Source organism: Pocillopora verrucosa, chromosome 5 (assembly GCF_036669915.1).
Source record: "Pocillopora verrucosa isolate sample1 chromosome 5, ASM3666991v2, whole genome shotgun sequence".
NCBI classification, from domain to species: domain Eukaryota; kingdom Metazoa; phylum Cnidaria; class Anthozoa; order Scleractinia; family Pocilloporidae; genus Pocillopora; species Pocillopora verrucosa.
Genome location: NC_089316.1, coordinates 12,784,959 through 12,848,129, shown reverse-complemented (window position 1 = coordinate 12,848,129; position 63,171 = coordinate 12,784,959). Strand labels below are relative to the sequence as shown.

The 63,171-nt window shown below is 37.9% G+C and overlaps 5 protein-coding genes across 7 annotated transcripts; 2 read left to right on the top strand and 3 right to left on the bottom strand.

The window, feature by feature from the left end:
* Positions 1-3,911: 3,911 nt before the first annotated feature.
* LOC131776727 (cytochrome P450 1A1) lies at positions 3,912-8,530 on the top strand. The gene is made up of 2 exons (XM_059092952.2): positions 3,912-5,098; positions 7,210-8,530. Exons 1-2 carry the CDS (start codon positions 4,257-4,259, stop codon positions 7,826-7,828), a joined length of 1,461 nt encoding a protein of 486 aa, XP_058948935.2. The 5' UTR covers positions 3,912-4,256; the 3' UTR covers positions 7,829-8,530.
* Positions 8,531-11,404: 2,874 nt separating this feature from the next.
* LOC131776726 (SUMO-specific isopeptidase USPL1) lies at positions 11,405-16,262 on the bottom strand. The gene is made up of 6 exons (XM_059092951.2): positions 16,022-16,262; positions 15,783-15,908; positions 14,725-15,152; positions 14,244-14,369; positions 13,658-13,818; positions 11,405-12,544 (listed from the first exon to the last, which is right to left on the bottom strand). The coding sequence occupies exons 1-6, from the start codon at positions 16,127-16,129 to the stop codon at positions 11,565-11,567; spliced, it is 1,929 nt and encodes a 642-aa protein (XP_058948934.2). The 5' UTR covers positions 16,130-16,262; the 3' UTR covers positions 11,405-11,564.
* A 4,717-nt stretch (positions 16,263-20,979) lies between these two features.
* Positions 20,980-30,697, top strand: LOC131776739 (cathepsin B). Its single transcript, XM_059092966.2, has 9 exons — positions 20,980-21,321; positions 22,273-22,394; positions 22,626-22,741; positions 26,672-26,701; positions 27,347-27,513; positions 28,266-28,418; positions 29,021-29,108; positions 30,065-30,105; positions 30,513-30,697. The coding sequence occupies exons 1-9, from the start codon at positions 21,096-21,098 to the stop codon at positions 30,617-30,619; spliced, it is 1,050 nt and encodes a 349-aa protein (XP_058948949.2). The 5' UTR covers positions 20,980-21,095; the 3' UTR covers positions 30,620-30,697.
* Positions 30,698-31,509: 812 nt separating this feature from the next.
* On the bottom strand, positions 31,510-40,609 carry LOC131776736 (serine/threonine-protein kinase RIO3-like). Its single transcript, XM_059092963.2, has 10 exons — positions 40,097-40,609; positions 38,924-39,046; positions 38,156-38,251; positions 37,143-37,264; positions 36,843-36,992; positions 36,069-36,196; positions 35,003-35,185; positions 32,933-33,092; positions 32,366-32,644; positions 31,510-32,261 (listed from the first exon to the last, which is right to left on the bottom strand). The coding sequence occupies exons 1-10, from the start codon at positions 40,308-40,310 to the stop codon at positions 32,166-32,168; spliced, it is 1,551 nt and encodes a 516-aa protein (XP_058948946.2). The 5' UTR covers positions 40,311-40,609; the 3' UTR covers positions 31,510-32,165.
* A 3,069-nt stretch (positions 40,610-43,678) lies between these two features.
* LOC131776731 (uncharacterized) lies at positions 43,679-55,344 on the bottom strand. Of its 3 annotated transcripts, none has more exons than XM_059092958.2 (8): positions 54,734-54,893; positions 53,685-53,805; positions 48,577-48,740; positions 48,367-48,443; positions 47,672-48,135; positions 46,613-46,907; positions 45,935-46,039; positions 43,680-44,867 (listed from the first exon to the last, which is right to left on the bottom strand). In XM_059092958.2, the coding sequence occupies exons 1-8, from the start codon at positions 54,754-54,756 to the stop codon at positions 44,818-44,820; spliced, it is 1,299 nt and encodes a 432-aa protein (XP_058948941.2). In that variant the 5' UTR covers positions 54,757-54,893; the 3' UTR covers positions 43,680-44,817. The 3 variants fall into 3 exon arrangements, with proteins under 3 accessions (XP_058948940.2, XP_058948941.2, XP_058948942.2); XM_059092959.2 differs by lacking the exon at positions 54,734-54,893 and adding an exon at positions 55,204-55,344 and having other exon boundaries at positions 43,681-44,867; XM_059092957.2 differs by lacking the exons at positions 53,685-53,805; positions 54,734-54,893 and adding an exon at positions 49,909-50,307 and having other exon boundaries at positions 43,679-44,867.
* Positions 55,345-63,171: the final 7,827 nt, after the last annotated feature.

Below are 63,171 nucleotides of genomic sequence, written 5' to 3'. Positions count from 1 at the left end.
ATTTCATAGTCAAAATAAACGTAATGGAAAGATATTTCTGCGCATAATATGGCCCAAATTTTATTTACAGTTTACTTCTGTTATTAGGGGGAGATTTAGTGTCCACAATAGGGGTACGAGAGAAAACAAATCTTATAAAATAATATGTACGTGACGTGGCCTCACGAACAGGAAAAAGATCCGGCCGCAAGTAGGAAGTTCTTATGTTCGCACCCAAATTGAAGAATGGTTTCTCTACTTTCATTTATCGTAATGTCGCTTTATATTATGTGTGTCTAGATTTTGGACGAAGTACTTTAGTGTCCGCTATGGCGAAAGCTTAAACATGTGAAATTTCGCGCTAAGAGGGGATGGATATGTCCACATTCGAGGGTCGACTGTTATTCAAACACGCACACAAGCAGTGAAAAATTGAAGTGGGCGCTATCTCTTTTTAAAGAGTTTGTAAAAAAAATCAAATCAGTGCACTTAGCGTATAATGAAGACAGGGTTTTTTCAAGAGCAAATCAAGGGGAATAGAAGGCTCTTAGCTCCTTACTTTGTGATAAGAAATGATCAATGCACAGTCATTCTGTTTGAAGAAGAAGTTTATTTTCTTAGACGTCCGCATAGATGCTAACCTCGATCTAAAGGCGATGAAAAGTGACGAGAAAAAAGGAAATGGTTAATTCTCGAACAAGAATTAACTACTTTCGTAGGATGAGTTTTTCTCGGTAGCGGCCGTTTCTAACTGTATGCTTCATGTCGCTAAAACATTTGAGACGACTGATTTTTTTTTTGTTTCATATATCTAAACCGTTGTGAAATGTTTCCACACAAAAAATTTATTTCCTAGGTTTATTGTGAATTTAATTGTGTATTAAGTTAGTTGTAATTTCGTTACCGTTAAAGTACAGAGTTAATGTTACAATTAAAAGTAGCATGTAATTGGGAGCGGCATAGGGTAATGAAATAAGGTATTTGCAGGGCGTTTAAGCGCGTGGGAACTTAGCAGCATGATTGTCAAGTAAAGCCATGTTTAATAGGAAATTAGTGCCCACGAATTGTTGTAGAACGTGAGTGAGTCTTGAATCAATCTCACACGGAATTACGTATCTAGGTGTGGATTTCCTTAGCTAATAAATGTGACATTTTTGTAACCCCAGGAGTAGATTGTAATAGAGTAGATGGATCGCAGAACGGAACGTGTAATGCTGAATTGTCGTCAATAAAGCCTGAATCAAGAGAAAGTATACAGTCCAAGATTACTGAACCAGCGTGTGCGGAATTCTCAGCAACGCAAGTAGGAAATTCTGCGAAACAGACCAATCATAGAGTGAGATCAGACAAAACCAGTGCAGTCCCGTACTTCGTTTTTTTGCCCACTATGCCTTACTTCTGGGAAGGCCGTAGGTATTACTTTTTGGTGTCAAGTGAGGCCGTCAACTTTCTCCAGGTCCCCACGGTTTTCAAAATGGCGGACTATCGTCAGACACTCTTATGACTCGTACTCGTCCCGTGTAATCTGGTCATTTCCGACTCTAATCATCGTTGTACGTCTCCGCTCAGGTTTCTTCGGATTCATTTTTGGTTTTGTGGGGTTTAGTTCGATGTCCGTTAAACGGCTACGTCGTCACAAGTCTTCACATGTGCGTTTTCCTCTGACATATCTAGCATATCCTTTCACGAATACTGTAAATTAAACAGAAAAAAAGGGAAAAGAAAATAAAGAAAAAGAAATTTTAAAAATGTCGACGTAGCCAGGGCTCGAACCTTATACCTTCAGACCCACAGGAGTAGGTACATCCAGAGCGCTAGGTACGCAGAGCGTACGTACATTCAATTCAAGTATGTCGTACTCTAATGATTTCTTGCTCTGTCCCCGGCCTGTTAATTAACCAGAGTACAAACTATATGTTCTAACCGTATCCTCTTTTCGTCACAAGTTTGGCATCGACAAGAGCTGTTCATTAACCTCTCTGCATGTAGGCGCATGCAGAAATAGACTGCCTTTTATTTACTGTCTTGTTCCACTGAGCTCAATATTTCATTCTCAATCTTAAGGCTACATTTTCTCTCCTCCGATTGTCCTCTTCTCGATGCCCTCTTCCTAATTTTCTATCAAATTCTTCACCCCGATTTAAAGTTTTAAATCAGGAACATCACAGTCCATTTTCAATAATCCTTAAACGAAACATTGATACAAGGTTAATCTCGGCCAACGGTTACTGATATTAACAAAGATTGGCAGAAAGATTATTGAAATATAAAGATTAAAAATAGATAGAATTGAAAATAGGTCACTGTCTTGGTTTAATAATTGTGAATACAATGACTTAATTTAAGACTAATTCTGCTAAAAAGCGCTTGTAATGTTCTCCCCCTTTTAATAATGGGGAACTCGAAACTGGCTTATTCAGCAGTTCACACGGGTCTACGGTCAACGTTCGAAAAGTGATTATTTCAAAGATGATTAATTTTGTTTGTTCATATTAAGCTTCGTGACGGAAAGTTGTTATTTCGGATTTGTGGCTAAAGAAAAAGCGGTCGCTTTGTTATTTTTATATTTCTACCATATGATATCAGCACCACTCAAGAAATTAAGTGAGTTCAATACAATTTTTGGGGAGTTTTTTTTCTTTTTAGATAAATTCCGAAAATGTTGTGATATGCAGAATTTAAAAAAAAAATTCCAGAGAGATTCTTACGACATCTTTCATGATATCTGTGCATTAGCCACACAAACGAGGTCAGAGCTTTAAACTTGACTGTCTATCACAACATCACGTCTCTCCAACAGCCTTTCTATCAATCGCTTCGACGAAAGGCTGACGCCCGAAACGTCAGCTTTTAAACTCTTTACGGTGGCCAATTTGGGTTATCAACTCAGTTCGTAATACTATATTGCTCTTTTGATACTCTCCTACCGACGCAGCAACAAAGTTTCCTTAGAAACTTACTGCCTTTATTTACTTGTCTCAGTCCATCATATTAAATAACAGAGCGTATTTTCCTCAAATTAGCTGATTATTTTTAACAACTAAACACCGAATGAGAGGTTCGTGATCTGCGATGGATATTTCCACTTCTAACCACTGACGTAAATAGTCGTTTCTGTATAAACTACAACAGCGAGATTATATAGCTCAAATAAAAGATTTCAACTCATTTATTCCTGCATCGATTGCAAAAATTTTCGGGTGCGAGTTACTATCCGTGGACGTGAATATAAAAGCGATCTTCGCAGTAATGAACACTGCTCAAGCAGTAGTGAAAATAAGGCCTGAAAAAACATGTAGGCCTGTACAGGCCTGCATGCTTTTTTTTCATTTTTTTCTTTTTTTTTTTTCACGCCTCAGTTATTTACACAACTGCTCAGGTAGGGTTTATCCAGGTTCAAAGTTTTTGAAATATATGATTTTTATAATTTTCAGATCTACTGATGCCTCTTATAGTGGAGAAAACTGACTATTGGAAAAGGTAGGGGGTTTTGATTGACCAGGCCTGACACAATAAGGGTTTGTGAAAAAGTTATGGTTCCTGTCAGACCAGTCATGTTGAGCCTTAGACGAGGTCACTTAGGCAATTTTTTAATTGCCGTCTCGGGAAGATCTTCGTAAGTTACACTACTAAACACAAGGTAAAGGAACCGCAGCTTCTAGCTTCCAATGAACCTCTTTACGTGCAGCATCGGAGACTCCAGTGGTTGATGCTAATTTTTTTAAATTTACAAAAAAAGCCCTCAGACTGCATGCTAGACAAACACAAATATCTTATAACCATCGTAATTCAGTATTTGGCTTAAATTGGGGATAATGAGATTCCAGCGATTGATGCAATTTTTTTCTGTCTGATCGGTCAAGTAGAACCTTAGACGAGGTCGCTTAGGCAATTTTTTAATTGCTGTCTCGGGAAGGTCTTCGTAAGTTCAACTACTAAACACAAGGAAGGAACCGCAGCTTCTAGCTTCCAATGAACCTCTTTACGTGCAGCATCGGAGACTCCAGTGGTTGATGCTAATTTTTTTAAATTTACAAAAGAAGCCCTCAGGCTGCTTGCCAAAGGAAATACAAGTATCTTATTATCATCGTAATCCAGTATTTGGCATAAATTGTGGACAAAAAGGGCTCTCCATGAGCGCAAAGGTCGTGCATACGTGGGCAGAAGGTAAATCAGACGTACATATCTCACGTTGTGGAGTACACCAAGTGTCTATTGAAGAGTATAAATCGTTATCCTACTCCAATTAAGCACCAGTAGCTACTGACGGTGAAGTCATGATACCTACAGTCATTGGCATTTTCATTCTACTTGTGGTAGTCTATGTCGTGCCCACAATATGGCAACGCCGCCACCTTCCGCCGGGTCCATTTCCTTTGCCCTTGGTTGGAAATGTTCTCTCAATTGATCTTAAGAGACCATACACTGCCTTTGCTGACATGGCCAAAAAGTACGGCAAGTTATTTCGAATCCTTATGGGCAGACAACAGGTGATTGTTATAAATAGTTACGAAATCGCGAGAGAAGCTCTCGTCACAAAAGCGGCAGATTTCGCTGGTCGACCACGACATTTCTTCGGCGATATTTTTGGCCGAAATTGTACCGATATCGCATTTCAATCTTTAAGTAGCAGATGGAAAATACAGCATAAACTTGCGATAACAGCTCTGCGTCTGACCGAGGACAAAGCCAACTTGGCTGACCATGTAGAAAAGTTATGCAGCAGATTCAACTCTTTTAATGGTAATCTATTCTGTCCCCACGATATAGTCATCAACTCTTTGGCTAATTGCCTCTCCTCTCTAATTTTTGGCAAAGAACTCAAACTGGATGATCGTGAGGTAGAAATGCTCGTAGAGGCCGTTCGTGTCTTTCGAGATTCACTCGGTGCAGTTAACATGATCAACACTTTCCCAATGTTGAAGTATATTCCTTTTGACATCATAAGGAAAGCAAAGCGCGCTGGAGAAATCCGAGATGAAATTTTTGAAAGGAAGTTTGGAGAACATATCTTTACCTTTCAGAAGGGCTATACCCGTGATTTGATTGATGCCTTGCTGATGGGCTTCTATGAAATGGCTGAAGATGGTTTACTTACCAAGCGGCATTTAATCTCGAGGTAGGGAACAAGTCATATGCTAATTCTGCTTTGTTCTAAGATTCCGTTAAGGTGTTTTGGGAGGCTCATAGTAACATGATTTTTTTATATACGAATAAACAGTTTCCCCTTTGGTGAAAAGAAATGCGAAATTTTCCAAATCCAAGGAATTTGGCAGATTATTTTCAATACATAATTAAAAGTTCCAAAAGAGCTGATGACAATTTCTAATAATCGCCGCTAAAAGAGCTTATCGGTGCGTAGCGAAGAACATTTCAATATCAGTTTGAATAACAAATAAAAGCCCAGTTCGTAAAGCTATAAAACTCTAGAAAACAAATCCCACAGTAACACTTTTCATTCAACTAATTTATTCTTGTTTTACTCGTGTCAACGAACGCTCTTCATTCAACTAATTTATTCTTGTTTTCGTCGTTATCATGTTACCACCAACCGCGCAGCTCCATTAATATTTTCTGCACATAAACACGCACAAGCCACAGTCCCTCTGTTTGTTCAGACGAAGGGCTAATGCTTGAAAAGTCAGCTATAAAATCTCTTCGATGGCTAATTTGCATTATCAACTCAGTTAATTGATAGAGCCAAATCATCCAAGATTGGAAAAAATAATCAAAAAAGTTTTGCTTGTAAGTGTCTCTGAACAGCCTTGACTTCGGCTGTGGAGATGCAATGTTTTATGTCGCGCTTATGGGTATAAAGACTGGTTTTGAAATCTTTTCAGCTTTTATGATATTTCGTATAAGGCGTTTTGGTTATTCATCGCGGTGAATAACAGTAAAAGCTTAGTTTTTCGTTTGTCTCACGATGTAGTCACATGTGATGTAGATCGCGAGGCGATGAAGTCGACTGATCATGCTCTGCTGTGATTAGCAATCAGTAATCAGTATACAGTCGAAACGTCGCGATCTACCGTCACATGTGACTACATCGTGAGACAAATGAAAACCTTAGCTTTTACCCTTATGATATTGTACATTTTTTTCTCAGTAAGCGTTAAGCCTCAAGCCAATTATCCATTTTTTTCTTAGTACGTCTTTAGTCTTTTTCACCTTCCATCAAAATGTTGCAAAGCAGGCGAACCTGTCGTCACATGAGGGTTGAGTTCGTTCTTGTTCTGAAGATTTTTCTCCAAGTCCTCCGGTTTTCCTTCCTCCACAAAAACCAAATAGCAATTCAACTAGCAAACAGTGGACAAGAAGAGCCAACTCCTGGACACCGCTAAATTTAGTATTATCATTATTATTATTATTATCATTATTATTATTATTATTATTATTATTATTATCATTATTATTATTATCATTATTATTATTATCATTATTATTATTATCATTATTATTATTATTATTATTATCATCATTATTATTAACAGCAACTGCGTGTTTCTGGGGGAACATTTATTAAGAAAGTTTCTACACTACTGAGTTGGAGCTGCTCAAGTTTGTGTTCCAAAATAGTATTTTTGTATCGATGAGGTCCCTGAAGTACATCTGTTGTGTATCTTTCAAGTCAACCCTTGCAGCAAATGATATCTTTGTTATCCTCTAATTCCTTAAAACCCAAGCTTGTTTTCAATTTAAGTAAATGGAAACTTCTATTCTGCATGACCTCAGATTTGAGTCCGATGTTCGTGAAAGAACTCGCGTTTTCTGGGCGAGGAACCGCCGTAAATACGCAAATATATTTAATTTGCTCAATGGGCGAAATATTGGGATTTGTATGGAAATGAACTGTCACATCCTCAATCAAGAAATCTGAGCTAGTTTTGAATAAAAACATACTTACCTCACTTTAGAGGTCGTTCCTTTGTATCGTGTGATTTTTCTGGGTTGATGATTTAGAGCCGTTTAGCTCGGTCTTCGTTTATATGCTTTGTCCTTTATAAAGGAAAGAAAAGGATTGTATAGAGGGAAGAGCATAAGGCGGTCGAGATCTTTTGGGCTCGATCAAAAAAAAAGGTCTTGAAAGATTAAGAATTGTGTCTGTTTCCAGTAGTTGATTTAGAGTAAAAAGGATGAGTCTATTAGACAAGCACACACTCGACTGTAATGTTGTATACATTACTGATTATGTCTCATTTAAATTAATTTTCTCTGTTGTATCAATTACAGCGCCTCTGATTTCTTTTTCCCTGGTACCGAAACTCCCTCAACTGTTATCACGTGGGCCATATTTTATCTCATCAAACACCCAGATATGCAGGACAGGCTCCATCATCAGTTGGATGACGTCATAGGCAGTACTAACCGCTTGCCAGAGTTTTCTGACAAACCAAACTTGCCCTTTTTGGATGCATTCATCACTGAGGTTCACCGTATTGTGAGTGAAACTCCGTTAGCTGTTCCCCACTCAACAACTTGTGACACGTCCCTCTCTGGATATAAGATCCCTCGGGACATGACTGTGATTATTAATCTCTGGGCCATCCACCATGATCCAGATATCTGGGCCGACCCATTCAGCTTCCGCCCAGAGCGCTTCATGGACGAACACGGCCGTCTGCACGTGGAGGGCGTCATGTCGTTCTCAGCAGGAAAGCGGATGTGCCCAGGACAGTCTTTTGCAAAGAAAGCAGTTTTCTTGTATCTCGCCCGGTTGCTGAGCAGATTCAGATTTGAGTGCCCCCAGGGAACAACATTACCCAAGGAGGAGGAGAGCGTTTACGGAATAGTGATTGAGAGTAAGCCTTTTCAAGTACGTGCCATACCAAGAAAAAGGAAAGAGCAGTAATTAGCAGACTACAGTACAACAAGAAAAAGTTATCAGGGACTATGAGACATCATAGACATCAGTCACATCCGAGGAATTTCTTTTGTTCAGTAGTATTATAATATCCAGTGTGAAACTTCAGTATTGCGTTACATTATGTTACATATGTCACGAGTTATTTCAGTAAATCAGGACATTTAACGAATATAAGCAATCCTCGTAGTTATGAATTAGAAAGTTCAAAGTTAGAACGTTATTAAAATGCATAAAAATTATAAAAACTGTTAGTAAAATATTTTGACGACGTTTTGACTTTGCTTCGCGTCATCATTAAGTCAAGTGTGAAAATGTAAGTAACAATTCAAAAAGTAATAACACTTAAAGGAAAGAATGTCTTTGTCCCCGTGGGTATAGTTCCTAAAGGTAAATAATAACTAAATGTCAGGTAAAAAGTTTTGCGCGCATTGATGTTCCGAATAAATAGCATTTCGCAGGTGAAACAGTCGAACTTGCTGGTACATTTTTTAAGGACCTTAAAAACGATAGAATGCGTCCTGATAATATGTTTTCCGATGGTAGAGTCATGATGTTCAAGGATGCGTTGGTGTAAGTGTCAGTTGGTAGACCCGACATGATTTGGACACACTTATTACATTATCATATAAAGACATAGGTGGTGGGTGGAGCGCTTCATAATCATGATAGAGCTCGGAATAATTAATAAATCAAGGGAGAATAATAATGTTTTATATTTCTGTTTTCTCTAATTCCTCTACAACTGTTGTTTTTTGCATGATCCCAAAGTTAAGAGTCTTGGACAGTAGTTATTTATTGAAAATTTCTTAGCTATTCTAATTATTTTTATTTGATAAGCTCAGTTATGCACGCATTCTGATTGGTTCTCACTTATGATCTATTGGAGGACAGACTATAGATGACGTCATCACTAAAACTTTTTTTTATTCTTTATTACATAAAACATAGATTCCAAGTTGCCGTGCGTCTGTTCAGTAATAGATCATTGATGACGTCAAAATGTGGTAAGAACATCAGTGGTGCGCCTCGTGTGCCACTTTTTGTTCTTACCACATTTTGACGTCATCTGTGATCTATTACTGAACAGACACACGGAAACTTGTCAAATGGATGATGACTAGTTTCATTCACGGCCAACATCAACATCAACCGGGCAAGATAGTAAAGGACCTGGGAACCAGAACAAATCAACCAAATGCAAGCTAAATGCATGCAAGCTTCCAAGCTAACACGTAAACAAAACTTGGAGGCGATTGTTAGAGACATGACTTCATTTGCAGTGGTACAAAGAGTTAGAGATATCTTGCTTAAAACTCGCTTTCAAGAGGGACGATTGGATGAATAGTGAAAAAACGTGTAAACAAAATTAAGAGGACTGGACGTGAGTTGAGGAGTTCTAAAGCATGGAAGCATCAAACGGAAGCAGGATGAAATTCGTCCGCCCGATAGTTGATGAAACACTATTTGGAGAACGTGTCAAGGCAAGAGAAACAGTTAATGTTCCTGATTTTGAACCACCGTGGGTGGACCGAAAAAATTCTCCCACCAAAACACCCTCTCAACCGCTGTTGTTTTACTGCCCAACGGCACAGACAAGACCTCATTCAAGGAGTTCTCTCAGTACTCCAGTTCGTGGTTACAAACCAGTAAAATTTTCTCCCACTCACGTTGATGAAACGCTTTTTGGGGAAAGAAGGACAAAACGCTCTGATTCCCCTCCGCCGAGTGAATTTGACCCTCCATGGGAAAAGCAGAACGAGCAAAAGCGTGATAGACCATTATTATTTGATTGTAACTCAAGGCTTACGTTTGACAACGCGGGCGATGAACTCGAAACTACTTCCAGATCAAGAACTCCCCAAAGTTTCCGCTCCTCGTCGAGAACGAGTTCAAGAACGAGTTCAAGAGCTCAAACTGTGGGGAAAAGACCAAAATCAGCATTTAAACCACCGCCGTGGAGATGAATGAAAATGAAGCAAAATTATTCATTAATATCGAAATGAACTAGGTATGTTGGTTTCAGGTCATATTTAGGAGTTAGACAGTGCGTCCACTCTTCGAAATAGAAACTTACTGAACACAAATTACAGGAACACTAGCCACCAGCGAACTAGAGTATTAGTCTAAGTGCAAGATAACCTGTTTGGAACTAAATGCGACTCGCACCCTGACAGTGAATGGATTTGTAAAGCTGTAGTTATTATACAGCTGTATTATGAACTGATTATACTCAAATCTAATTGGTTTTTACTTATAATCTAATAACGGACAGACGTTTAGAAGAAGTCACTATCAACAAGATTTTGCTTTTTTATCATTTAAAATAGAATCCAAAGAGAAAAATATTTTTTGTCTTGTCATGAGCATGAGACAAAGAAAAAAATTCTGAGTCCCCATGAGGAATCAAACCTCAGACCTTCGGATTTCAAACTCCATGGCCAATGCTCCACCACTGAGCTACAGAGACTCTATGGTGACTAAGGTCTATTGCGAAGTTCCTATGAAACATCCTGCATACTGCTAGGATCAGCAATGTCTATAGCATCATGTTTTTTTTTCTTTGTCTCACACTTGTGATAAGATGAAAAGCATCTTTCTCTTTTTCTTTACTGAACTCAAAACTTACCATCTCTCTTAACTGAAATACATTTCATGTTGCCATGGTTCTGTATGGAAACAAATCACAGAAGATGTCATAATGTATGAACATCAGTGACGTACTTGGCTGTGTCTCGCTTTGTGTGCTTCATCTTGATGTCATTTGCAATCTGTTACTGAACAGACAGATGGCAACATAGGATGTATTTGTTAACCACACAACAATCTTCAATTGAGGGCCATATAATAATTCAGGGTTTTCCTTGGTTTTGCATTACTTTTCTTCGAAATTGGTCCAGGAGACCCCTCTGTAACTGATCAGATTCTAAACAAGAAACCAATCACAACTCAGCAGTTTGCTTGGTTTTTAAAAAACATTTTAATGTACGCCTTGCACTATTTTCTTTATATCTGATTGGTTTTTGTGGTTAGTTTGGATTTGGTCCTCCAAAAACACTAGATAACTCCTTTCAGTGAAAAGGTCAGTCCAGTAAAACATGAGAAGAGAAACATTGGAAGGGAAATGTTTAGACTTTAACCCCAAGGAGTGACTAACAATATCATTCCTGAATCACACGTAAAGTTCATGAGAATGAAGGAAATGATCATCATTTAAACAGGCTCTTGAATGTTAAACTAATACTAGCTATCAACACCAAAGAAGATGTACGAATGACAGTGTGGAGAATATTCACACTTATGCTGGGGTGTAAAGGGTCAACTCTTATATGTGACCAAGACAGAACTTCTCCCTACAATATCAGTGCAATGTCAAGCAAACTAGTAGTGAAAATAAAGAAAGATTTAAATGAGGGGATTATTACCTGATCCAATAACAAATTCTCTGAACCAACATTAGAATTGTAGGGTGAACAGTAAGGAGATTTAAAGGGGTGACATTCATTGCTATGTCACTATGTCACACTTCAAAGCTGATTCTTTTTCTACGGGTAATTTGAGTTAAAAGAAAAAAAAAAAAGAGTTTGAGTACCAGTTCACTGATCTCCTATACAATACCACAAAAAAATAAACACTGCTGCACACTTATCCATGGTGATATGAAGCAGTTTCTTTATTACAAAATAATGTTACAATTATACCAAAAAAGTTGCTAAGGATCATCTTATGTAAGCAGCAAGTCAAGAATAAACTGATCTTGTTGAGCAGAAAGTTGTGCAATGTTCTCCAACTTTGTTTCCTTACTATCTATTGCCCTACACTCAGCTAATTCCCTGGGATTTTTTTCTGAATCCCTGGGATTCTCAAGTAAACAGTCTGGTAACAGATGTTCAAGTTTATTTGCCAAGTCAAGAGGATTTACCTCGCATACTAAATCACTGCTCCTTCTATGTGAAGATGAATCAGGGCTCTTGGAAACAAGATTTGTGCCATTTGGATAATTGTTCTGCCCAGCAACATTTTGCTTTTCATTGCCATTTTCAAGAGGTCCTTCCTGGTGTTCATCAACTGATACATTCATGTTTGACTGACAAATCACAAGGCTACCACATGAACTTACAGATGCTGGACTTGAGTATCCACTGTCACTCTGCAATTCATCAAAACTTAACTTCTTGTTTTGTTCCTTGACTTCTTGCCATGTCAAAAATGGTTGTGGCACAATCCCATTGGAATTCAACTTTGGATTACTAATACATATAGGAGAGTTAGGAGAGCTCTGGGTAACAAGTCTCTTTTTCCTGGGTATGTAAGGTTCAAATTGCTCACTTTTGGTTTTGAGTGACAAATTTAACACTGTTCTGCTCCTTGATGGTGATAATGCAGGGGAACTAAGGGGTGATGAACAAAGTGATTTGTTGATATCCTGAGATGGAGCGAAGGTTGCACTGCAATCAATACTTAACAATGGCATTGAGGATATCTTTCCAAATCTTGTGTCCTGGGTAGGTCGTGCACTATGGTTAGTTTTGACTTCTGTTCTGCTGATCTCCTTAAATTTAGGAGGAGGAATCAGTGGATTGATAACAACTGACACTTTTTCCCAAACTGCAATATGCACTTCTGACAGAGGAACATTTGGTGGTGAAGAACTCCAGCTGCAGATTGGTGATTTTAGATCATCTAATTCCATCCATCTTTTCCCTGCAAGAATTTAAACAAAAACAAAACTCAAAAGGGAAGAGCAGAATCTAATGACAGCCAGCACAATCACGCTGTATAGAACTTGCAAAGGGTATCACTGTTCATTCACGGTTCAATATTTCCTTTGAAAAGTGGATTATATTACAGTACATACCGCATTTCTTCACCTATAAGCCAAGCGATTTTTTCAGTATTTGACACAAAAGTTTGGGAGATTTTTTCACAAGAAATGGGGTTTGGCTTATAGCCGAGGGTTTGGGATTTCAAAACAAGTACAAATTTAATGTTAATGCGAAATGACCATAAATTCTGTGACTGTAGCGCTCTTTATGTGACATGCTTAAAATTGTCATGACAACAACGTATTTCTGACCACCAATCAGATTCATTGCTTCCCTCGCATTGAAAGACGATCTCACTCAACTCGTCAAAAACCCTTCTCATTTCACATTACAAATGAAATATTTGGTCTCTCTACAGTGAAAACCACTCCATTGCTTGTTCGTCTAGTTCAGGACAGTTGGGAGTGAAACAGCCCATTTTTGCACATTTTGCAGAAAGAATAGTTGCCTGGTCTCTTCTCCAGCAACGCACCATGGACTCGCTAAGTCCATAATCTCGAACACTTTCCAAGCTGTTTTCTACAGCTTCAGCTTCTGTGATAACTTTTATCTTGAAGCCATAGTATAAGAAGAGCGGCCTGCTTTTGGCATGATGAGAAAAACAACTGTGATGAAAGAGATACTCAATTGAAATGTTTGTCAGGTTACTGTAACTGAGAGTATTGTTGTGTTTCTAAAGTTGCATAGTAGTATTAGCATCTTCACTGATTTGCTTTTTTATCTTTTGTGTTTATTCTCATTCATTAGCTTTTGTGTTCATTGAGCCATTTCCCAATTTTTTTCTGAGGTTCGCCCACTCAAATGGCCGGTTACAATCGAGAATTTTGCTCTTGGCTTCTAGCAGATGGTGTTGCTTTTTCTTTTGGACAAAACAAGTCTGTCAGAAGATCTCTAACTTTTAGGGTCTCTGCTTATAGCCGAGGTCAGCTTATAGGTGAAGAAATACGGTAAAACGAACACCTTATGGAGTTGGAACTAAAATGCCTTGTACCTTCATGGTCCTTTGTCCAGCAAACAAAGTGATCTGGATTCCTTTTATACTGAATAAACTGTGAGAAACTATAGCGACCACATTCCCCATCAAAATCAAGATCTTCATATGTCCCTCCTTTCAATCCTTGCTCGAAGTGAAGAAAAATGCAATCAGGCATTCTGGGAAAGAAAAAGAGATGTATAAAGCCATTGAAAAGTTCCCACTCAATTGAGATCACATGGAGTCCTTACAGTTGTATCAACCCTGAAACACACATTTTAGTCACAAAAATACAGGAAAAGATCACAAGGTAAGGATGGAGGACAGTGCAAAGAATATGCATATTAATGTTGGAAAGTTAAGGGCTAAGGTAATTCCATGAAAGACTGAGTGGCAGTTGGTTATAGTTTATGCATCTGATTGGTTGTGTTTCATAAGCCAATCACAAACTGCAGCACATGGGAAATCTTATTCAATTCTTCCCTACTTTTGACTCGGTCTTAGATGACAATTATCCCATTACAAGAATGCAAATAAAGCAGTTTAGTGACAAACACAATTGACTTAGAAGTCCCACACTAAAGAGACATAAAATACACAATACCTTTCATACACAAGTTTGCTCTCCTGATCAAGAGCATTACATCTGTAACATTGCCTTGTAAACCCCAGATTTAGCAAGCTGAAGTCCTTTGCTAGGTTTGGAAAAGTGACTAAATGCTTCTTCCTTCTACAATGAAATAAAAATATTTAAAATTAGAGAGATCCATGATGAGAACTGAGAGATTTGGGTATTTCATTGCCCAATGGAAAATATATTTAGTAAAAGCTAAGAGATGAAATATCATGTACTTGATTCAACATGTGCTAATAGAACATGAAAAAGAGGCAATTAACTCAGCTACACATACTTTCTTGTCATTAACATATGTTTAAAATAAACCAAGATTCTAAAATTCCTAGAGCAATTTATTTACTGTTGTGGTTCTCAGAGAAACAGTTTACTATTCAAACTTAGTTTTGGTTAAAACTTGTAATTACACGACAATGTACAATTAAAACCTAGACAGTTGCGTATATCTTACTTGTCAATTTGTTGATACCCACAGGCAGAACACCTAAATTCCCAGTGATAAACTTGAAGAAACCTCTCAGACACCAAATCATTTTCCTGTAACAGCAATGGTAGAGCTGCAACAGGACTATCATTAACTCCAAGTTGACACTTCATCTTCGGCTGCAAATGTGTCCAAATCATCCCTCTGATTTCTTTTAAGATCACTTCAGCTTGTTCTTTGCTTGTTGATGATAATTCTTGAGCCTGGTTGAATGACTCTGTCAATGTCCTTACCAGTGAGTCTGATTTTTGCATAAGATTTCTCAGAGATGTTGTCACAGTGACATTATTTACAAGTAGAGATAATAGAGAATTTAGCCAACAAAGGCTATCAACATTCCTCCATTGCAAGATCTTTTCTGCAGCCTTGGATCCTGGAGAAATATTTTCTGGTTCCTGAAAAATGAGAGTATTGCTGTTGTTGTCACAAAAATAGAGATAGTAAAGGTTGCAACTGTCATGATTGGGTTTGTAAAGAACAAATATTCAACCAAATCTCTTACAGTGTTCTAGAGAAAGGGATGTCACTGAAATCTCAAAATCATTTTCCTTCTCTGTTTTTTTTTTTTAATTGGACAGCTACATGAAAGAATACAAACTTAAATAATAGCCTTTTTCCCACAGCAATGCACTGTCACAATTATTTTGCAAGAGAGCCAATTATCTGCACTCTCCACAGGTAAATACAATGAATTTTTGAATAAAGAATCAAGAATAACATATGGTTCATGTTGTAATGGATATCTTTGAAAATCGTGGATGATGCGAGATTTAAACTTACATCTACAAAACAAGAAGTGCACCAAACAAGAGTAAGAACTTTAGTGTTAAGCAAAGCAGAGTCATACAGAACACGCGCACTGTCAGCAGCAAGTTTCAGCGAACCGCGTTGATGCCTAAGCTAATAATTCCAAACGTTATTTAACACAGCTGTTACTTGTAAGATGAAGTTGGTATCTTGCTAAAGACACCACCACTAAATACCTCTTCTTCAAACTTAAGAAAATGAAAAATGCTGCATCTTACCTCTGATTCACTTTGTTTTGGCCTCTTCTTACGTTTTCTCTTCAAGTTTGAGAACGAAGTCACCTCGGTTGCTTTCCGACTTACAATCAAGTTGGCATTCTTTGCAACCCCAAGTGGGTAAACGCACTGTAAAAGAGTCATACTATCACGCCTTAGCTTTCAAATAAGTCAGAAAGTACCTAAGCGAGGAAATTCACTCGAGATAGGACAGCCAAAATATCACAAAGAAATGCACTTACATCCTTGTCTTCACATAGCAAAATCGCCTCCTTCAAGTTCAATTGAAACAGAATAAGCCGTCGTTTCAAACCATTCACCTGACAAAGCGAGCAGAAACGTTCCATCATCTACTTTCGTAGTAGCTAATCGAACTTTTCATTGCCAAAACTTTCGTGAAGTAACAGCGAAATGAGTATTAGATAACTTTCCAAGACTTGTACAAGGAAGCGCACATGTGCTCTCGGTGCCATCAAAACTAAAACGTTCGGTGTCGTTTAGGTAGAAGAGCATGGTAATTTTGAATGTTTCCGCTGACCAAAGAATTGTAGACAAAATAATAATTGGCGGTGAGGGGAGGGTGAGGTCCATTTGGTTCCGAATAACGGAGGCAAATAATATTTTTAAAAAATATTGATTAGACGTTGTAGTTGCTCCGATTCCAAAAATATTTACTGTGTAGATTTCTAGGATTTGCATGGAGGAAGAGGGGGGAACTGGGTAACACAGCGCTGGCAGAAGATGTCTTTTCCATGCATACACAGCAATGGACTCCTGCTGTGTGCACAGCAGGAGGCCATTGCTTAATATTAAAGGCTCCTGAGCACAGCCAATTGCATTGACACGTGTTATGGAATGTTGTGAACTGCGGAGATAGTGATTCTCTACGACATCTAGGTTTTAAAATCCGAGAGCGAGGCCCTTTTGAATAATTATTTCGTTAAAAAAAAAAAAAAAAAAAAAAAAAAACGTTATTAGAGACAGTATACATAAATGGCAGGCCCAGGGTTGGAATTATGTTTCATTATATCGCTGGCAGCGCCACGAATCCTCCGATTGGCAACCCGTGCGGGTAAGACGGGCGGGCTTGCTTTCTTTGATCCTGCAAAAGAAAACCATTACGTGAAACAGACCAACAAAGTTAACTAGACCCTGTGAGCAGGGTAACTGGGATACCTGGATGGTACTGAATCCGTGGAATCAAGTGTAGTGATACTACGCGTGTCGGACTAGTTTACTGAAATAGTGAGCTCAAGTCTGGCCAAGGGCATATACCTGTCTCAAAACATAGGCATGCTATGCATGCAAGAGTTATTTTTTGAAGGTTTGAGTAAAGACTTAAAAAAAAAAATTCAACTTCTTGAAAACAAAGCGAATAGTCCCATAGGTAATCTATTGTTTGCGCTATTGTTTTCTTCTAACAAAGGACTGTATGCATAATGAAGTATGGGGCTGTGCGGAAACTTTGCCTCTTTTTGTGTGGATTGGCCGCGAACAATACGACTTGTGTATGCGTCTATAAGTATTTTGAGCGTTTGCGCCATAATGCTCCAGATTATCGTAATCCAAACACATTGAAATACAAAACGACTGACAAAAGAGTTTTATGGGCAAAAATCTCGTGTTCGTCATGTGACTCGGCCCTGTTCGTGCATGACAACGTCAATCATCATCAAGATAGCACGCGTGATCAGCATGTGAACACCTCATTGGATCACAGTTAGTTGTCATGGTGTTGAGGGCCCAATGACCTCTGGGTACTATTGCGCAATTTTTCCATTTTGTGGCGGAGGGAAAAAAACTAGACCCTGTGAGCAGAGTAACTGGGATACCTGGATGGTACTGGATCCTTGGAATCAAGTGTAGTGATACTACGGGTGTCGGATTAGTATACTGAAATATTTTTTGTAGGGTGGGTGGATTACTTGTGGTCTACATTCTTACAAAAGGAAAGAAGAGTATTAACGTGGAAAAGAACGAAAATGTCGAATTATCTCACACACAGGTATTTTGTGGTAGATTATGTGTGTTGTGCGAATAAATGTAACCAAAAATAAACTGTATTGGTGCCACAGATACCTATTAGTACAAAATGCAGACAGCAGATCGGATACAAAATATAGACTGCAGAGTGGGTACAAAATGCAGACAGAATCTGAAGAGTTTTTACGTCTGGTAAATAATAACATGTTATCTCACAGCTTACCGAGCGTCACGCAATCGCTTTTCCTCGATCAGTCTTCACGATTATTTGCACTATTGTGGAAAATTCGTGGCCCATTTCTTAATGAAAATCGATCGTAATATAATTTCAAGCCTTCAATATAGTCTTCTTACTTTGTGCGCGAGTTGGTTTGTGTGATGTCTGTACAGATTTTACCAACGTAATAAAAGTAGATGATGTGAATAACAGTGATGGTAAAGCAAGCTTAAAACGGCAGAAATAACCAGAAACTACAACGGATACACAGTTCGCGACTCAATCCGGTCCAAAATTACCGCTCAATAACATCTTTTAGTGTGGATTGGCCGCGAACAATACGACTTGTGTATGCGTCTGTAAGTATTTCGAGCGTTTGCGCTATAATGCTTCAGGTGATCATAATCCAAACACGTTGAAATATAAAACGACCGACAAAAGAGTTTTCTAAGCAAAAATCTCGTGCTCGTCATGTGACCCGGACCTGTCCGTGCATGACAACGTCAATCATCATCAAGATAACACGTGATCAGCATGTGAACACCTTCACCCTCATTGGATCACAGTTAGTTGTCATGGTGTTGAGGGCCCAATGACCTCTGGGTACTATTGCGCAATTTTTCCATTTTGTGGCGGAGGAAAAAAACTAGACCCTGTGAGCAGGGTAACTGGGATACCTGGATGGTACTGGATCCTTGGAATCAAGTGTAGTGATACTACGGGTGTCGGATTAGTATACTGAAATATTTTTTGTAGGGTGGGTGGATTACTTGTGGTCTACATTCTTACAAAAGGAAAGAAGAGTATTAACGTGGAAAAGAACGAAAATGTCGAATTATCTCACACACAGGTATTTTGTGGTAGATTATGTGTGTTGTGCGAATAAATGTAACCAAAAATAAACTGTATTGGTGCCACAGATACCTATTAGTACAAAATGCAGACAGCAGATCGGATACAAAATATAGACTGCAGAGTGGGTACAAAATGCAGACAGAATCTGAAGAGTTTTTACGTCTGGTAAATAATAACATGTTATCTCACAGCTTACCGAGCGTCACGCAATCGCTTTTCCTCGATCAGTCTTCACGATTATTTGCACTATTGTGGAAAATTCGTGGCCCATTTCTTAATGAAAATCGATCGTAATATAATTTCAAGCCTTCAATATAGTCTTCTTACTTTGTGCGCGAGTTGGTTTGTGTGATGTCTGTACAGATTTTACCAACGTAATAAAAGTAGATGATGTGAATAACAGTGATGGTAAAGCAAGCTTAAAACGGCAGAAATAACCAGAAACTACAACGGATACACAGTTCGCGACTCAATCCGGTCCAAAATTACCGCTCAATAACATCTTTTAGTGTGGATTGGCCGCGAACAATACGACTTGTGTATGCGTCTGTAAGTATTTCGAGCGTTTGCGCTATAATGCTTCAGGTGATCATAATCCAAACACGTTGAAATATAAAACGACCGACAAAAGAGTTTTCTAAGCAAAAATCTCGTGCTCGTCATGTGACCCGGACCTGTCCGTGCATGACAACGTCAATCATCATCAAGATAACACGTGATCAGCATGTGAACACCTTCACCCTCATTGGATCACAGTTAGTTGTCATGGTGTTGAGGGCCCAATGACCTCTGGGTACTATTGCGCAATTTTTCCATTTTGTGGCGGAGGAAAAAAAAAAAAAAAAGACGACAAAAAAACAAAGGCATTTTATGACTGGGCTACCACAGGTATCCCAGTAAAAAAAAAAAAGACGACAAAAAAACAAAGGCATTTTATGACTGGGCTACCACAGGTATCCCAGTAATAACTTTTTGACAATATTAACTATTGAGTCGCAAAAAGCGGAAAAACAAAGAAAACATAAATTTCTCTTGTGTGTTTTTGTGCTACATATACAGTTGGCTTTCTTTCCCGGCTCTCAAAATAAATAAACATGTCATTCTGGACAAAGCAAAATCGTTTTGCAATATGTTAAATCCTTTATTGACCAAGCTCGTTCGGTCAAGATGGTTGAATGATAGCCAACGTGGCGTTTGGCGTTTTCATGGACCTCGACTTCTTCTCGGTCCCTAAAAACGCAGAAAAAAAATCGGCCTCTGGCCAACTGGCCTCACCTCTGAGTTCAGGTTTTTCTGATCCTTAAGGGAAATAACGAGGTTAATCGGGCTGATCTATCGCTTCGCTCGCCTTAATTCATTATCCAATCTTCTCTCCCCACAAAACACGTAATGGCGACTGGGTACGAGTCTTGGCCTCGGCCGGCTGTCGCCAGCCAACGCCCACTCCAGCCTCCCTATGTTCATTACAACCAGCTTGGATGAGGAATCAACGACAAACAGTCCAATAAAGAAATAAATGAATAGGGTAAATGAAGATAACAAATAACAAACACATACAACAAAGAAATAGGTCTGTTTAAAATGACAACTATGATTCGCAAAAATAGAGACAAAACACAACGAGATCTTGTTAGGGATTCGCAGAAATTTTTATTTGTCCCGCACCTGTGAGAAAAAAAAAAAAGGACAAATAGGAAAGAAGATTTCCTTTATCTTACGACTAGACTCAGTATACACCATCGTTCCAAATCTACTTACTAACATGATGCCTTTGCCACGTGCGATTTTACACAATGCGCTAACACAATGCTCATTCACTTTCGAGTATAGAGATAAAGTACTTTAATTAGGGTGGAATCGGTATGACTGGGGTTCGATTCCTATCAGGTAACAAAAATTTGTTCTTTTTCCAGAGCTTGTGATAGAATTAGTAACATCGCGTACATCTATTTCAAATTTTCACATGTCCAGGCTGTTCCCATGTCGATGATGCAGCAACTTTTGTTTTTCTTACAGCTGCGATGAAACAGTGACGTTATAGCTATTATTGCTTAGAGTGCGTTCATCCTATTTGGTTTCTAAAGTGAAATTCAAGAACCTAAACTCGTGACCGAAATTCCTCAAGTCTTGTGACTTCCGCTCAGGTCTTGTGACTAATAAATTTAACGTTCAGGACATTTCCGCAGACTCTGTTGTAGCAGCTCGCGCTTTGTTAGCCTCAAAAGAATTCAAATTCTCCGAAATCGGGATCTCTGCTTCCCATGGCGGCTCTGTTTGTGACTCTGGTGGCGCTGTTCATCTCGTGTCAGGCGAAATATCTGCACGAACCACTCAAGGTAGAAGAGATTGATTACATCAACACGTACGCAACTTGGAAAGCAGATCCAGATTACGCTGGTTACGATGCTGAGTATTTCAAGCGTTTATGCGGCGTCCCGCTAGATGATCAGATCAAACCGAAGCCATTAAAGCTGGGGATCTTGGCAGGTTAGTTATTCAACATGTACGCAGTCATAAGAGTTAAGATCATTCTGGAGCGTTCGTAAGGACCTGTAAATTCGGCTTATTCTGTTATGCGAAACAAAACGAAACGAAACGAAACCAGGCGAGATATAACGAAACTGAAGGGATAATACATATTTTCAATTAAGGTAAAGATAACTTTCACAAGGTTTTTGGAGTAATCGTCAATCGATAAGAAGGATTTTGAGGTGATCGCGTTCTTTTTGTATACTGTAGTCAAAGTTGGCTGTGCATGTTGACTTTTACAGAAAATGTATAAGTTAGACAACCCTGCTTCATGGGAACTACTAAGTTTTTAGGGTGGGTAACCTAAGAAGCTAGCAAATTGTGCTCGAGGGAAAATCTCGAGGGAAAATCTCGAGGGAAAATCTCGAGGGAAAATCTCGAATGAAAATCTCGAGGGAAAATCTCGAGGGGAAATCTCGAGGGGAAATCTTGAGGGGAAATCTCGAGGGGAAATCTTGAGGGGAAATCTTGAGTTGAAATCTTGAGTTGAAATCTTGAGTTTCTGCGTTTTGATGTGGGAAAATTTCCAAAAAGAATATTGTAAAGCTTACTGCAAAAGAAAAAAAGGAAATTGATATCACTACTATGATAATCCAAATTGTCATCAAAGTTTTGCCATACACAATTCCTATGGTATTTGCATTGTCATGGTTACAGAAAATCTCGTGATCTGGAAAGCAGTAACTGTTAGTTGAATTGGTTACAGTTATGTAGGATGTGACATCACTGCATTGGAGCCATACTTTCTTGTTAATGCAATAAAACACTCCCCAAAAGTGCCTTTTAAGAGGGGTCAAGTCAAATTGATTGTGACACAATCAAAATCCTCTGACCTCCTCACTTAGGCAATAAATGATGACCGTTTTCTTTCTTTTGTTTTCGTGTGACATTTGTTGTTTGCATCCTTAGTGAAGACAGATTATGAAATCATTGAGCAAGAGATACCATCCACATTTGACTCCAGGGAACAATGGTCTGATTGTCCATCAACAAATGAAATCCGGGACCAAGGTGCTTGTGGAAGTTGCTGGGTCAGTTTGCCATTTTGAACTCTACTGTTATGTTTGAGACTATAACATTTTGCTAAATAAGAAAGGGTTTTCTCATAAAACCTTATCCAATTTAGTCCTGTGATTAATATTACTTTTATAACTTTCTTTGATAAATAATTCTTACAACAGCTAGCTCTCTGCCTCTGACTTTGAAGTGTTTAAGAGTTGCTGATCTTGCAGAAAATCATTTTTTCATTTTTTCTTGTCTAGGCATTTGGAGCTGTGGAGGCTATGACAGACAGAATCTGTATTAAGTCAAATGGAAAACTGACACCTCACATTTCTGCTGAAGATTTGCTTTCCTGCTGTTCATCTTGTGGAATGGGGTGGGTGGCTGTGGGAATTTCCCTCTAATCCTTTAAACCCCAGATCAAATTTGTAATTCTCCTTACTGTCAACCATACAATTCTTATATTGTTAGTTCAGAGAATTTAGTATCAGATCAACTAATTATTCCCAAATCAAGATTTTTCGATATTCTCATCACTTATCTGGTTGATATTGTATTGATATTGTAAGGAAAATTCTGTGTTGGTCACTCATGGGAGTTAAAGGGTTAATATGGAGGTTGTCTTTTTAGTTTTGATGGTCATTTTTGGCCTGTTAACTCAAAAGATCTGATTAAGAATTCTCCCCACTATGAACTCAAAACCCATGAAAATCTTGTGAAATAATTCATTGTAAATTCACAGATTTTTCACAGGATATTCATGGTTAAATCAATGACATTTTCATGGTCTCAGTGCCATGAAAAAGACCTGAAAAATCCCATGAAAAACCTGTGAAAATTTCCATATTCACGACCCATGAAATATTGAGTAAAGTGACCTAGAAGCCATGAAATACCCATGAAAATGGCATTTCATGGCCTTTTCAAAGGTACTGAGAAACCCATGAATTTCAAGCCCAAAATTTCATGGTGTCAAAGTTCACTAGTTTTTAATGGGTTGCAGCAAATCATGACCCATGAATATCCTGTGAATATGTTAAAAATTCATTGACCATGAAAATTTTCCTTGAATTTTCATGGCCTCTACATGGTTTTTTCATGGCACATGAAAGTTAATTGCCAGTTAGTTTTCATGGGGTTGTTAGGAATATGCAAGCACCATGAAAATTCTTTGAAAACCCTATGAATTTGGAATTAAAAATTCTTCACTTTTCTTGTACCAAAGACTGTACTACAGTGTATAGCTTGCAGTATACCATAACTGTAATACATACACTATCACTTAAATTATACACTGAAGAACTAACCTATCTGTGAAACTTCTTGGTCCTGTTGTACAAGCACACACACATGAAAGACATGACCAGAAGTTTGGATTCTCTGATAGTTTATTTTGTTACACCAGCTGTACATAAATATTACTTTAGGATTCCAAAATTGTGATAATTCAGTTTACACTTTCTTAAATAAAAAAAGTTGGTATGAAATTTTCTGCATAAAATTAAGATGTTAATGATTTTTAGCTCTATTTTGATATCACTGATTTTCCTTGTGGAGACAGATTCTGCTCCTATATTTCTGAAGGTATATAATAAATTTGATGTGAAAAATATTTGGACGAAATTATTGAAAATATACTCACTGGCTTGATGTATTTTTGTCTAAACTTCAAATATCATTTCCTTCGTCTAATATCATGTGTAAAATGTTATGGACAGTTATTATAATGTCTATTTATGTAACAGCATTCATGTAAATTTCTTGACATGTTTTACACTTGTGATCAATACTCTCAATGTAACTAACAACAAAACAATTACCAACTTTCTGCACTCTTGCATGTGTGAAGATATATCTATGGCTGACTATGTCAGTGTCTCTCTGTTTTGGCCAGCTGAATGTGCCATCCTTCTTTCGGTTATCATTACTATTTGCATCTTCATCATCGTTTGGACCAAGATAGGCTGCTTTAGCAAGTGTGCATTTCCTTTCATCAGTTTTGTAGACCAACACTCTTCACTGTTTGCAAAATAAAGGGAGCACATCATCAGTTATCTAAGAGCCTTTCTTATGTACGTAGTAAACCTAGAAATGGATAACTCGCCAAAACAGGTTCTTTTCAACATGAAGCCGTCAGATACTAAGCGACGCACTATGGAAGTGAGGTGAGGTATTTCGTATTCAGAATTTGACTGTATTTTTTATTCCTAAGAACGGTCGAAGGTATTTCCATACAAACTCTTGTGATGTTTCGCCAGATGATCACAGAATAAAAATTTTCAAGTTAAATCAATAGTTAGCGCGCGCGCTCCGATGTTTACGCGTAATAAGATGACCAAGCTTGAACTTACCCCTTCACGTTGTAATACATGTCGATAACTTCATCTTGAGGAAACCTCTTTGAAAAAACTTTTCAGACGGTCCATTGCGTTGATCTGGAAAAAAAGAGACTGCTACACAAACACTACGAGAAATGCAATTGGAATGGAACCATTCCGTTTGAGGTACGAAAAAAACCGCCACTTCTTCGTAAATCACGTGTACTTTCACGTGGTGACCTTAGGTCATCGCAGCCATCATAGGTCAGCGGTCACATAGTGACCTCACAGGTTATTGTGTTCGACGTTACGAAATGACTCCGAAGAGGTCTCGTTGCTGCGTCTGTAATCTTACAAAATAAAGCAGCACAAAAAGCTGTTCGGTATTTGGAATTCGAAGCAAGTAACAATCGACAGGACATCAGAGTCCAAGAAAGTCAGAGCTGACATCGACAGTGATTCCTGTGAAAGCGATCACGAAATCAACAACGATGTTGTAGAAGGCGATCTCAATGAATACATGAAGGTAACGTTTCATCCCGACTGAGAAGATGGCCTGACTCTGTTAACCGGCGACTCTATGAACGAGGTAAAAATAGCATTTTTTTCAGGTTACATTTGCACACTATTCAAAGTTCCAAATTGAGGTGACAAAGTGATTGATTTTTCATTGTTTTGTTCCACATTTCGTGTAGTTGCAATGCGTACTATTGCTGTGCAACTTAAGCATCTGTACTCTGCAGGTGCCTTACTGGAAAAGCCCTAGAAGATTCCTCAGCCGTAAGAATGTAAGAGAAGGCCTTGAACAGGTTTCCAGAGTCATGGCTAACAATCAAAGCCAGCAGTGAGGCAGAAAAAATTCAACAAAGTCGTCCAGGCATGGCGAAGGCAAAAAGGCCCCAAAAAATCAAAGTGAGGATCAAACATCTGGGTCATTGCCTCCAGCCCTATTTGTCTCAACAAAAGAGCAAATTGAAGATCCATTGTTTTTAGTCATTGTTTTGTGATTTCCTGTACATTTTACGTTAACAAAGGCCACTTAAGATGTTTAGGGACATTTTCATTCGACGGTTTTCGCGCTGTACACCAAAATTCCATCAGTGCATAAATTTATAACAAGTTAGTTCCACGGATCATGAAAGTCAGCTCGTTGATAAATCAGTGACTGTGATGAACTCATTATTACCACTTTTAATGGCCTATGAATTCATCAATGAAATTCATGGGCAACAGATTTCAGGGAATATTCATGGCCCATTAATTTTGTTCTCCCAAAACAAATTAATTGTTAGCCCATAAAATGCTGTTTGATTGCAATTCATGGGCATGAAATTCATTCTGATGACTTTCTGGGGAAACTAATGGGTCATGAAAGTAGACTTTGAAGAAATTCATGGGTCATGAAAGTAGGCATATAAAGAAATTCATGGGTCATAAAATTAATTCTGATGACTTTCATGGCAAATCAATGGGTCATAAAAATAGACTTTGAAGAAATTCATGGGTCATGAAAAAAATTCCCCTAATTCATGGAAAATTCAGGGCTAAAAATAACCCCATGAAATTTCATTTTGCAGTATTCATGGGCCATGAAATGATCTTCATGGGTTTTTCACATGAAATTCATGGAATTTTCATAAAACTACAGTTCATAGTGCCCCTCTTGCTGCTACATATATCCTTGTGAATAAGTTTTAAGAGTTTGGTGTTACATTAAGATAACAACTTCATTGCCTGTTTGCTGGATGGATATTTTAGAGAGAAGTCACATGGGAGTTTTAAGAGTTAAGAAGCCTGAAAAAGAAAAGGAAAAAAAAAAGGAAAAATGATCTTAGTAAAGGCATAGTAACCCTATAATAATTCAGAATCCTATTAACATTAACTTTTTGTTAAAAGAATAGAAACCATGTCTTTATACAAATTATTATCATTTTCATCATAATTTGTCCTTATTATTATTATTATTATTTGTTATTAATTTATTTCAGATGCAATGGAGGATTCCCTGAAGCCGCTTGGTAATTATAGTATAAATTAAAATACATTAAATTAGATATTGATTAATTTTATCAGTAAGTGCCAAGTTCTAAACTTAAATTCTCAAAACCATCGTCCATACATTGCTTATAATTTCAGCTATTTTAGGTTGAAAATTTAGATTTCAGTAATATAACACAGAATTAATTCTGAAGCTTAAATTTTCAGAAATTTTCCCCACATATTTTACTCTAAGAAAGCAGATAATCTCGTATTCATTTAAATATGTAGAAGTCTGTTTTGGTATTTCATTGGATGGGTCGCTTCCAATCTATTGATGTTTCATTAGCATTATCATAAATTGGTTCATTCAAGTACACTGGTGGACAAAAAAAATTTTGTAATGGTCATTTTTTTATTACCTGGGAAGGGCTGGATGGTTTAGGTCATGTCACAGTAGAATTTACCTAATTCTTCCCCCCCTTCCCCCTCCCACAAGGCTAATGATTCTTCATTATTGGCAATCAATTTCTATAGTTCCCCTTTATGTTCTGTTAGTGACAACTGACCCACCTCTATCTCCTCTGAAAACCATATGATTATGCCTCCTAAATCCTCCACCCTCCTACCCCCCAAGCTTTAAATAATGACTGTCCCTAAAACAAAATTTTTTCTCTTTCTTTCAGGGAGTACTGGAGAAGTAGAGGTTTAGTCACAGGAGGACAGTATGACTCCCATAAAGGATGTCAGCCATACTTGGTGAAAGCTTGTGATCACCATGTTGTGGGAAAACTGCAACCTTGCAGCAAAACAATTGTTCCTACACCTAGATGTGAAAAGAAGTGTGAACCAGGCAAGATCACTACTTAAAAAATTGGGGAACCAATGTTGCCTAAAACCTGTGTAAAAACATAAAAATGACAAGAGGTGTTCCTTCCACACATATATTAACTTTACAAAGAGAGAGTACTGATCCATTTCCTTGCGCATTTTTCAACCCTTTAACTCCCAGATCAAATTATTTGTAATTCTCCTTACTGTCAACCATACAATTCTTATAATGTTAGTTCAGAGAATTTAGTATTGGATCAACTAACTATCCCCAAAGTGATATTTTTCTTTATTCTCGTCACTTATCTGGTTGATATTGTATTGGTATTGTAAGGAGAAATTCTGTCATGGTCACTCATGGAAGTTAAAGGGTTAGTTCTATTCTATAGTAATTGCCTTTTTTTTTTCTTTTTTTTTTTTTTTTTTTTACAACATGATACTTAGATTCACTACATTAAGGTTCCTTTCTCTGGACTCTCTATGTACATTGTGTTACACTACTTACTTACAGTACTCTTAAGATACAATTAATATTTATGCTACTTAAATTGTTCTACCTACACTAGGTACAATGTGATGATGCACATATAGTTACAGGGACATCATTTACATTTACGCACACACACAAAAAAGAGAAACTTATTCACAAAAAATTAACAGCTATGAAAGACAAAAAGGGCTAAATTGTGGGTGGGATAGATTATAAAGAGTAAGAGCTTGAAAAAAAAATTGTCTGGTGAGCTTTTTTTCATTATTTGATGTTTTATTGAACAGGTTATAATGTTAGTTATGAAGATGACAAGAGGTATGGAGAGAGTTCTTACACTGTGAGCAGTGAAATGGAACAGATTCAAAAGGAAATCATGACAAATGGCCCTGTAGAAGGAGCCTTCACTGTTTATTCTGATTTCCCCTCTTACAAGAGTGGTGAGTGCTTTCAGCTATGTTGAGACAATGCATTCCTTCACTCATTTTCTTAGGTATTGATGTCACATGTCGTTAAACCTGCCCCATAAAGTTGCCACTTGTACCAGGAGGAGAGATATACAACCTCCACTCGCCGGCAGACACATTTGTTGGGACACTTAATGTCTTCCCTGCTTCTTTCAATTTTGGTCTGCAAGATGCCATAGACACAATGGTATTTGATGATATGGGAAAGGAAAGAGGGCCAAAAAAACATCATATAGACATTCTGGAGCAGTGTCCTGACTAATTATATCTGGGAGTGTTGCTAGGAGGCTCTCAATAATCAGGCTCTGTCAAGCTTCACCTAGCTCTCTCTCCAGTTTTCAATAACTTTTTCACTCACCTATAAGATAATATAAAGCTTGAACTGTTGTTCATCCATTTAATTAGCTCTGAGATGTCATTTTATGATTATCATGATCACATAATCACTATAATCATGATCTTTGTCATTATCTGTATATTAAATAAGTCAATTTTACTTTATAATGTCTCATTAGTTTTTGTGTATTTGATGTGTCCTTTTAAGTAATTACCAGTGTGATTTAATTATCCTGTAGGTGTTTATCAACACACAACAGGACAGCCCCTTGGTGGCCATGCTATAAAGATCCTAGGCTGGGGTACAGAGAATGACACACCTTATTGGTAAGAGTAATTTTATATCACTGATTTTTAGGTTAAAATACCATGTTGAAAAGAGGTTTGCCTGAAGACAATAGACTTAAAGTGTGACTGTGATGGCCTTAAACTGCAAACCAAAGAAAATGGATGTCTCTTCCTCTGATTTTCCATGTTGGTTCAAATTTGCGAATGAAATTAAAACATCTGTTAGTAGTTATTATATTTCCCATTTTTCTGCAAAATAATTCACACTGGAGCAACTTCAGGGCCAATGTTTGCTATTGGACATCACTCTTAATTTTTTGTAACTTAACAGTCAAGTTTGGTGGAAGTTAATGTTTTAGGTCAACTTCATTCTGGATTGCTTATTGTCAGCTCCAGGAGGTTTCTTTAACCCTTTAACTCCCAAGATCTGATTCTTAATTCTCCCCTCTAGCTGCTAACATTTCCTCGTAAATTAGTTATGAGAACTTGGTGCTATAGCAGCTTCTCCCTGATAAGTTTGAATATTCTTATTACCTGTTTACAGAAAATGTATGGATATTATAGGGAGAAATTTCAAGTTAATCACTTGTGGGAATTACGGGTTAAAAGCTGGTTACTGCCAGTCGACCGCCACCTTCAAGACCTCCTACCACCATCTGTTTAGCCTGCAAGCAGGCTCTTGCATTTGAATTTCACCTTCAGTCCCTTTTTCGCACACAGCTGCTAATCACAGCATTGGCAGCTGCTTATGACAAAACTAATCAAAACCTCTGCAGCTTCAACTCTGTTTTATTACTGGTAGCTACATTCTGGCATACTTATTGTTATAGCTCTACTCAAGAGCTACGTGTCTTTTAACTTCCATGTAAGAACAACTTCAAGTCATCCAAATATAATTAATGGTTAAACTCAACCATAAAATACCACTTGTGACTTTGGCACATGAAATTTGAAGGGGAAACAGATCTTTTAAGAATTTTTTTTCCTACAATTAGGCTTGTGGCCAATTCCTGGAATACAGACTGGGGAGACAAAGGTAATTGAATGTATAAAAGATTGTTAGCCTTGATGGGTCAATAAATGCAAGACTTGGACATTCCCATCCCCAACTCCCCCCCTCCCAGGCAACCCCACAGGCATTTGACTTCTTTTTTGTCCCCTGAGGTAGAGAATTTTTTACCTTGCCTGTTTGGGTGGGGAATTTGAACTGGGAGTGTCAAGCCTTTCTGGTGGAATCATCCCCTTTGTTCTCGTGACCTCACGGTGTGATTCAAGGGTGATATTGTGAGGAGAAATTAGATACTAGTTACTCTTAGGTATCAAAGAGTTACAGGTGAACCCATATATTTTACTGCATACAGCTAAGAGCCTAAGCTATTATTATCATCTAGGAGAAGTCAAAGATCATGAGCCCTTTTTTCTATTTTTCATTTCTCCAAACAGGATACTTTAAGATTCTGCGAGGCAAAGATGAATGCGGTATTGAGTCCGGTATTGTGGCTGGCATGCCAAAAATAGCAGATGAAGCCCCAAAGAATGTGCTTCTTTAAACTACAACCTATAACCTGATGATTAAAGAATAGATTTTGTAGTTGCTCTGCCTTGAATTAAAACATAATTTCATAACAGTGTTTCTTCAAGTCATTTTTCAAGAGAATTCACTATTTACTGATAAATAAAATATCCTGCATAAATTTAGAATGATGCTGGTAAGGCAAGCATAAACTTTCAGGTGGTTGACCAGTAGAGTTGTAACAACTAAAAAAAAATTAACAAATATTACAATTGTACCTTGCATCAAAATAATTTTGGTCAAGAATGGAAAATAAAAATAATTGGAAAATGAATGACAAGCAGTCTACAGCTGAATCTTTGCACTACCAACACCGACTGGATAGAGTGTAGCATTTGTATTAGGAAGGCGTCTGTTTTCAAAAAGTTCTCCAAATTACATCATTTTTAACCTTTTACACTCTAACACCAGTATGCATATTCTCCATACTGTTCTCTAAACATTCCTAAGGTCCTGACAAGGAGAATTTGTCTAACAATCAAGAGCTTCTTTAGTTGGTGATCAGTTCCTGTATTCTCATGGCCTTCAGGTTTAATTTAGGGGTAATATTGTTGGGAGAAATTAAATGCCAGTCACTCTCAGCGGTTATAGGGTTAAGGCTCCTATCAATGTTAGTGGGAGACACAATGGTGTAAATGTTGGTATACTAGTCTCCAGGTTGAGAGATGTGGGTTCAAGACCTGGCCAGTTCATTGTGATGTGTTCTTGGGCAAAAAAATTTGCGGGGGGGGGGGGGGGGAAAAGAAAGGTGGGAAGAACCTCGTGATGGACTGACCATCCATCCAGGGGGGGAGTAGTAATACCCCTTGTACCTTCATGCTATGGAAACCAGGATAAGCTCCAGCTGGATGGGCCCCTTGGCTCAAGTTCAGAGTATACATTTTTTTACTGTCAGTTTTTAAATGTCTAGTAACAAATAATACAAACATTTAGTAGTACACACAATCAAAATTCATTCACAACAGTACTGACAGTCGTAAAATGGAGCAAAACAATTTACATAGTGCCGCAGTTACAAGAAAGAAAGTTAAACTATACTTCAATTTTTAAAATATTCTTTTTAAAGTTTTCAATTTCAGTCTACTGTACATGTATTTATGGATTAAATAAGAGTGTAACTCCTTTGTTAAGTTCTCATTCTATAATTCTTGCAGTCAAAGTTTTGCAATGGAAAGTCTGCAGAGTGTTAGAATCTGAATATTGTTAAAATGTCATTCCACAACTTGAGGAAAAGGCTAATTTTTTAAATTATCAGCACTAATTCCCAGCACAATTTTATTTCAAGAATATCGTTAGGACATACAGTTCTTGATGTCCAGTATACTTGCCCAGATAGAGATGGGCATGCCTAATGTTCTACCAGGTACAGATGTACATCTCTTTTTTTGTGAGACACCTCTACACAACAGTGTATTAATCTACCACAAAGTGGACATGTTTGAGAAGCAATTTTCATCAATTGTAATGGAAGAGTCGAGGCATACATCTGCCCTGTGAGTAATTTCTAAAACCAATCATTCCAACTAAGTGCTTGTCTTGTTAAAAAAGTAATCAAAGTTGTATGGCTCTTCATTCTTTCTCCCTCCAATGGAAAGTTCATGTTTCTCATAAGCTTGAACCTAGAAAGAGAATTGAGAAATCATTTGTGAGAGAACTTTGACAGCTGAAGACTGAAAACTTGGATTCAGAGGGTGAGAGTCAAGGTCTCAAAGAGAGTTTTTACCTGGGAAAGAAAACCTTGTTCTGTGCTGGGTGTGATGTCCAATTGTGAGACCTTATTAAACAAGTCTTGAGCTGGTAGAACATCTGGAACTTGGCACTTGGTGAAGAACTCAACAACATTTGTGCAGTCTCTATAGAGAAACTCCAAGGCATGGGGATGCATTGGTTCCACCGACTGACTGACATCAATAAACCAGACTTTGTCTTCATGCCACAACATGTTATATTCACTCAAATCAGCATGAATCAGCTTGCATTTCTGGTACATTGTACACATCATCTGCAACATCACAACATTATCTCTTCAATCAAAATATAGATTTATCAAGTTTTTGTTCTAGTAAAGCCTAACTGCCACAGGCCACTGACTTTTTTCTTAAAGCAATTAAATTGTATTTTACACAATTTTGGAGTACTTAAGTACAAAACTAATATCGCTTTCCTGGAATTTCATTAAAATGACTGTGGTTTCTTTCTCATTTTTCCTTACATTTTTATTTCCATCTAAAATTATAAGGGTGTGCAGCCATTTCTGAACAACTGTGAATATATGACTGTCATACTGTACCTGAACACACTGTTGGTAAGCCTGTTGTAATTGGCATGCAGACAGAACAGCATCTTTCAGTTTAGGTGCAGGTTGTTGATTCTTGCCAATAAAACTCATGATTAGTATATGTTTCTTCAGGAGTGCCACTGATGGACATGGAATACCAGCTTTCTTCATTCTGAATTAAAAACAATTCCCAATTAGTGCCTACATCAGTGGGAGACTGGTGGCTAAGTGTGTTAGTAGGCTGGATTCCTTATCAAATGGAGAAGTTTGTATCCATGATTTTCTTCCTCTCTTGGCCAAGACACAATCAACTCCACTGTACCTACAATGTTTTACCCTTCAGGTATATAAATGAGTACTGGCATACTGTTACAAATACACGACAAATTCCTGTGGGGCTTGCAATAAAGACTAGCATCCATGCCCATGGGAAGGGGGAAAGAGGAGATTTACGGTCCGAGTAACTTAAGTGACAGAAGCTGGGAAGTCGAAACATATAAGACATAGCCTTTGAAACATTGCCACTGCTTTTAAAAATTATGTTTCAATGTTGTTATTTCAACCACCACCCAAAAACCAATTATTTGAAATTCAAATCCTTTGTCAGCTAAGTTATTACAGATGCACTGTGGCATTATGTGAAGTTGCAGTAGCTCATGTCTAAGTCCTTTTAATTAATAATGTACACCATTGTACACTAATATGTAGATATATGAGTAGCACAAGTCAATGCTGGCCAAATCCTTGGATTTTGAGTTCACTGGAAAGAGAGTCTCTTTTAATAGAACCTATTAATAGTGACTATGAAGATGGATACTTGAAAGTAAAAAAACAATTCTAATAAATTGAGCAATTATAACAAACATATAGAGAAAGATGTTTTTCATCTTATCAGGAGCATGGGACAAAGAAAAATTCTGAGTTCTCATGAGGAATTGAACCTCAGACCTTAGGATTTCATGCTCCAATGCTCTACTACTGAGCCACAGAGATTTGATGGTGAGGGAGGCCCATTACAAAGTTCATTAATGACACGCACCTTGCATACTGCTAGGATTACCGTAATTTCCGGTCGATTACCCGCGGGTAATCTGTTGATTTTGCATTAAATCCGCGCCACTGCGGGTAATAGGGAGGTGCGGGTTATGTGACAATTTTAAATTCTTCTGGAAGTTGAATTGAAAAAATTTCTCACCTACCTGCGTTTCCACCTCTCAAATGAATTTTATTGTATCAAAAGTGCCACAAAGCGGCACGAAAACATGATGCCAACTCGAGTTTATTTCACGCATAATTAGTTGCGTGACAAACAAATTTTTATCGGCACGCGTGAAAACAAAACCTTGATGGTGACAAAAATAATCCAAGGATATCCGGCGCATCAGTAACAAATTTCCAGTTTTCACTAGCTTGAGCTAAAGAGAATTTTCCCGTTTTAAGGGACTTGTTAGGCCCAGTAGAACAGGAGATATCGATTTTTTTGAGAAATTGCCGACAGTAATTTTAAATCCCAAATGCATCACCAGAATGTTGAAAATAATAGGTGCGAAACTTAACTAATTTCGCGCTGAAAAAGTATTTTAACGACAAATGAACAATGGATATTGCTCATTACGCTCCTACATGCTATAAAAAGGTAACTGACTGAATAAGAATTATAAACCTCGATCATTCGCGATAAGTGTATCCACGAGTCACCAATTAAGTTAAAATGCCTGCTGTGAAACGCCCACGTCACAGTTTTACGTTTGATTATAAGCTTAGAGTAATAACTCTTGCCGTTGAAATCGGTAATAGAGCAGCAGCAATAATCAATCAATAAAGTATAAGCTAATATTGACACAGAATTGTGCACATGTCTGAATCGAAAGACTGAAATGTATCGCCTTAATGTCACGTTTTCGCCACCGAAAAAGTTGAATAACAACGTGCGGGTTATCCACCGGTGCGGGTAATCCGTTGACTTTTTTTTTCGCCGTATGCAATAATCGGCCGGTGCGGGTAATCGGCCGTGCGGGTAATCGACCGGAAATTACGGTAGTAACGTTGATGGCACTTCAAACAAACATATACACAACACACCTGCTCAAATTGCACATTTCCTTCTCTGCCCACAGCTTGATGATTTTTCTGGGATTCTGCTTACTGAAGCGATCTTTAAAACGATGATCGTCTTTGATATACCGATCTCTGGTCTTGAATTCATTCAAAGTTGTTTTGAACACTTTGACAGCACATTCTTCTGGCATTGGTTCCTCCTCTCTCCTGTTCATTTCAAAACACAAAAATACTTTTAATCAAGGACATCTCTCTTCCAGTAACAAAAAGACAAGAATAATCATTTAAGTTACTAATTTGACCACTTGCCTCAATGGGCATTTCCAGTGATAATGTCAACAAATAAATAAAATTAAACATTTTTAAATTAACACAAATTTGCCAAAAATCCCATCTGGCTGAAGGTGACTTGATTATTAACAGAGCACAGTCAACAAGAAAGCAGGCCACCAGGAACAAATTTGGTGAGTGGTACTATAGAGTGCTTTATACCACAACCACCAGACTACAATGATCCCCTAAAATCAGTATACATAATCTCCATACTTTCTCCAAACATTTCTTTAGGTTCTGAAAAGGGGAATTTGTTTAGTAATCAAAAGCTTCTTTAGTTGGTGATCATTTCCTTTATTCCCATGACCTTTATGTTTTATTCAGGGTTGATCTTGTAAGGAGAAATTGGATGCCAATCACTCTTTGGGGTTAAAGGGTTAAAAGCTAGCATATTTTTTTCCCACTATCCTTAAAAATTTTACTTTTGTAAATTTTGAAATGAGCCTGAAGATCTCTTCCAGCAGAGCATTTTGATATCTTATCAGGTCACACTTCTCTTCCAATCAAAATTTTCAATACAATTGTGTCCCTGAGTTCTTGCCCTTACTAGGCTAGCTTGAAGACTTGGAACTGTAATTACATTCTACTTGATTACTAAGTATTACAGAATGATGCAATTTCTCCCTCAAAGTTTACCCTTGAGAGGATTGTCTTTTTCCAAAACTTTGACTCAAAAATTCCATATCTCCAAAACAGAAAATGTTTTCTCCTTTCATTTAAAACCCTTCCAATGCATTTAACTACAGCTGATACAAACCTTCCACCATTAGCATGAAACACACAAGCCTCTTTTCCTGTACTGACACAACCATTTACAGCCTCCAGAACTTCTCCATTCACCAGTTTGTACAGCATCAGCCTTGTTTTGGGGTCTAAAACTTGCTCCTAAAACAAACAATCAATATAATGCAACTGTTACATGTCACATAATTATCTTACCAAACATACTTAATAGTACATTTTTTGAAAAATATATTTGTTTCTTATTAGTTCCATACCCAGATACAGTTGCAATAAGCAAGGTGACTCAAAATTGGTTTGTTTTATTTGTTAATTCTTTAACTCCATCAAGTAGTTCCCTGTTAGATCACAACTACCATGCTTTTTAGAATCTTTTTTCAAAGGTGGTGTAAAGAGTAGCCCAGTTTTTCTCAAGTAGTTGTGATCATATGACTTTTCTATAATTTTACAAGGCTCTGAACCTGCCGAACAGCTTTTTCAAAACTTCACTGAAAAATGCGTTTTTAAGTCCCTAGTGCAATTCAAAGTTGAAAAATGAGTTTTTACATGCCTAGTGCAAGTTGTAAAAAGGAGTCCAAATAAAAAGCTGGAGAGGTTTCCCAAGTGTTTTCTCTATTAATTAAGGGCTTCCATCTGAAGGTCCTTTGGTTTACATGTTTTAAGGGGGAGGAGGCTCTTGGCATAATGCACTGGGGGTGAGGTGGTGAAAGTAAGAATGAACAATTCAAGCTTTCATGTATTTTAAGACTCAAGGTAATCATTAAAGTCAAACAGGAATATCATAGCCTACATGTGTTGAATGTTCCTTCTTCTCGTGGAGACGTGCACTCTGACGCTCTTCACGGTAAGAATGTTGTTTCAAAGTGTTGAACACTCCATTAGACAGCTTGAGATCCAGTCCTGCACTGCCAATATCACCAGCAGCAAAACTTGGTGGAAACTGTGAGGGTAACCACAACAGAGTACTCAATGGAAACAGTTCTTTTATGAATGCTCCTTCACCTCACTACTTAACAATATTATATTGGCAAACGTTTCCCCTAAATTCCTATAATGGTAAAAGGAGCTCTTACTTTGAATTAGATCTCACCTTTTCCATGATCTTTACATTACGACGACCACACACTGTTGAATCATGTTTGGTGATTATTTCCTTTTTATTATTGCCAGAAGATTGTTTGGTCTGAGGCTTTGGATGCCTATGAGGAGGATCTGGTGAGAAAACCACAGTCACACATTTTATTCAAATATAGAACACGCCAAACTTTCTGAACCGCGACATTACTTTCTTGCCTATACTTTTTGTATGTAAGCTCTCATTTAAGTGCTAAACTAAAAGAAAGTTATTTCAGGGGCTCAGTGACCAATAACTAAACATTGCCAAATATTTTTTTTTTTAACAATGTTTTTTAAAAAGAATGGTTTGAACTTGACAATAAGAGTGAGTCATCTGGTGTTATCATCCAGATAAGAGTAGTTAAGGACTGAAATTTCAATTGTCATTATCAGTCAGAGTTTGTTAATCAAATGGTATAGATTTTGTTCATGATACAGCCACATAAGCTGCAATAATTTTAATCACAGTGACCATGATTAGAAAACCGTTTAGACCATTAAAGTTGCAGAGAAGGTCACCAATATGGAAAAGCTTAATAAAATTTAGGGTCAATTCTGCCTTAATGTTAGGAAACTTATTGGCCAATATAACCACCACATCAGTGACTGTACGGTTTAATTAGAATTTATCAGGTCAGTTTAACCCTTAACCCCTAGGAGTGATAGCCATTTAATTTCTCTTCACTGTTTTAATCCTGAATCACATAAAGGTCACTAACATTTAGAAAATAATTCCAAACTCAAGAAGCTCTTGATTGTTACACAAATTCTCATTCCAAGGACTAAATCTATCATATATCTCATTCTAAGGCCTAGATCTATCCGTCAAGGTAGCTCACACTGTCCAGGTTAGTGATGACCTCTTACATGTACATGTTTGATGATGTTACTGCCAAAAAATAAAGGAATTAAAGGAGAGAGGAAATCTAGAGATCATAACTTAAGAGTGCAGAAAACAGCTAGGAACAATCTACTTGATACAATTACCTAATTCCTCTTCATTCCACTCATCTGAATCTGAAGAGCTGGAATCTTCCTTCAAGATTGGATGAACATTGCGGAAATTGTCAAAGGATACAGACACTGAAAACAATTAACATGAAACAAGTCATGATACAGGAAAAGGTACAAATCACTGTGAATAATGGAATTCACAAGTATTGACTCATGATAACCTCTAACTAACTTAAAAAGTTTTTTTTCAACGACTTTTATTTTACCATCAACAATTATTCAAACAGCTCTAAATATCTTAGACCTCGGAAAGTTTGAGTGAGCCCAAGTTATGTGTACTGGCTAACCCAGAAAAGATTACTTGTCATAAGTACACACACAACTACAGCTAGAGAGTGTCTGACCCAGAGAAAATTCTACGCAAAACTGAAACCCTTGCAATTTCAAACTTTGGCGAGAGGTTTTACAAGATAATTTGGTGTCTCCTACTGAGTTAATAATGTAAATTGGCCACCGCAAAGAGTTTCTAAAGCTGACGTTCCAAGCATTAGCCCATCATTGGAGCCCTTCGTTTTGGTCCTCTAAACCCTTGAAAAAGCTTTAGAAACCCTATACCATGGCTAATTTTCATTGTCAACTCTGTCAATTGATAAAACTTAATTATCTGATAACCTAAAGGACCTCTGGGGTTTATCCCCAGGAGCTTCATAATGGTGACGACTGTTTTATGTGAAATAATTTCAATAGAAAATTGAAACACTGCATAAATTTACACTCACCACCAGTTCTAATTTTTTATACCTTTACTTTCCCCATTGTATCTCTTTTCCATTGAATCAATTGTGCGATCATACTCTTTATCATACTCAAGTTGCATCATTTGGGCCAAGAGAAAATCATTTTCAGTGTCTGGACTTGTTCCTCCTAGAAAAAAATAACAATAATTTATTGCATAATTTAGAATTACACTCAACAAAACATTGTGAGGAAATATCATCTAAGTCACTTTTAATTATTAATCTCTTTACATGTCCTGAGCTGCTGACAAGGAGAATTTGTCCAATAATCATACGCTGCTCTAGTTGGTAATCACTTTCTCTATCCTTATGGTCAATAATGTTTGGTTCAGGCATGATGGTGTAAGGAAAAATTAGATGCTAGTCACTCTAGATAAGGCTTTAAAGGGTTGATAGTAGAATAAACACTTGTATTCAAAATTATGAATGCTAAATAAGCTTATTTCATTAAACTGATTGTCTTCCCTGTCAAGGAATTAACTGTTTGACGCCTTTGAGTGACTACCATCTAATCACTCCTAACGATATCACCCCTGAATCATATACATGTACATTAATATCATGAAAATAAAGGAAATGATCACCAACTACAGGAGCTCTTGATTGTTAAACAAATTCTCTTTGTCAGCACCTTAGGAAATGTCTAAGGAGCAGAATGGAGAATATGCATACTGACATCAGTGTGGAAAGGCTTAAGCATTGATTGTTAGCATTTATTAAAGTCAACACAATGATGTTGCAAAGGTAATAAAATGCATTACTACTTTCAAAAATTCAAAAATAACACAAAAAACAGTAACACATTGTTTGATGAGGTGATTGAAGTGTGAAGCAAATGTCATATTGGGGTGACAGCAGATTGCTCACTTAAAACCGAAACTACTAGAAAATCATGTTCAACATATACTTTTAAGACTTGTCACACTGGGATTTCTAGAACGTCAAGCAAATGCCATACTTGGGTCACAGCAGATTGCTCACACAAGACTGAAACTGCTAGGAAATCATGTTCCATGTAAAGAAACGGATCACCACAGATTCAAAGACAGTACTCAACATTCGCATGGAATAGAGAGGAAGTATGAGTGCAGAAGGATTCTCAGTAAGTGAATGTCACATGAAGACAATCCTATTTTTCCCATATCCTAAAGATTCACCCTCAATGTTAGTTCATCACCTTCAAACGTGTTAGCAGATGAAGCTTTGTCTACTTGAAGATGATATCCAGCCAAGTAATCCTCTTTAGCTTGAAGTTCCTTAGCGATTTCTTCATCCATAACCGAAGCCAAGGAACACGGTGCCACAGGAGGACTTTTTCCCCATGGACTCAGTTTTTTCGATGATGTATCACCAACAGAATTATTTACAACGATATTTTCCGATACTTCCATAATTTAAAATAGCCTTATTTACAATTCTGTATAAATATATCCGAATTCAAAAATATAACTTTGGAAATTTATCTGTACACGTTTGGAATTTCTATTAAACACCGGAACACGAAGCACCAAATTGGCAAAATTAAATAGTATTGTTTCGGGCGATAAAAATTTTATCTCACTAGACGTACCTTCAAAATTGAACCGTAAGGTATTAAAAACCACTAAACAAACCTGGTTTCTTTGAAATGTGGTGAAAAAATAAGAGAGTAGGTTGTTTATGTGGGTGAATGGGATTGCAAAGATTTGAAAAGTTGTGATGCAATAGTTGCGCATGGCATTTGAAGTTTAATCACTGACCAGGCCACAGGCTCGATTACGAGCCGCTGTTCGGGAAATGAGTCTCTGCTTATGCCCACGAATTCACGGCCGTTCACAGCCGCTCCCTCTTCGGAAGAAGGGCAGAAATATTGGGCCTAACTTTTCCTTCTGATTTAACATAAATCCACTTTTAAATAAACAGACTCTTAAAGTGTTCCTCAAACAAGATAAAGCTTGAGCTCGAGAGGGTCCTAAGGGGCGAGGTGATGGCATTTACGGCTAATAGTTGAAATGTTGGCCATTTTACGTCTAGCGGTTAATTTGTTTTCATTACGGTCAAGAAAAAATCTGAACGGTTAACTTTATTGACGACTGACGGTTAAAATTTGTTAATTTTTACGCCCATCGGCTAGTTTGTTTGTTTGTTCGTTTGTTTGTTTTTGTCGTTTTACGGCGAATGTTTAACCCTATTGAGAGACTCGATAGGACGAAACTCAATCAATATATGATTGGCAGATCTTTTTTGCTTCTGTTATTTAGTCGCTAACTTTCTCTTTGGAATACGATTGGTCTATAAAACTAACTCTATGAGACACAGTGATAATCAGGTTTAATTTTAATATAGTTACAGTATTACTCCAGAATCAAACATTAAGGTCAGGAGAATAAAAGAAATCGGTTTACCAACTAAAGAAGCTCTTAATTGTTTGATAAATTCTCCTTATAAACGCCACATGAAATATGCAGAGAAAAGTATGAAGAATCTGCACACTGATGTTAGGATGTAAAGGGTTAAGGGAATTCCTGATTATCGTATAATAAAATTTTTGAGCTAGCTCCATGGCTCGTAAACCGGGTCTAAGGGCAAACCGTAGAAGCTGAGTGAAAATTTTGGTCACTATCTTCATTTACCTAAAAACGTTTTAAAAAGATGAAAAAAAAATTCCAACTTCTTTGTGCTTCTAAACAATTTTTTTTTCTCTTTTTGCTAGGCGAAGCTTAATTTTTGGGGGTACGAATCAGAAACACGCACACTTTTCCCGTGGGTAGTTTACTTACCAAGGTATAATATTTTTTCTATCATTTCTTCAGCTGTTCTCAATCAGTGTGATTCAAATTATAGCGTGTGAGCAGGCCCCATTATGACACGAGCGCTTCCAGTCACGCCCGTAAGGATGTGTGAGGCTTTACACAACTCACTGGCGAGAGGTCTGCTAGGGGTCTTATTGGTGCCAGACCCTCAGCAAACTACCCTCCGACTAGTCTCAAATCTTCCCACGGGTGGAAAAAACATACGTCTTATGGGGTTAATAACAAGGGCCAATTCGCAAACTATTGATCATGAAATAAACACACTGCACCTTTCAATGTATGATTGCTCGTGCAATCATATAATATTCTTCCAAACCTCACTAACAAAAAAGTGCTTGTCTGACTGTCTGCTTCACTGCTTGTCTCACCTCACTAATCTTCCAGCAATAAAGGAGAGGGTTTAAAGAAGTTAAAAAAAAAAATTAAAACAGATGCAGTTCCTCTGATTGCATTGAGAAGTGATGAATATGTTTCACTGTAAATGAACACAATTTCCACCACATAACGAGGAATATAACAAAAAACTAATGCTAACTGCACCCACAGTGCACTGTGCACTGCCTTTCCGTATCGCGCTATGTTCAGTGTATTTGGTTGGCTCGGTTGTTGTTGAACACGATCTTGCACTTGAGTCTGAAGATGACTAAGAGGGCGGAAAATCTTTGTTTATGAGGCGTTTGAAATAGCTAAGCAAGATGGTATAATTATACACCCATACCAAAAAGTTATACGGTATTCTAGGTGAAAGCATAAACCTGCGACAGTGGATAGAATCCGAAAATCCTCCCACCCTTCCCCTCCCCCCTTCCAGGGTGATTAATAGTGACTGGTTCCAAGGTAAATATGCATTGTTCATCCCGGCAATCTCCCCTAAAATTATCGAGATTTTTCTTTTACTTTCGAAATAAAGTTTAAAATGTTAAAAAAAAATAAGTGATGTGAAATTTGTTATTATAAATAGTGTGATCTTATCTCCATCGACTACCTTTTACGCTAGGAATACTCCTGGCGTAATAAACGGCTAAGAACCCTAAGGAGTTTGGCAAACCTACCTTCGCGTGTATAAAAGCAGGTATAAGTTATAGCATTAAGGACATACAAAGACATTTATGACATATAATAATTTTACTATCATAATGGGAAAAGAAAACCCTCTCTTTGGAGGTGAAATGTTGAAAGAATATAGAATGATGATAAATGTACCTCTAAACTATCTACCTTTTTGTTCATATTTTCTCCTTTTTTTCTTTATGTGCAAATCAATTCAAGAAACACTGATACTTACCGTTTTAAAGAGGATATGTTAACAGAAATTTCAAACAGGAAAATTTCATCTCTCGAGGACGAAAGACAATATTATTGCCAGTTAATGTCATCCATCGATTCGATTCTCAATAACCGTGTATAACGAGAGATAATTTCGTCTGAATAGCACCTGCGCGTCCAAGATAACCTAAAACTTACATTCTTAACAGTCTTTGCAAACAAACTTCCTTAAAAACGCCTACTTATTCAAAATTCGAAAATGAAATGCTTATTCTGTCACAAGAGAGGCAATTTTCTTCCCAGGTTTCTCTGAAAACGCCTTTCATCAAATAGGCTCTTTATCAATTTCTTTGTAACGGGTAATCGTACTCTAAAAGGTTCCCACGGAAAATTTAAACTTTTCATCAGTTTTACAGCACCGATGAACAATAGAAATATTCCTTCTCCTGCAAATTATCTTTATCTTTGACAATTAAGTGAGGCACGATGTTTATCATAAAGAGTAAATAATTTCTCATCATCTTCTCTTGTTATTACCTGAAAGAGTTGTGCGTCACAATTGATTAAGCTCAATCTTGGAATGAATTTGCAATCAGAGGTAAAAATATAGAAATTTGTGAATTCATCGTCATTTCACAAGACAATTGTAAAGCTATCCGTACTTTGGAATACTATCGTTGATGGGATAATTAAATAAGTGAGTGTTGTTACCAGTTCAGGTTTAATTAACTCCTCAAAGTCCCTAACATTCTAATCAGCTTCGGGAAGGTAGGTTAGACTACAATGATCACGGTGAAACGTGAATCAGTCCAGAAACAACATGAATGCAAACTGTGCATTTTTTAAATTTAAAGTATAGACAGAGACGACAAATGTTCGAAAACAAAGGTTTAGTGTTTTACATGACAAATCTTTCCTGCAAAATGCTCTCCACTCTTCACGCACATCCGAATGCACTTGAAAGCGGAGACAGTTACTCGACAGGTATGAAGTTTGACGTCACCACATTTAAGTACCCTCTATCAGTACTATCAACTGAGTTGATAACGTAAATTAGCCATCGTAAAGAGTTTCAAAGCTGACGTTACAAGCGTTAGCCCTTCCTCATTAGCTCTGACGAGAGGCTAACGCTCGAAACGTCAGCTTTGAAACTCTTTACGGTAGCCAGTTTTCTTTATCAACTCATTTGATGATACTAAATTATCCTGCAATACTCTCCCACTGACACAGCACCGCAGTTCTTTAGAAACTTACCGTTTTCATGCAATGCAATGCCTGGTTTCTTTCGACACTCAATCGTTGCAATGCGCGCCTGACGCGCAGTAAACATCTCACTGCCCCCCTATGTAGAAGCTCGTGCATTAATCACTCTATTCCCTATCTTCTTTTTCACACAAAATACATATATTTCACTTGCTAAATTTGTAAATTAAGAAAAGAAAACAACCAATATGTTATCTAGTAACCAGTGTCAGGCGTTCAGCAAGTAAAACGGTGCGAAATCTGAGCGAAATAGCAAACAGCGCAATAAACTCCTACCCAGACCTTTCATGGCCACACGGTTGTTTAGTTATACTTTGGAATCTGGGTACGAAATTAACGGTGCGACAGTAGCGGTAAATTAGTAATATATTACTATATTATATCATAATAATAATAATAATAGCGACAAACGAGGGAAGCATAGGGGTTAGCTACTATCGAGCCGTTTAATATCGCGCTTCGTTTTACTCCGTGAACGCCTGGAAACGGGGTAATTATCTGGTCAATTCGATTTCTATCAATCTTTGGTTAGAATTACACACACTGTACAAAATCTGATTGCGTAATTTCCACCAATCTAAAGGTAATTCTCGCTATCAGCTGAAGGCTCTTCTTCTTCTTTCCGTTCTAGAATTAAAAAAAATAGGAAAAGAAATAAGCATATATATTTATATATATAGGAAGTCTGCGGGTCGATTTTCGCGTGGAACAGTGCTCAATACGTTGAAGCAGAGCAGAATAAATATTATGAGAGGAAAAAAGGACGTAACTACATTTCCCGACAAGCCTGTTTCGTGAATCGCTTCACTCTTCAGGGGTTTAATTAAGGGATTAAACTAATTTAAGGGATTAAACCCCTGAAGAGTGAAGCGATTCACGAAACAGGCTTGTCGGGAAATGTAGTTACGTCCTTTTTTCCTCTCATAATATTTATTTATATATATATATATATATATATATATATATATATATATATATAGGAAGTCTGCAAGTCGATTTTCGCGTGGAACAGTGCTCAATACGTTGAAGCAGAGCAGAATAAATATTATGAGAGGAAAAAAGGACGCAACTACATTTCCCGACAAGCCTGTTTCGTGAATCGCTTCACTCTTCAGGAAGCGATTCACGAAACAGGCTTGTCGGGAAATGTAGTTGCGTCCTTTTTTCCTCTCATAATATATATATATATATATATATATATATATTGAGGTAGAAAGAGGAGGTTTTTGGTAAGAAGCAATAGTGTTACTATAACACATTAGGTTAAAAATGATCGCAACTTGCCAAACAGCCACTGCTCACTCATTGGATGATCTTTTCAAGGAAATAAACAAGAAATTGAAGGATCATAGATAATTGAGGAATTGGCGTTTAAGAATTAGAAAAGGGATTTTAATCGTCTTCGAACTATGGTCTAATCTGCTCAGAAACCTTGTCAGATAAAGATAACAAGCCACGTTGCGATTCACGAATCTTGAAACGTTTAGCCCAAGTTGTTCAACTCCGTTCGATAAGGGCTTACTGATACATTGCATGAGCGTTTATTGACAGGATGAAAACGGGGTGTGTCTTGTCCCATTCTCCTCTCGTCCTACGCTGTTCTCGTCTTCAGCTTTTGCCTCATGTCAAAAAAAAAAAAAACAACAAAAACAACGAAAACAGATCACGATCTGTTTAGGCGCTCTTTGCATTACCTGCATCTACCGGAGTATCGTTCCTTTCATCGTTTTCATTAGCTGCATTAAAAACGCTCCCTTCTCCTGTGTCTTGAGGATTATTTTGTTCTACTGTCTCGGATTCTACAAGAAATAATAAACCAAAATTATGTTCATATAGTCTGTCTCAGTTCTTGATAAAAAGGTGAATTCCCAAGACTGTCGTCAGAGCCTCAATCTGAAAAAAACCAATTGGAATCAATACTTAAAGATCGTCTATCCGCTGAGGGAATCTGGAATCTATTTCTGCATGTGTTTGATTTTCCAATTGATGTAATGAAATCTAAATTCAAAACAGACAGACATAAACCTCTAAAAAAACCAACATTTCAGTAAGTTTTCATCGTGACAGGGGACTTTGTTTTCAAGATAAAGTCGGTAAATACTCCCCTATCACATGACATTTGACGTTGCGCGGAACAAAAAAAAAACGGACGAGGGAAAAACAATTTCTATGTGGAAAAAAACTAGAAGCCCCCTGCGCAGTCGAAGCAATTTTTGAGGAATGTTCACTGGTTTGCAGTGTCTATTCTCTGTCTTCATGTCAAAACTAGATATCAGTTGTTTTAATTACTTTCCAATCGCTATACTTGTTTTGAATATATTATACATTTTTGATGACATGATAGTGAAAGCCACCCTCTATCCTTTACTAACCTGTCGTAACATCTTCGGTCCCGTTCTTCTCATTGTCTCCCGGCAAAAAAATCAACCTGAGCCTGTACTGCTCAGTTTCACTACTGAAACCATCCTCTTCTTTTTCCCGCGTACTCTCAGGGGGGGTATCAGGAGACGTTTGTCGCTCCCTGGCGCCATAACCCGTTTTAATGGATGGTCTATAAGCTTCATTTGCATGTGGGTCTGTGGTCCAACCTTTGATCATATGTCTGTGAACATGCGAGGCTTCCTCGCAAGGTGAGCGTGCTGGGCTTGACCTGTTCCGTGGAATCCGCTACGATAAACAGAAAAGTTTCCTGGCTTCAAATCTATCTCAAAGCAAAAGTTAATCGATAGACTGAACTCCCGTGAGGAATGAACTGAACTTAACGATCTTCTATTTTAATGAGCTATTTTAATTAACTGTTTTAACACATATTTTAGAACATTTTATCACGCCATTAGTTTTCATGCGTCCTACTGGCTAGTTTTACACTATGCTAATTTATAGTGGCACCTCCAACTTTTAAAACCATAGCGCAAATATTTTATCGTCCTCCCTGATGATGCCGTAGAACGGCGAAAGTTCGGAGTGAATAAAGAAAGAAAGAACCACAGTAGCACTTAAAGGCTTCATTTGATCAATATCCCACATCATTCCGACATGCTACTAAAGGACACGTTCAAACGTTTAATCGATAGAGCTAATGGTTCCTTATCTTCCTCCACTCCTTAAAAAAAAAAAAACAGTTTCTTCACGAGCAAAGTTCCATACAGCCAACTATTCGATGGATGCGTTATTTATTCCTAGAACGTCTTGGTCGAGCTCTAAAAACATCGCAAGCGATATACAAAATAAAACTAGCAAGGGGCTCCCCCCCACGACCTCAACAATCCCCGAAAAAAACAAAGCAGCTGTATGAAAACTAGAAACGACAAGGTATGCTTTCTTGACCCCACTTTTGGCTCAATATTGATTGACGCCACGAGATAAATCGTAGGGCCTCAGATATTACAATAATTTAAGTTTAATTAGCTTGAGTGAGTGTATGGTCTTACCTGCTCGTATCTTTTGATAAACTTGGAGTAGCGCTGGTAATCTTTCCACTCTTTCACTCTCTCATGTTCTTTCAGCTCTTTATTTTGAATTCTTCTACTAAATTCATAATCCAGTAGATTCTGATACTGCCTTTGCTTAAGATTCATGAGTTGGGTGACAGAGTAGATCCGAGCCACTCCCCAGATGTATTGCTTCTGTCCCATGCTCAAATCCTCGTGTCGGAGAGATTTGTTCGTTCTCACAAAGCTTGGCAGCTCAACCGGCGTTCCGTCGAATCTCGACGGGGTCTTCGGGCGCCCTGCCGAGTGTACCCGCTCCCGTTCTTCCTGGCAGAGGTAGACCTTGCTCGGCGGTCGGTTCAACTTCGCTGCAGTGCGTATTCCTTCTCGTTCGTACATGCGAGGTGGCTGACAGGAGGCACTTCGGGAACTGTATGTTACACTGTGGTTGCTAAAAGACGAACCTGAAAAAGAACGTAAGCTATTTAGTTTCCCCACTCCTGCCCCCTCCTTCCTAAGCCTCTCCACCACCCCCATGATAAACATTAATTTGTCTTCCCGACTTGCAGTTGCAAAAAATGAGAAAGTACCTATAAAAAATCGACTTTAAAACACATCGTAAGGTTCAAAACTTGTTCTCTTAAGAGACCCGTGAGCAGCAGTCTGGTTTACCAATGAAAAGTGACGAAACTAACCTGGCCTGTCACGTGGTCTGTTATCCGGCGCTGGAGGTTTTTCTCTCACTGCGCCTGCGCTAGCTGCCCTCTCAAGACTGTAAAGAAATGGCGGTATATATATTTGAGAGAAGAAATCAGCGTGCTCTTTAAATTAGTGTGATTCATTGAGCGAAAACCAATTTTAAAAAAAATTCAAATTTATCACCGCAAGGTCAAATGAAAACTCGCCATGTTTGTGTCCCTATGGACCTGGCTGACTGGGTCCTTCCTCCGTTAGTTCTCACGGCGCTACCGGCCCGCTGTACTGGAGGTTCAGGTGATAGGGGACTAGATGTGTGCCTGGGAGACTGTCCCTGAGAATATGACGCACTACTGGAGGGTCTTGACTGATACTGTTTGAAAAAAAACAAAAAAATAAAAAATAAAAAATTAGGATTACAGGCTGTAACCCAAAAGCGAGACCGCACAGAATGAATTCGCGCGACGTTAAGAGGAACCACACGCGAAAGAAGCCTCCCTCGCGCGTGTTTCTGCTCGCACGCGTGCGTATTGGTAACTCTCTTACCGAGCGCCAGCTGCCCATGGTAAGTTACCTTGATTTAGGTTTGAAATGTTTGGGAGGTCGCCCACAACACTTTCGACAATTCAACAACACATTACAACTAGCTATGAACACAGGATGATCCTCGCGTGGATCATATCCGCAGCATGAACGAGCGAGCGTGTGCTACGTGCAATGGTAAAAGCGAAATAAAAAGTTGTAAATAATATCCATAACACTAAACTGTACAAAAACAACCAGAGATTAAATGATATCTTCGATATTGACAGCGAGAAGTGTATGAATGAAGGCTGTAACAGATTTGCTAGCTAATCCTGCTTGGATTCGTGCGGTTCAATCGACAATTAGGTTAAATGCATGTTAATAAGCAAACCCAAACGAATATAACCATGGAAATTTCCGCAATGAGGATTCAGCTATCCTTGCGTGGTATTGCGTTACAAGGACTATGTTTGGACTTTTTTGGAGTGATCAGTTGTTCGATTGAGGCTCAATTGTTCAAAGCAACTAATCAGCAAGTAAGCAGAATTACACCTATGAATACAAAAGGGCCGCAAACAAACACTCAAAATCTTAAAGGAAAACAAAAAACGCAAGCCTTTAAACGGAAAACATCAAAATTTTTAACACAAACTTGAAATAATTTTGCTCAATGTAACGTGCATTACTCAACTTGAAAGCGGTATTTGATGAAAGCGTTGATACAAACGAAAAAGGAAAAATTGACAGTGGAAGCTGAAAGATTCAGTGGGCTGCGAATCGAGATAAATATCCACGAAATGGCTGTTACTCTCAGCTTCCTCGACCTTCCATTACCGCAAATGATACTCAGAAACTTTTACCGCAAAAATAAGGCGGTGTTTGCATTTATTTCAATGATCTTCGCGCAGCCTGAGACCTCCAAAGAAGGATAACATATCGCTGCTTGCATACATCAACTCACAAAAATTACTCTTAACAACAAACAAACAAACATGTTTAGACATGACATAAATAACCTTTGAAGAAGATTGTTTGCCATTTTGATCCAAGACAACAGTAATGAGCTCTTCGACCTGTGGCACAGGAACCTGTTTCCATTTCAAAGCTTCTTTCCGAACTGTCATGACTTTTCTCGGTTGTACTCGATATAAAATAGCACGATCCCTCCTGATTATATTTACGTCTAAATTGGCATTCTTTTCTTGTACGACGCATTTCACTGGTGCTAGAGTTTCCCGCATTTTATTGGCGAAGGCAAAGGTTTAATTATCAACCTGCCAGTACAAAACGTAGACGGTAACTATGACAGGAGGGCAAATTTGCATCGAGACACTTTACCCATTAATCGTCTCACTCTATCGCGATTCCCATGAGCTTGCTAATGAAAGAACCAACAGGCTGATGTGAAAGGCCATGCTCGACTTGTGGCACACAAAAGTTTTCACACTCGAGATTTGATTGCAAAATTGAAAAAATTTCCATCACAAAAACAAAAAGCAGAGCTGTTGCCAAGGAGAGAATTGTTGACACTTCGGCGAAAAGAGATCAATTTCACTGTCACCAATACTGTAACAGGAAAACCACTTAAATCCTTAGCAGCTGGTTAACAAAGTCAACAGAATTTTGCTCTGTATGTAAATAAGCCTGCCACGAAATGAATTTCGACGGATACAAAAGATAGCAATCATATTCAATACATTAATGTAATCTTTTCATATTCTTTCCGTTTTAGAATTTATTTACGACTTCGGTGACTTTGAAGAAAGAAGTACCAAATAATAAATGTAAGAATTCCGCTAGGATGATTATAAAAATGAAGGAATATTATATCTTCAAAAGTTATAATTGCAAAATGCAACATTCACCGGTTTAACCTCTATAATCCGAAAAAGAAACTTAAAAAAATTGGTTTAAAATTTTTTTTTTAAAAAGCGCGAATATTCAAGAAGAAGACCACGCTTCCTATTCGTTTACCAGCGTAATAAAACACGCGGAATGTTGGGAGAAGACGAGAAAAGTTTGTTAATTACGAGCCGAAGCCGAGTGATTTACAAAATTTTCGAGTGGATTGTTACGTCGGTAAACCGATAGAAAGTGGGGAATTCATAATGCGGTCTATTGCTCTTATGAAATAAACGCCCATTCAATTTCCTGTTGGTTTTTTTTTTGACCAATCAGGGCGCTCGTAATATCTCAGTCATGTCAGAAAAACGCACTCCCCATTCCACTCTCGACTCTTCTATTACGCAATCATTGACACAGAAAAACCAATAAGCTGAATAAGAATAAAGGTCCACTTACCCACATGTTCAGAGAATATTCAAGAAAACGCATTTTAACCGCAACGGCTACGACGATACTGGTCAAATTTGAGAAAAAAATACTGTGAAACGAGCTTACAGAGTCATCTTTTCAGACTGCTGTCTTTGCAAAGTGCGACTGGATTACGGTCAAACGTGAAAAAGAGAAGAAAACCCTAACGGTTTTTTATTTTTAAATCAGGAAAGAAAACGTTGGTCTTTCCCTTTTTTAGTTTCTTTATTTTACTTTTGTCAATTTTGGAATTTCCAAAGTTGAGGAATTTTTTAACTTGGACTTTGTGTCGTCCAATTCTGTCTGTAATCACACTCATGATTAACAAATTGGACTCCCGCCTCGCGGCCGTCCAATTTTGTTAATCACTCGTATGATTACAGACCGAATTGGAATCCATTCGGTCCAATTACCATTATTAATCCAAATTTCTTCTCAAAGTAACACTTCTGAGCTCGCCCTATCTACAATAGAACTGAGTTTACTGAAGGCCACTTCCCTTGAGAGATTCATATTTTGGAAAGGCAGCTTTTAAAAGACAATGGCCGTGTTTTATGACTGGAGTTAACTTCCCATGCACTTTCAACTTTTATTTATAACGATGGACCATACTTCAAAGTAGGTTGTGAGGAAAATAAAGCTAACGCTGTGAAACTTCTAATCTATGCGCGACTCTTATTGCAGCTGACATATGTGCACTGCGGTGAAGAGACTAACATAAGCGATCCTCGTAGCTATGAACACTACTGAGCTAGTAGTTGAAACAAGGCCTGAAAAAAATTTAGGCCCGTATGGGATTTGAACTCATAACCTGTGCGACAACAGTGCAGAGCTCTACCAACTGAACTAACAAGCCAACCGGGAGCTGGTCATTATGCTGGATCCAAATAAACCATCCAATTGGTGAATAATGACTGTAAATATATGAAAATCATATATGTGCACTGTGGTGAAGAAACGAATATAAGCGATCCTCGCAGCTATGAACACTACTGAACCAGTGGTTGAAATAAGACCTGAAAAAAATTCAGGCCCGCACGGGATTTGAACCCATGACCTCCGCGCACGGGCCTGAATGTAAGCTTACTAGTTCAGGCTGCGAGGATCGCTCATATTCGTTTCTTCACCGCAATGCACATATATGATTTTTATATATTTACAGTCAAATAAGAGACTCTTATTTTTCGTTCCAGAGTCCTCACAGACCTCTTGTTGGCCCGCCTCTCACGCTTGCATGACTATAAGGACCTTCGAAAAAATCACGTGAGATACCCGTGCGGGAACACAGCAGCCAAATGTCTGCACACTTGTAAACGTTTTAATGGCTAGTTCGCGAACTTTTAGGCGTTCAGAGCCACGTTATCTCTCATGAGTTACAAAACACCATTAAAGCCAGTGACTCACGGTGTATTAAAAAAGTTTGACTTTTTAGATAAAGCTCAAAACGAACCGGTAAATGAACGGGATAACCGTAAGATTTATGTAGGAAAAGTCTCAATGTCTCCTTTTCTCTATTTTTGTTTTCTTTTACAGATTCCTGTGTGCGTCTCCATTTTTTTTTCATCGAAAATTTTCCGTGACAGTGGCTGTTTCGTATGTTTTCTTTTGACATTTTGCGCGGGAAATTGGCGCGTGACTGGCCTAAATTTGACCCGCTTGCGCATGCCTTTCGTTTGACCGCTGTGGTCATTGAGGGTCTGTTTGCAAGCATTACAATTTCTGTGAAGCACACACTCAAATGTTTGCAATTTATTCAAATTCAAGATTACAGTTTCTCAGCTAAGCAAAAGGTGGCAAAATTCACACAAACTCTAACTGACAGGCAGCCAAACAAAGACACGCACAAAGATACACAGATATACATTCTCTGACAAAGATAAACAACTCGTTGGAACAACCGATCAGAAAATTGAATATTTGAAAATTGCCTTACATATTGAAGAGCAGGGATGTAGGTGAGGGCTCTTACTGAGATGATTTATTTTAAATTTGACTACATATAGCCTTACAATCAGGTAACAAAAGAAAGTGAATCCAAAGAATCTGTATTGCATGAATCACTTATTGCTCATCAGACAAGTTGTCACTTTTAGTAAAACACAGCTTGTATGATGACATGACGTTTGCAGAAGTAGTATGGGTGTGACATAGTGTGACCTGCCCTCCCCCATTGACAAATCCCAGCTATACCCCTGAAGACAGTTCAATTTTTCAAGATGCCTATAAAATATTCCGAAAGTAATAAAGGTATCCTTCATGGTTCCCCTAGTGGTATTTAAGTTGTCTCACAGGTAAACCTAACAGATCATCACTGCCGCAGGTTATCCCAGTCTCGATGGAATGAAGTAATAAATAACTTTGTTTCTTACTCAACATAGGCTCCATATACAAGTCCATCCCAATTATCCCAGAAAATTATCACTTAATTACTAGTACTCTGCTGTGTTATCAAAAACTTTCAAGAAAACTGATTGCTAACCTTCATTATCGAGGTATTGTCAAGTGACGGTTGCAGCCGAAAAGTCTTCATCCCAACAGGAGTGGATAATGAAATTTCGTACTTCTCTTGCATCTCTCGGCGAAGCCTGTCCTGCTTTGCTCTAAAAATGAAAAAGAAAATTGCGTGAATTTTGAGGCAGCGCCTCACAATATTGTGTGACTTCTGTTTTGTCACGCAACCCCGGTGCTCCGAGCAGTATGAAATTTTACGTAACATCAAAACGCTTCTCAAGCAATCTCTCTCAGTAAATGTGTATCACATGTGTTCGACGTTATTCTGTGATGGAAAGAAAACTCATAACTAAAATAGATCCCAAAAATTGTAAATGATTTAATGTTTTTTTCCTGGTGTCATTAAAATCTCAATCATTCTCGTTTTTATGCGTGACCGAAGCCGCAAAATATCTCTGTGTCAAACAAAAATTTATCGGGACTGGTTATTATTTAAGACAAAGTAGATAAATTAGACTCCCCTGCCGTCTTTTATGAAACAGAGAACAAAAGTTGAAATCCACGTGTAAACAAAGCTGGACAAGTTGTCAGAGTGAGAATCACCGTCGCGAAATGGGATATATGTAATAACCGAATTCTCCAATCGCCTAGACGTGTTGCGAGGAATACCGTAACTCATAGAAGAGAAACCAACGTTTGAAACGAAATACGATCAGTTAAATCCTAAATTACCACTAAGTTTAATATATTTCGCCATTGTAGTCCTAAGGGAAGCGAATTTGTTTGAAGTTCACTCAAACCAATAATAATAATTGTGATCGAACACAATTTGCTTTATCTTTAAGAAACTCGACCTTCGATTGCATTACAAATTCACTGGCGGACAGAAGAATAAAATTCTCTTTCGAAATTACCCAAATATATTCCCTTAGATATTTGACTAAAGCACAAAATGTAGCCTTTGATAGCATAAGTCGATTGTTGCGTGCCTTCACAAATCGAAGCCGGACGATGTTTTCAAGCAGAACATAGGTCAAGAGCAAAGGAATGGAGTGATGGAATTTTACATAAGCTTACCTGTTACGAAATTGCTCTGGCATTATATTTCAACATACAAACGTCTGTACTGTCAATGCGATTGCAACAAGAAATTTCGGGCCAAAATTGGCGATCATTGACTCAAAGTAGGCTGTTTAGTCACCCGCTGGTTGTTTTCGTTGTCAAGACAGTAGAGTTAACGATGAAAAACAAAAGCCTTTGTTTGAATTGAATGGTTACGGCCAATTAGCAACACAATATGTGACCTTTCAGGTAAAACACAGAGCTCAAAACACAACTGAAGTTGATAGCTCTCAGAGCTCACAATAGCATGCCTACGTGCGCGACTAGAAAGGCAAATATTTAATATCTGTTCTAAATGGCGAATGCAGATCCCACAGACAGACAGTGGACACTCGTAGTACTCGATCCTTTTATCAGTCATAATAATTTTTTTCCGAAGGAAAATAAGGCATATGAAGTGCACGTGCGCACGATTTTTTACTTACTGCAGTTAGGTGTACCACAGTAGGCTGTTAAGGTGATCATCTGAACAGAAGACCGCACTTCCTATCGGTTTATCGGCGTCATAACCCACGCGAGATGTAGCAAGCATATGAGTATAGTTTGTAAATCACGAACTAGAGGCTAGCAACCTACTAACCTTGCAAGCGTTCTCCCAACATGCAAAGCGGGTTATTACGCCGGTAAACTGATAGGGAGTGTAATGCGAGGGTCTCCTGTAGGTTTTTCAGGATCCGGGAATTTAAACTGAAAAGGAGCGAGATTCGGGAAATAATCCCTTAAACGAACCGAGAACCGTGATGTCCGTTGACGAGAAATTATGAAGAAATTGATCTTCTCAGTCCATGAAAAGTACCAGGTGTACAGACTCTCAAGCGGTCGGACTGCTCAGCGATACTCTTCAGTGTGAATGAAAATTATATTAGATGCGAAGGCAATTGACCAAAAATTCTCAATGGCCCACAGGGTAACGTGGCATCTAAGACTGCTGCGTCAATGAAAATGCTTAAAGGCCTTGAAAAACTTCTAGCAAGTCTCAGAATTAAACCGATATGATGCTATCAACCTGTTAAGACTCTACTTCATGCTAAGGTTCTATTCCGGAACAGTTATATTTTGATGATCTGTTTTGTTTATGTTGTTGTTTCTGTTTTCGTTTTTTTTTTTTTTGGTGAGTAGAATTGAAAAGGGTAAGCTTAAAGAGGTAGTCTGACTTGAGACACGTCATTTACATGCCTACTTACCCTCATGGGCTCTCAATGGGGCGATGGCTTTTACATGACTGTTGAAAGTTGGGCAAAGTCAATGAATTGACTCTTACAGACGATGTGGAGCCTGAATGAGAGGAAAATTTCCTATGAGAGGAAACTAACTAATAAAACTGCTATTTTTGTCCTGAGCAGATATGTAAATGATATTGTTAAGACAGGGTGGTTGCCAGTAAGACAGCGAAGAGATTTTCACGTTCTCAAACTTGTTCACCGGGCTTTGCACTCCCTCAGCTGGCCGTCTTACGTACCACTAGATACAGTTAAACATCTGCGATCTTTGCGGTCAAGAGCAGCAACAAGATTAATTATACCAATGGAGAGGGGCACCTTTCAAGACTCTGCTGCCAAGTTATTTAATGCCCTCCCGGCAAATATTAGAAACTATAGCGATTTCAAAGTTTACTGCTGGGAGGTCAATGCCTATCTATTAAATAACATTTGTAAATAGTTTGTAAATTACATATAGGGTTGTATTAGTATTATCAATCTCTGTTACATTTTTATACAATATCCTTTTATAGTTCGATATTATTGCTTTTTATATTGTAGATTTCATACTTTTTTAATTGCAGTTTTTCATTTTTATATTGTAGTGCTTAACAGGTGAAAAGCCACTAGGTGGATACACTGTTAATAGACCTTAATCAATAATAACTATTGCATATAATAATTATTACATATAATTACTAATCTAATTAAAAACAAAATTTCACATGTGGAGCGCTTTTCAGTTGAGTATCTTAGAAAAAGTAGAAAAAGGGAACAGAGTTATGATTTCAATTCATAGCAAAACTTACTATTATACCAGCAGTTTCTGATAGAAAGCGAAGTGTTGCAAGGTAAACTCAAAGTACTCAATGTATTTTAACATTTGAACCAACCTTGCTTCCGCTGTAAAACTCCTTAAACCTCACCGTTACAAAAGAAAATTCCCACTTCTGCACACTTCAGAGCATGTGGTCCACTCTGTCAATGCTACGCATGATTGGTTCGCTTCCGCTAACCAAGGTACTGTAGACATTTTTACAGGAATAAAGATATTTTGGTAGCAAGACCGACCACAAATCCAAATCAGAACTGGCTGTAAACTCGTGCCCAGACCCTCGCGCCACGGAAAGCCCGTCAAGATTAGTGTTACGGCTTGCTCACAACAATGAATGGAGCGGCCAACCAGCCAGTTCTTCATTTAATTAATGTTAATGATCCACAAGGTCTCCATATTAAATCACTTTCTGATTATGAATTAAGTCCCCAGAGCAACTTTCTAATAGCAACTCGCCAGATCGTTGAGGTTCCTGAAATAGGCAAAATCTGTTCTCCCAAACAATTCGGGCCGAGATAACATTCCGACAACGCTGAAAACCATTACCGAAGAAGCCATTTACTCGCGGACGGAAATTGAAATACAAATGTCAAGAGAAAAATCCGAGCTATGCATAGACGAATATAAACGTATTGATTGCATAAATATGCACTCTGGACTTCTTTGACGAGACTATGACATGATATATTAACGCTTGGGGCTGGTTATTTACCCGCGGTTTGACCCAAACTGCGTTTTCACAGAAACACTAATCACAAACATAAATATTCAGATAGAAGGTTCAGTTAAGCTAAGGATAGTTTAGAACGCGGTTTTGTTCAAAAAGGAAAAAAACTGCTAAACTTTGTTTAAGTAACTGGCCCTCAGTGTTGTATTTGCTCCATCGGCTTTGGTTTCTCATATCGGTGTCTTTGAAGAGTTTGTTCCTAAGTTATGCAATCTGAACTATTCTGACATCGGTCATTAACGAAATAAGTGTTCAGCAACAAGATGATTTGCAGAAATATTTGAAGGATGTATGGTCTCCGGTTTTCGAGGGAGACATCTCTATAATTCTTGGCGGTTTTAACAGGTACCAAAAATAGACCTACTGGGCCCCAGGTTAAGCCGAAATTAGTCTGTAGAACTTTTACAAGAATGAATAAATGAATCATGAACTCTTTGAGATGTCTAGGCCCTCAGCTGGTGATTAATTTGGAATGATAGGAACATCAAATTACAACTCGATCTTAAGCGAAAAGCACGCAAACAAAATAACGAAGTTTTCAAGCTTGCAGTAAAAAATATCCTGGTTAGTTAAAGCGCAAATCTTTACTGTATTAATTAACTAGACATATAACTTCGTTATAAAACATTCATGATACTTTTCATGTCGAAACTCGTTTGTATTTTATTAATAACGAAGACTGGTATTTAGAAGGTCTCCATGAGGTAATGGCTCTTTTGGCCAACGGTTGACCCTCCTGTGGCCCTTTACTCTCTATTATTTACAAAGTACAAAAGAAACAGTCACACCCAGTCATGCTACGGGACAATTTCAGAAACCTTGCGTGTTATTTCCTTTTAACCTCTAGAAGCTGTAGCTTGCGCAGTCTGGCTTGTATTCCACGAAGAACAAAGATCTTGTTCATATTTGCACAGCTTCGCCTGCGTTAAGGTAAGGAAGTTACAATGCGCACATTTTGGAATCCGCTTAAAGTTGCCTCCAGTAGAAATTCTAGTTATAAAGCAAATAAGCGCGAATTATTCATAGTTTTTCTTCCTTTTCGTTACAGCTAATTGAGCTGTAATAAAACTGTTTAAATAAGAAACTGTCTCGTTTCATGAACAGACCGAAACACGGATAACAATAATGCGAGAAATACACATTTTCCCTCTCCGAATCTTCATCTAAGTTTGATCCACAATTCATATTTGCTTCTGAAAATGGTGAGACATCTAATTGTTGGACAAAATTTGGTTGACGGTTTCAGCTCTAAAATGGCATCGACGAAATACACGCTCTGACCCCCCGAACCCCGGTATATGGCTCAAGTATAGAACTTAATCATAGCGCTCACTGGTTTCGTCAGTCCAAAAGTAGTAAAATTTTGCGATTGCTAACAGTTTAGGTCCCAATGTCGTGCCATTTCTAAAAGAGAATTTACATTTTTGTGAGGTAGTATGCAACGACATCTTAAGGGACACGATTTAGCAAAGTTGCAGGAAATAACTTGTGATCACAACAAAGAAAACAATTGCGAACTGACTAATGAGTGTTACAAAAAATCTTCGTGGCTAGTTTGACACGGCGTTTCGTCTCAGTAAGGTATCTGATGACAGAAGCGAAACTGGATTTTATGGCAGGGTTGAAACAGCAACACATAGATCAAGAAATACATTGTGGCATGTAGAAACCTCCAAGCAGTCAGCCATTCTTCGCTGCATGCCTTTCCTACCACCGACTGTTTTGCTTTTGTTCATTCTGAGCTATTTGAGGTATGAAGACAAAGATTCATGGCCCCATAAAATCTGGAGATACAATAAATTTTTAGTTGTGATTTTTCTCGTTCGACAACATTGCAACTTGCTACCTCTGAGTGACAAGGTGTTTTCGGGTTCAAGATTCTCCCTATTCTTCAAAGCATTTCCTTTACAACAGTAGATATGGCTTTTGGGTTTTGTAATAACTGCAATATCCAGTCCATTTTCAATATCCCAGGTCTCGGTAAGTGTCATCAGCACTACATGTACCTCGACCACGATTATGGTGTATTCAAAAAACCTTCATTCAATATGTTCGATATATGTTTCTTTCTTTTTTACAGCACATTTCATGGAAAATGCGTGTGAGACTCAAGAAAAAGATGGAAAGCAAGACCAGAATAACTTAGCACTTTATTAAGGCACCATATAGATAGTCGACACAAATAATCTTCACCAGCTCCGCTTGCGAATAACCGGTCAATAAATATTTCCACTGATTATGTTGTCGTTGTGATCTCTATTCTACGGAAGCCGAAAAGGGACAAACCAAGAATATTTTGAAAACAAGAAGAAATATTCAGAATCAATATCTTTTAGACAAATCGCTTTTTAAAAGTTTGTCAAATCGAGAAAAACTTTAAATCATAGATCCACCAATGACATTTATGAAAATCGAAAATAGTTTACAATCCAAGAATATTTTCCAAATCCAGAAAATTTTCACAAATCCAGAAAAAATATTTGCATTAAGCAAACTGAAATTAAGCATTAAGAAAACTTTTAGTTTGTTGCTAATGTCTTGAGTCGCGCCTTTCGAACAACAATCCATCATGCAAGTACATAGTACGGTCTTTTCAAAAATTCCCATACTTAATAAAACTCTATGACTAAATAAGCATGTATTTCTCTCGGTTCCCATGTCTTTGTGCCGTCCATGAAATGACTAGGCAACTCTCTTTGCGTAGCGCGCATCTTACCGTGTAATTGTCCTAAAATTTCCCGCTCTTTCTACGCGCTCCGCCCAGTTCCAGTCAGACATCAAGTTTTTCTGTTTCATTGATTGAATCACCATTAACTCTCTAATGTTTACTTCATGTACTCGCGGGACTGCGCTTAGCTAATTCTTAATGGTATGAGAAATTTGGCGCGAAATGCAAGTTACACAGATTTTCTATACGGCATGGCAAAATGTTGATCTTTTCGGATGTTTAAGTATGTAGAAGGGTTTGTTGAAAAATTTCTATGCTGTGAGTAATTTTCCGTGGAGACAGTGAAGAACTTAGCCAAATTACCGCGTGAAAGAAATCTTAATATTTGGCGCCATGCTGTTGTCGGGTTGAAACGAAGTAAAGTTGCAGTTAACATCGCCAAATAAGTACATTTCGGATTCTAAGCATCAAGTTTTCAAGCAGAGTGAGCAAAGTTTCAAAATGAGATAAACTTTCTCTCAGCGAGGAAGGTCGCAATGAGAAAAGGCTTGGATCAAGTTTATGACTTAAATTCAAACCAAAAATTGCTATTCTATTAACAGTTTCTTATAGAAAGTGAACATTACCAGAAATCAGAGACATCGGTCACATTTCACTTCTCCAGGCGTTTAAACATGGCGGAGAAACAATTACAAAGAAATGTGTGAGTTTAAAAATATATATCAGGATCACTGATCCATTAGCGCCGAAGATGAAAATCTTTCACCGCTCCTAAAAGAAAGAGAACATTTTTGTGATAATAATATTGTTCGTTGGGTGATTTTTAAATGTAAAGTTCGGACAAATTTTGATACAAAATTTAATCTGAAAAAGACTCAAATCGTCTCACAAAGTCTCAAATTTCGTCAAATATTATTTGAGAAAAGCTCAATTTTAGACATCAAACCGTGAATGAATTCACCTTCCATCACTCTCAACAGCATCGTCTGGAAACAAATCTTTAAGAACCGCCAGAAATTTCCTGTAGATCGACTTGAAAGTTCGGACAAATCAACGAATTTGAAGAGCAATAATTTTCTTGTTCATCTAATGCGCTGTTAAGTAGACATGTGGCACGACAAGGCGTAAAATATAGAGAACGCTCGCTGTATCGGCACTTCTTCATTGTTTTGGTAGCCATTTTGGAAATTTAACCAGGAACTTTTATGTTAGGTACTTCATATACCATAGTGTATACCAATTACGCTGGTCATAAAATCAGAAATTCGCTTTATAACATAGCGCGTGTGCTTGCCCTATATTAGTCCTATTGAGCCGCTATGAACAAAATCTTTATTTATGCACGCCCGTGGGCAAATAAGATAACGTGAGCATATTTTTTACCTGGTGTGGTGGTTGCTCAGGAGAAAACTGCAAGTTTCCCGCAGTCTGTCTTCTCCAATTGCGCCGTGCACGACAGCGTAAACATTATTTTGAACAATCAAAACCCTTGATAATTTTGGGTCTTTGACTTTTAAAACATTTTTAGTGACACTTAAGTTCATTTGGCTCCGTAGAACTTTGAGTACACCGCAGTCTGGAAGAATCGCGCGAACGAAACGACTCGGATTTCTGGTAATGAGTGCTGCGCGGTAAATTCAATGTACTCTAATATTTCAATCTACCACGCTCACAGCAATCAATGGAGCAGCCAACCTACCAGTGCTTCATTTATTTAATGTTAATGATCCATAATGTCACCTCAGTGGGTCTCCATAAAAAATTACGTTCTGATTATAAATAAAGTTGCCAAAGCAACTTTCTAATAACAGCTCGCCAAACCTTCAAGGTTCCTGAAATGGGCAAAATCTGATCTCCCAAACAATTCAGGCCGAGATGACATTCGGACAATGCTAAAGGTTATTAGAAAAGAAGCCATTTATTCCCGAACGTAAATTAAAAACGAATTTTAATGAGGAAATTACGAGCCATTCATTAACAAATATAAACGTAACTGATTGCATAAATATGCTTTTTGGACTTCTTTAACGAGACTATGACGTGATATATTAACATGCACTTAGGGCCGGTTTTTAACTCGCGGTTTGACCCAAACTGCGGTTTCACACAAACACTGTTCACAAAAATAAATATTCAGATAGAAGGTTCAGTTAAGCTAAAGATAGTTTAGAACGCGGTTTTGTTCAGTCAAAAAGAGAAAAAAAAAACTGCTAAACTTTGTTTAAGTAAGTGGCATTGGGTATTGAATTTTCCCCATCGGCTTTGGTTTCTTACATAAGTATTTTTGAAGTTTGTGTTCCTAAATAATGCGATCTGAACAATTTTTATATCGGTTATTGACTATTTTTTTTTTTTTTGAAGAAGACATCTCCATAATTCATGGCGGTTTTAACAGGTACTTAACATAGACCTTTGTGGCCCCAGGTTAAGCAGAAATTAGTCTGTAGAACTTTCACGAGAAGGAGCAAATGAATCGTGAACTCTTTCAGATGTCTTGGCCCTCAGCTCGTATTTAATGATAAAAAATCAAATTAAAATTCGATTTTGAGCACGCAAACAAAGTAATGACGTTTTCAAGCTTTTTTAAACGGAGATATCGTGGTTAGTTAAAGCGGAATTATGGAATCTGAACCATTCTTATATCGGTTATTAACGAATTAAATGTTCAGTAAAAAAATTATTTGATGTTTGTGGGATGTATGGTTCTCTTTTCGAAGAAGCCATCCTCATAATACATGGCGGTTTTAACAGGTACTTAACATAGACCTATAGGGCCCCAGGTCACCTGGCTTGAAGCCGAAAAAGGCTGTAGAACTTTCACGTGAAGTGGTAATTGAATCAAGAACTTCTTGAGAAGTCTAGGCCCTTAGCTCGTGATTAATTTGGAATAGTAAAAAATCAAATTAAAACTCGATTTGAAGCGAAAAACACGCAAACAAAATAATGACGTTGCCTCCAAAGTTG

Excerpts from the sequence above, each read along its gene's own strand:
- LOC131776727 (XM_059092952.2), top strand. The coding sequence starts at position 4,257 with ATGATACCTACAGTCATTGGCATTTTCATTCTACTTGTGGTAGTCTAT. Across the intron at positions 5,099-7,209 it reads AAGCGGCATTTAATCTCGAG|CGCCTCTGATTTCTTTTTCC; the intron begins GTAGGGAACAAG and ends TATCAATTACAG.
- LOC131776739 (XM_059092966.2), top strand. The coding sequence starts at position 21,096 with ATGGCGGCTCTGTTTGTGACTCTGGTGGCGCTGTTCATCTCGTGTCAG. Across the intron at positions 21,322-22,272 it reads AAAGCTGGGGATCTTGGCAG|TGAAGACAGATTATGAAATC; the intron begins GTTAGTTATTCA and ends TTGCATCCTTAG. Across the intron at positions 27,514-28,265 it reads TGAAAAGAAGTGTGAACCAG|GTTATAATGTTAGTTATGAA; the intron begins GCAAGATCACTA and ends TTTATTGAACAG.
- LOC131776731 (XM_059092957.2), bottom strand. The coding sequence starts at position 50,133 with ATGCGGGAAACTCTAGCACCAGTGAAATGCGTCGTACAAGAAAAGAAT. Across the intron at positions 48,741-49,908 it reads GCAAACAATCTTCTTCAAAG|TATCAGTCAAGACCCTCCAG; the intron begins GTTATTTATGTC and ends TTTTTCAAACAG. Across the intron at positions 46,040-46,612 it reads GACCGAAGATGTTACGACAG|AATCCGAGACAGTAGAACAA; the intron begins GTTAGTAAAGGA and ends TATTTCTTGTAG.
- LOC131776736 (XM_059092963.2), bottom strand. The coding sequence starts at position 40,310 with ATGGAAGTATCGGAAAATATCGTTGTAAATAATTCTGTTGGTGATACA. Across the intron at positions 37,265-38,155 it reads GTGGAATGAAGAGGAATTAG|ATCCTCCTCATAGGCATCCA; the intron begins GTAATTGTATCA and ends TTTTCTCACCAG. Across the intron at positions 36,993-37,142 it reads ATGTAAAGATCATGGAAAAG|TTTCCACCAAGTTTTGCTGC; the intron begins GTGAGATCTAAT and ends TTACCCTCACAG.
- LOC131776726 (XM_059092951.2), bottom strand. The coding sequence starts at position 16,129 with ATGATGGAACGTTTCTGCTCGCTTTGTCAGGTGAATGGTTTGAAACGA. Across the intron at positions 14,370-14,724 it reads GGGTATCAACAAATTGACAA|AAGGAAGAAGCATTTAGTCA; the intron begins GTAAGATATACG and ends ATTTCATTGTAG. Across the intron at positions 12,545-13,657 it reads CTGGACAAAGGACCATGAAG|GGAAAAGATGGATGGAATTA; the intron begins GTACAAGGCATT and ends AAATTCTTGCAG.